General features: G+C 47.8%; 1 protein-coding gene across 4 annotated transcripts; it reads left to right on the forward strand.

Moving 5' to 3' along the window:
* Positions 1-3,416: 3,416 nt before the first annotated feature.
* On the forward strand, positions 3,417-52,450 carry WT1 (WT1 transcription factor). 4 transcript variants are annotated; one of them, XM_029060793.2, is made up of 9 exons: positions 3,417-4,306; positions 10,934-11,056; positions 11,840-11,942; positions 25,490-25,567; positions 39,167-39,263; positions 41,344-41,494; positions 47,039-47,128; positions 47,695-47,787; positions 51,149-52,450. In XM_029060793.2, the coding sequence occupies exons 1-9, from the start codon at positions 3,808-3,810 to the stop codon at positions 51,268-51,270; spliced, it is 1,356 nt and encodes a 451-aa protein (XP_028916626.1). In that variant the 5' UTR covers positions 3,417-3,807; the 3' UTR covers positions 51,271-52,450. The 4 variants fall into 4 exon arrangements, with proteins under 4 accessions (XP_028916626.1, XP_028916624.1, XP_028916623.1 ...); XM_029060791.1 differs by having other exon boundaries at positions 3,793-4,306; positions 51,846-52,450; XM_029060790.1 differs by having other exon boundaries at positions 3,793-4,306; positions 47,695-47,778.
* Positions 52,451-71,541: the final 19,091 nt, after the last annotated feature.

A 71,541-nucleotide genomic window follows, 5' to 3' on the forward strand; every position in this document is an offset into this window, starting at 1 on the left:
CAACCGACACCGAGGGACTTCCAATTCCCAAGCCCGTCCGGGTGGGGAAGGAACGGGGAGGCTCCCCGCCGCGGGAAAATTCACCGGGAGGAGCCTGGAGAGGAGGGAGGCTGTGCTGAAATGGTTCCGACGCGGGAGGGAACTGAGTGCTTGGCACAGGGTGCGGTGTTTGAGGCTGGTACGAGCATCTCGTGTAAGGATTTCATTTACAGAAATCCGGTGGAATATAGTGGGTACTCACACGCACAAGCACGAACGCGTAGACCCCCAAATACACGGACACATAAACACCCCCCCAACACACACACACACACACACATACACCCCTAAACTCACGCACACCCCAAAACACACACACACACGCAAACTCGTTCACACATCACCCCTCCCCAAACTCACGCGCATAAACAGGTAGGGGATTCGGAGCCTGAATTCCCGTTATCCCGGGGCTTGTGAATTGGGTGGGATAAAGGGGATGTCATTGCAACGAGGAGATCTGGTCTCTACGTTCCGGCCGGCGAAACACACTCGTGTGCCCTTCAGAGCAGCCCAGATAGGCAGAGGGGTGTGTGTTTGTGTGAGGGCACAAGCACACACCCATTTTTACGTGTCCTTTTAGGGTGTGAATATGCACCTCATATATGTGTTTGCGTGACTGTCTCTTTATGGGTGTATTCGGGTTCGTGCGTGAAGTCAGCGTGTATTTCTATACCTAGAGGAGCGCACACACATCTGACTCTCCTCTCCGGAGCCCGGGTGCCCGGAGATCGTTTTTGCAAAAAATGGAGAAAGCCAAAACGAGCCGGTAAATGACTGCGCCTAAAAAGTTAACCCGGTGGGGTCGGCCCTTGTCGCAGTTGAGGCTGCTTCGGTTCTGAGGTCCTTCCCCACCTGGCCAGTCTTTGCTCGCCCAAGGCCCGAGATCTCCCTTTTAGACTGTGAGCCCGTTGTTGTTTGGCAGGGGTTGTCTCTATCTGTTGCCGAATTGTACATTAAGAGAAGCAGCATGGCTTAGTGGAAAGAGCACGGGCTTGGGAGTCGGAGGTCGTGGGTTCTAATCCCGGCTCCACCACTTATCAGCTGTGTGACTTTGGGCCAGTCGCTTCCCTTTTCTGGCCCTCAGTTCCCTCATCTGTAAAATGGGGATTCAGACTGTGAGCCGCAGGTAGGACGGACCTGATGACCTTGTATCGACCCCAGTGCTTAGAACTGCATAGTAAGCACTTAACAAATGCCATCATTATTATTCCAAGCGCTTAGCACAGTGCTCTGCACACAGGAAGCGCTCGATAAATACGATTGAATGAATGAATCCCCCCGGGATTCTCGTTCCGCCTCCCCGGGGCCTCCTCGTCCGTTTTCTTCCCACCCCCAGCCCTTGGAGCCCGGGAAGGCTTGGAGAAGTAGCCCCCATGGCCTCCCACCCAAGGAAATCTAAGTCTCCCCGCTCGGACCCTCGAAAACCCAGCTACGGCCAGACACGGACTCGACGAACCCGCCTTTCGTAGCTCAGAGGGAAGCGGCTGGCTTGGGAGTCAGAGGTCGTGGGTTCTAATCCCGGCTCCGCCACTTGTCGGCTGTGTGACCTTGAGCAAGTCGCTGCACTTCTCTGGGCCGCAGGTACTTCGTCTCTAAAAGGGGGATTAAGAAAGAGTGCGAGCCTCGTGGGAGACAGGGATCGTGTCCGACCTGATCGCTTTGTATCTACCCCAGCGCTTAGAACAGTGCCGGGCGCCTAGTAAGCGCCTAACAAATACCATCATTATTGGTTAGACTGTGAGCCCGTTATTGGGCAGGGATTGTCTCTGTTGCCGAATTGTACATTCCAAATGCTTAGTACAGTGCTCTGCACATAGTAAGCGTTCAATAAATACCATTGAATGAATATAATTATTAGCCGGGGCAAGGAGGCGGGGTCAGGGACAGGATCGGGCAGGGTCTACAGAAGGTAGGGCAGGGCCACATCTCCTCCTCCTCCTTCCTTCCTTCCCACCCCAAATTATTTTTTTTTTCCCCTGCCAGGAGGCTGGGGGAAAAAAATCCTCTAGCTAACTGGGCTTTCCCAGGACTCTTCTCGTCTTCCCGCCCTGCGTAATTTCGGTCCGAAGCGGCCCTGGGAGAGAGGGGAAGGATGGTGGAGAGCGGAGGGAAGCTAGAGGCCAGAGGGTCTCCATCCATCTCTCTTGGGGCTTCGGCATCCCCTTTCAAACCGATTCTATTCCTCCCCGGCGCGAGAATAATAATAATAATAATAAATAATGGCACTTGTTAAGCGCCTTCTAGGTGCCGGGCACCTTTGGAAGCCCCGGGGTAGATGCACGGTAATCAGGTTGTCCCACGTGGGGCTCGCACGTCTTGATCCCTATTGTACAGATGAGGAAACTGAGGCCGGACAAGGTAAACGGCTTGCCCAAGGTCACCCAGCAGACAAGCGGCGGGGCGGGGATTAGCACCCACGACCTCTGACTCCCAAGTCCGTGCTCTTGCCACTGAGCCAAGAGAGAAGGCCCCACGGGGAAAGGTGTGTGTAGGGGGGAACTTTAAGGCCAAAGCACTAAAGACGACCCTGCCCATCCTCCACATCCCCTTCCTCCCCGCCGACCCGTCTCCCCGCACCCCCGGGTCGCGGGGGCTCCGCGTCTGTCGCGATAGGCAGGGGCGGGGTTTGGGGGAACCCAACTGGAACGAAATGAGTTCGGGGCTAAACCTGCAAGGCGAAGGCTAGAGAAGCAGCGCGGCTCAGTGGAAAGAGCACGGGCTTGGGAGTCAGAGGTCATGGGTTCGAATGCTGGCTCCGCCACTTGTCAGCTGCGTGACCGTGGGCGAGTCACTTAACTTCTCTGTGCCTCAGTTACCTCATAATCCTGGCTCTGCCACTTGTCAGCTGTGTGACCGTGGGCGAGTCACTTAACGTCTCTGCGCCTCAGTTCCCTCATCTGTCAAATGGGGATGGAGACTGTGCGCCCCACGTGGGGCAACCCGATTACCCCGTATCCACCCCAGCGCTTAGAACAGCGCTCTGCGCCTAGTAAGCGCTTAACAGATAGCGACGTTATTATTACCCAAACTGTGGGGTCAAACCTGCAAGGGGAAAGCTGGGGGAGCAAAAGTGGAAGGCAAAAAACTGCATCTGGGGTTGGAGGAACGGAGTCCGGTCCGTCCGAGCGCCTCTCCGGGCCTGCCCGGCCCCTCCCCGCCCTCCGGTGCTGGGCTTTCTGCCGTCCGGGGAAAGTTGCCCGTTGGCCGCAGCCCTCCCCGGAGTGGGTGAGGGTCCGCGGGGGATCCCCCTCCTTCCTCCTCCATCCCCTCCTCCTCCTCCTCCTCGTCCTCCGGCCCCGCCCCCAGCCCCCTCCCCCGCCAAGGGGCTCCGGGGCCGGGCCGGACGGGGCCGGGCCGGACCGGGGGCCGGGCAGGACCGGCCCGAGGTGTGAAGGGAGCGGTGGCGGGTCCTGGCTCCTCCTCCTCCTCCTCCGCCGCCGCCGCCGCCTCCCAACCCTCTTATTTGAGCCTGGGGCAGGCCAGGGGCCGGCAGGCAGGCGGGCAGCGGGGGAAGGACCTCCGGGGCCCGCGGCCTCCCCCACCCCACGCCCTTCCTCCTGGTCCTCCTGGTCCTCCTGGTCCTCCCGGTCCTCCTGGTCCTCCTGGTCCTCCTCGTCCTCCGCGACCCTGGACTTCGTGCTGCCGCCGCCGCCGGAGCCGGGCCCCGCCTGCGCCCCGGGGTCCGCCTGGAGCAAGGTGGCCCCGGCCGGGCCGGCGGCTGCGGGCCGGCGGGGCCGGGGGGCCGGCGGCGGCGGGGAGCAGCCGCCCATGGGCTCCGACGTGCGGGACCTCAACGCGCTGCTGCCCGCCGGGCCGGCCCTGGGCGGGGGGCCCGTGTGCGGGGGCCCGGCGGGCGGCGGGGGCGGCGGGGGCTGCGCCCTGACCATGGGCGGCGCGGGCCAGTGGGCCCCGGTGCTGGACTTCGCGGGCCCCGGCGCCCCGGCCTACGGGCCCCTGGGGACCCCGGCGCCCCCGGCGGGACCGGCCGCCGCCCCGCCGCCCCCGCCGCCCCCGCCGCCCCCGCCGCCCCACTCCTTCATCAAGCAGGAGCCGAGCTGGGGCGGCGCCGAGCCGCACGAGGAGCAGTGCCTGAGCGCCTTCACCGTCCACTTCTCCGGCCAGTTCACCGGCACGGCCGGGGCCTGCCGCTACGGTCCCTTCGGGCCGCCCCCGCCCAGCCAGCCGCCCGCCGCCCAGCCCAGGATGTTCCCCAGCGCGCCCTACCTGCCCAGCTGCCTGGACAGTCCTCCCGCCCTGCGCAACCAAGGTACCGGCCCGCCTAGCCGGGGACCCCCGGGCCGGGAGCTGGACGGGCCGGGGGAGGGGGGCGAACTGGCCGCAGGAGCCGGGAGACGGACTGGGACCACCCCGTCCCCATCCCCGGCCGGCCCCGCTCAGTCCCGGCCAGTCCCGTCCAGCCCCGGCCCGTCCCGGCCCGTCCCGTCCAGCCCCGGCCCGTCCCGGCCCGTCCCGTCCAGCCCCGGCCCGTCCCGGCCAGTCCCTCCCAGCCCCGGCCCGTCCCGGCCAGTCCCGCCCAGCCCCGGTCAGTCCCGTCCAGCCCCGTCCACCCCGGCCTCTCGGGAAGCGCGCCGAAGGAGCAGAAAGGAGCCCCAAATTGGGAACCCCTCGACTTCCTAAACCGGGCTGCCCCGAGGCCCAGCTAGGGAGAGCCGGGACGGGGCGGGAGTAGAACCGGGCAGGACGGGGAGCTCGTTGAGGGCAGGGGATGCGTCCGTTTGTGGGCGTACTGTGCTCTCCCAAGTCCTTAGTACCGTCAGCGCTCGATAGATACGACGGAATGGATGAGAGAATGAACCCAACAGCGGGACAGAGAGGAGTCAGAGCCGGCCCAGCGCGGGTCGGACTGGGGCAAAACTGAGGCCCGGGATACAGGGAGAATAGATCTGGGACAGAACTAGGGGCCGGGACAGAGAGGGAATTAGATCCGGGGCAAAACCGGGGGCCGGGAGAGAGAGGGAATAAATCTAGGACAGAACGAGGGGACGGGACAGAGAGGAAATAGATCCAGGAAGAAACGAGGGGCCGGGATAGAGAGGGAATAGATCCACAGCTGAACTGGGGCCTGGGACACAGAGAGAAGAGATCCGGGACAGAATCGGCGGGTGGGAAAGAATGGGAATAGATCCGGGACAGAATCGGCGGCTGGGACCGACTGGAAATAGATCCGGGACAGAAGTGGGGGCCGGAACACAGAGGGAAAATGCTGCTGTAATGTCCTCTCCCAAGAGCTTAGAACAGTGCTCTGCACATAGTGAGCACTCAAGAAATATCACTGATTTGATTGAGAACAGATCCAGGACAAAACTGGGGGCCGGGACAGAGCGAAGATAGACCCGGGACAGAACCGAGGGCTGGAATGGAGAGAGAATGGATAGATTCTGGGGCGTAGAACTGGGTATCGAGACAGAACTAGCGTTCGGGACAGAGTGGAAATAGATCTGGAACAGAACCGGCGGTGAGGCCAGAGTCTGGACAGAGTGGGCAAGAGCCAGGATGGAGTTGGAGATGCTCTCCCTCAGCTCGGTAGCTCCCGGCTCGATGGGGGTGGCGCCGAACGGTCCGTGGCTGATCGATATCCTTGGAAATAGTTCTCGAAATTGTGCTTCGAAATAGAATAACCTTCTTCCCTTCTACCCCGCCGGGGATCCGCGCCCCCCTCCGCCCCTGCACTATCATAGACCCTGGAGGAAAAGGCGCATTCTCTCCGAGGCAGGGTCTGGTCTGGAAACTACTGGGCTTCCCGACCCTCAGCGCTCCTAGGGCAGGGCCGAGGTTAACAGGAAGAGACCGTGTGGATTTGGTTTTATTTAGAAATTTGTGTAAGGAAAAGTCTCACTGTTTGCGAGGAATTGACTAATTCCCGCTTGTTTCGATTAGGTTTCGACACGTTTTGTGTCCGAATGCGCGCGCCCGTAGCAGACACATGCAGACGCGGGACAATTTCTAGGCCGAGGGAGCGGCGGGGTAGAGTGCTGGGGAAGACGTTTGGGAAAATCTCGGGAAATAATCTAGTTCTGGTTCAGTGTTGCTGAAAAGCGAGAATTCGTTTGGTCCGATTCGTCTCTCGGGAAAGGATTTGCGTAAGAAACGGGGACTGTTTTTCCGAGAGCGAAACTTTTTTGGAATTTCGCTTGTTGCTTGGATCCTGGGGAGAGAAGCCGGGGGCGGGGAGGGGGACTCAATCTGGGACTGGGGGGCCGGGGAGGGGATCCCACCCTGGTGCAGATAGTGGGGGCCGCCAGTCTCAACCGTAAACCGAAATGGACCGGACCTCAGTGCGTGGAATAGCTCGTTTCTGAAGCCCCGGCTCATCTCACAGTAATAATAATAATAATGGTATTCGTTAAGAAGCTGACTATGTGCCAAGCACTGTACTGAGCACTGGGGTACATACGAGGTCATCAGATGGGGCACAGTCCCTGTCCCACAAAGGGGATCACAATCTAAGTAACAGTCTGTCGTCCCGAAGGACATGGTCCTGGGTCCCAGTGCTTTGGGGAATCAAATCCCCACACCATCCCGGCCCTTTCCCATCCTTCCCCTCCTCACCTAGAGGCCTCTCCAGACACCTGGGATTGTTTATTCCCGACGGAGAGGGGAAGGGAAAACTGAGGCTGTGCCGAGACTGGGATGGGCTGAGCGAAAGCAGGCTGAGGGGGTTTGTTCAGGGGCGTGTGTTTTCTTTCAAGGCGTTCACCCTGAGGGGCTGAGGAGTGAAACGGGGGAAGGAACAGAGAGACTCCAGCAAGCCCCCTCCCCCCGGCCTCTTTCCCACCCCGCAGAGAAGGGTCGGGCCGCTCCGTGTGGATCCTCTGCCCTCGCGGGTTTAGTCCCCAGGGAGAGTAAAAGGCCCGTCTCCCCTCCTTTCCTCCCCCTCACCCCCCGTAAAGGATCTACACCCCCCGGGGTCGGGGGATTCTTCAGTCAAAAACCCAGGGCTCAGCTCCCGGCCCTGGGAGGTCGGGGGGAGGAAAGGGTGGGATGCGGTGGGAGGAAAGGCGGGGAGAAGGGCGGTGATGAGCAGGGGAAGCCTCAGAGATCAGGAGGGGAAGCAACAAGTCACTTCCCTCGGCAGCAGATTTTGCAGGAAGCTCAGAATGCTTTTAGCCCGGGGGAGTCTCCCACTCTATCCCCCTCCGTCCACTGTCCCCCCCGAGCCCCTCGGGGTTACCGCAGACCCCGCAGACCCCGGCCAGCAGGGATCCACTCTGCAGCTGACACGAGGAAGGGAACCCTGGAACTCTCTTTCCCTGTGTGGCCCACCGCCCCTACAAAATATTGGATAAAATGGGTTAAAACCGGTGTGCGAGCTTGTCTGCCTGTCTGCGTATGGGTGCCTGTTTGCTTTTATGAGTTCCCGTGGAGTATAAGTGTGGCCTCGAAATGCCCCCGGCCCACCCCTCCGGGGGAACCCACCTTCCTCAAGAAGCGAGTCTGACACTGACCGACTGACCAACTGGCCCTCGGTTGTTCAACCGTTTCTGCCTCCCACTTCCCAGGGGTCAAGGACCCTGCGCTCTTGTTGTTGGGTCGGAAAAGGGGGCAGAACCGAGGGGGTCGCGGGCTTTCTGACCGGGAACCTTGAGCCCCTGTACCCGAGGCTGGCCAAGGGGATGACCCTCGGTGCCAACCCCTGCCTCCTCTTTTCTCTGCTGAAACCCAGAAACTCGGTTGCGGCCGCCCGCGGGCAATCAAGAACGGTTAGGGGTGAACCCACAGATTCGTTTTTCTTGTTTTCATTTAAACGGGGCGAGGTGGGGGGATTATTGGGGGCCTAGGAGCCCTGTCCGGGCCCCTGCCCCCGTTAACTCTCCTAGCAGGCAGGCTTCGCCTCCGGGACTCGGTCTAGGGACTGACCCGAGAACCCAGTGGGAAAGCCAACGCTCCAATCGATCAATCAGTGGTATTTCATTCATTCATTCAATCGTATTTATTAAGCGCTTACTGTGTGCAGAGCACTGTACTAAGCGCTTGGGAAAGTACGATGCAACAATAAAGAGCGACATTTCCTGCCGACAACGGGGCCACAGTCTGGAGCGCTTTCTTGTATTTACTGAGAGCTTACTGTGGGCAGAACACTGTACTAAGAGTTGAGAGAGTAGGATGCAACAAATCGGTCGACTGGATCCCTGTCCTAAACGAGTTTACTCTTTCGGGCAGACCGGGACCAACCTGGGCTTCTCTTCCCTTTCCCACCGCCCCCAGACCCCCTCCCAGGGCAAGTAGCCTCCGGCTCGACTGAGACCTCGTGGCAGAGACTCCCCTTTCCCTAGGAAAGTTCCCTGAAGGCTAAGCCCCCCATGTCGGGGGGTCGGAGATGATTCTGCCATCGGCGGGGTCCTGAGGTCGGAGAGGAAGAGGAGGGGAGAGGGATCTGGAAAAGATGGAGAAGTGAGAGAGCCCGGGGGGAATCGATCGGAAAGGGATCTGGAGGCAATGGCGAAAGGGATGGAGAGAAGGTTCTGGAGAACGATCTGGAGGAAACAGAGGTGGGTTCGGACGAAGCTATCCCGCGATGAGCAGCCGAGGGTCCTTGCAGGGGATCGATGAAGGAGGGGCGAGAGGCCTGGTGCGGGCGGGGAGCTGGAGGAAGGAAAAGAGAGGGAAGGAAACGAGGAGTCCTTAGCAATCCCGGACTCCCCTTCCCCTCCCACGGTACGTGGGGTCCCCTCAGAGAGCACAGGACAACCCCCCCCCCAACCCTTCCCGACTCAAATAGTATTCCCACCCTTCCAGTACCCCCCAAGTCCAGCCTTTTCCAGGAAGACTCGCCCTCCCCCACGGAGTTTCAATAGGATATGGACAGACCCGCGTCTCCCTGAACAAAGTCAAATGAACAGTGGGTGCAATTCAGGGGAAGCCCCGCGCTTGGCATCAGTTAACCGGTTGATTAAAGGCAGATGCGTAGTTTTCGTTTTGCCTGAATTCTCTCGGCCCCTCTGGGGCGGAGGAGACCCCCGTCTTTCAGTGGCAAGTCATCGAACAGGGGGAGGTCTCCTCGGGCACCTGTGATTACCCCCGAAGGGAAACGGATCAACACAGTCACCCGCAGCCCGGGAATGCAGAGACAGGGTCGGTCTCCGTCGGGATTTTCCTGAGCGCCACATCCAGGTGACGGCGCGGGAGCGGCCCAAGGGAATTAAGCCACCGGTTCCGTGTCCCGTCCGAGCGGCTTCTTAGGCGGGGCGGTCTGTCCCGGGGCGGATCCGTCATTCATTCATTCTATCGTATTTATTGAGCGCTCACTGTGTGCACGGCACTGTACTAAGCGCTTGGAAAGTACACTTCGGCAACCGATAGAGACAATCCCTACCCAACAACGGGCTCACAGTCTAGAAGCGGGGGAGACAGACAAAAAAAAAAAACGAAAGAAGTAGACAGGCATCAATAGCATCAATATAAATACATAGAATTATAGATACATGCGCATCGTTGATAAAATAAATAGAATAATAAATATATACATAGGTACAGAAGTGCTATGGGGCGGGGAGGGGGTTAGAGCGGAGGGAGGGAGTCGGAGTGATGGGGACGGGAGGAGGAACAGAGGAAAGGGGGGCTTGGTTTGGGAAGGCCTCCTGGAGGAGGTGGGCTCTCAGTAGGGCTTTGAAGGGGGGAAACGTGTTAGTTTGGCAGATGTGACGGGCGCGGGCATTCCAGGTCAGAGGTAGGACGTGGGCCAGGGGTCGACGGCGGGACAAGCGAGAACGAGGCACAGTGGAAGGGTTAGAAGCAGAGTCCTCATCGTTGTGTTTCCCCGCATTTACCGCCGAGAATGAATCTGAAAACAAGGGAGGAGAGGGGAAGAGATGGACGGGTGATGGCGAGGAGAAGCCTCCAGGAATCTGTGTCGCGACACAGTTGGGAGAAACCCAGGAAGGGCTTTCTCCTGAGCCCGGACCTCCCCATTCTTTAGCCACTCAGTCAATCAACGGCATTTACTGAGCGCTTACCGAGTGCAGAACGCTGTGCCCACAGAGATTCAGTTGCCGAAACCTCGTCGGTCCCCGCATTATTATTATTATTATCGTATTTATGGAGCGCTTACTGTGTGCAAAGCGCTGCACTAGGCGCTTGGGAGAATACAATACAACATCAAACACATTCCCTGCCCAAAACGGGCTCACAGTTTTAGCCTTGCTCGGAGGTCCAGAGAACCTGGGCAGCGCCTGGCCCAGTGTGGTCCAGAGGGTGGGAGCGCCACTACTTTCTCGGGGGAAGGAGAGGAGGGAGAGGCCGGATGAGCCCAGACGATTTATTTCCCCTTCTTCCCATCAAACCCTTTCAGGAAAACCGCCATGGGACCCACGGGGGGCAGCAGCGGGGATGGGCGGCTTGACTCTCCGGGCTCTCCCGGCGCATCCGCCGTCCATTTATTCCGGGGAAAAAGGGGAAAACTTTCCTGGTGCTCAGAAGAGGAGGGGGCGGGAAGAAGAAATGGAGGAGGACAAGGGGTGAGGGCGTGGAGGGGGGAGAGGAAGAGGAGGAGGTGATGGAAGAGAGGAAAGAGAAGGAGGTAGCGGCGGCGACTACTGTGGTTTTTTGGTCGCCCTCGCCTTAGGGTTGGCCCGGGGCGCGGTGAAGCCATTCGCAAACCCAAGGAACAGGGCATGGCTCGTACTTCAACTGGGAAAACTGGACAGCCAGGCCTCTTCTCCCGTACCCCCCGCAAGACCACAGCCAGTCCCCTCGGCCCTGTCGGCCCAGTCGAGGGGGTCTAGGACCGGTGCGGGGCCTTGGGCCGCGGGGCAGGGAGAGGATGCGGCGTGGGAACAGCCGTGGCCCGGGTAGGGCGGGGGGCTGGGGTCCATCGCCCCCTTTAACAAGAACCTCTCTCCCCGTCCATCTCCCCCCTCACTCCGGTCCACTGCAGGCTACAGCACGGTCACCTTTGACGGGACGCCCAGCTACGGACACACTCCCTCGCACCACGCCGCGCAGTTTCCCAACCACTCTTTCAAACACGAGGACCCCATCGGGCAGCAGGGATCGCTAGGTAAGGGCGAGGGCGACCCCGGGCCCCTCCCCGCCCCGGGAGCCGCAGGGGGATCGAGAAGCAGCGTGGCTTAGTCCCGACTCTGCCCCTTGTCAGCTGTGTGACTGTGGGCAAGTCACTTCACTTCTCTGGGCCTCAGTTCCCTCATCTGTAAAATGGGGATGAAGACTGTGAGCCTCACGTTGGACAACCTCATTCCCCTGCTCTTAGTGCTCCGCACGTAGTAAGCGCTTAACAAATACCAACATTATTATTATTATTATTAGTGGAAAGACCCCGGCTTTGGGAGTCAGAGGATTTGCGTTCTCATCCCGGCTCCGCCACCTGTCCTCTGTGTCACCTAGGCCAAGCCACTGAACTTTTTCTGTGCCTCAGTGACCTCTTCGGGAAAATGGGGTTAAAGACTGTGAGCTCCGTATGGGACCACCTGATGACCTCGTATCTACCCCAGCGCTTAAGTAAGCGCTTAACGAATACCATTATTATTATTACTATTATCTCTACGGCCGGGGACCCTTAGCCCAAATCCCACTCAGAGCGAGAAGCGATCTGACTCCAGCCCCGCCCCCGGCCCTTCTGGCCCCGGGTGCCGAATTGGACTTTCCAAGCGCTTAGTACGGTGCTCTGCACACAGTCAGCGCTCAATAAATGCGATTGAATGAATGAATGAATGTAGAGCTCCCAAAGCTTGCCCCCTCCCCCCATTCCGTTGCTATGACCCCCACCCCCGTTCACTATGTTGGACCCCCACACTGAGGCGGACCCCTTCCCCTCTCTCCACAGGTGAGCAGCAGTACTCGGTGCCTCCCCCGGTATACGGCTGCCACACGCCCACGGACAGTTGCACAGGTAGCCAGGCTCTGCTGCTCAGGACTCCTTACAACAGGTAGGTTGCCCCTCTGCACCCTCTCCTGCCCCCACCAGCCCCTCGCCGTTTTCCCCCTCCCCATTTTCCCTCCTCCGCCGAAGCGCTCCGGCCCTGCACCCTGTCCGGGGTCCTGGGTCCTGCCCTAAAGCAGGGGAAGGGGCTCAGCTGGGCGAGGGGCTCTCTGCTGTTGCTCGGGAAGATGGAGCGGCTCAGTCCGGAAAACAGGCCCAATGGCCAATGGGTCCAGACTGCCTACTGCCCCCCTCCCTGCTCCACCGTCTAGGGCAAGGACTGGCCACCTCCAAGGTCGCCGAAGTGAGTGGGGGCTGCGGTTTGCGGGGAGGAGGGGGCTGCCTCGATGATTCGAAGGGGGCTGCGTGTGCTAGCATCGCTGTGCCGACGGTTATTCCTTCAATCGTATTTATTGAACGTGTACTGTGTGCAGAGCACTGTACTAAGCGCTTGGAAAGTACAGTTCGGCAACAGAGGCTGCGACGAGAGATTCAAAGAGAGGTATAGATTCAAGGTCAATAATGGCTATCACCATTAGACAGCCCACTACAGTATTAGAGGGCAAATTAGGAGGAGAAAGTTAGGGGGTCGGGTGGTCAGTTTTCTCACCGCGAGGGTGGGTGTGCGGTTGGGCAACCACCACCCGGCTCCTCCGAGGGTTCTGGGCCGCGGGGTGGACTCGGCCGTTGATCCAGGCTAGGCAATGTTCACGCTTTTATGATGTTGCCTTGTTCCCGGGCCGCCCTACATGACTGTGGGTGAGTGCGAAATGTTGCGCGTGGTCGGGTAGGGGGCCCAGCCCGTGTGTCTTTAGGAGTGGGCCCATCCCGTGTGTATTTCGACTCGCATGAGGGCACAAGCCAGAGGGGCTCGAGGAGAAGCAGCCTGGCCTAGTGGATAGACCGCGAACCTGCCAATCACAAGGTCATGGGTTCTAGCTCTCGCTCCGCCACTTGTCTGCTGTGTGACCTCGAGTAACTCACTTCGCTTCTCTGGGCCTCAGTTCCCTCATCTGTAAAATGGGGAATAAGACTGGGAGCCCTATGTCGGACGGGGGCCGAGTCCAACCCAGTTATCTAGCATCAACCCCAGCTCTTAGGACAGTGCCCGACACATAATAGGCGCTTAACAAATACCATTATTATTATGATGATGATAGGATTGACGATTTCACATCCCTTTACCCCGGCCTCTCCCTGCCCCCGCGGGCCATACCGCTATCCTCCATCCCCCTCGTCCACCCTGGGGGCCACCTTCGGAGGACCACTGCTCGCCACTCTCTTGGGGTCACCCCCCCGAAGGAGACCCACCCCGGAGTCTCCTGCAGATGGGACAGCCAGCCCCCCGTCCCGGGTCTGGTCCTCCCGGCCCGTCGGGGAGGCCGACACCGGGAAGGCCGGGGTCAACCCGAGCTCTTTCCCTTTCCCCTTGGGATCCGGCAGAGCGGGTCCCCCCCAACCCCCAACCTTCCTCCTCCCTCCTCCTCCCTCGATTGATTCTGCAGCTTCTGGAGCTGTTGGGCGGCGCCGCCCTCGCCCGGATAGGGCTGCTTAGGAACCGGCACTGACCTCCCCCCGGCCCCAGCCCCGACCCTCCCTCCCCCGGATGACGCCAAGGGAAGGAGGCGGTGAGGTCATGACGGAAGGAAAGCCGCCGGCCAGGCCGGCCTGGGCTGGGCTGGGGGGCGGGGGGACCCTCAGGTGGGAGCCAGAGGCGGGGGGCGCGCAAAGTTTGGGTCCCTCCATCCGGCGTCCGCGCCCTCGGGGGTCTGGAGTGGGGCTCCTCCAAGCGAACCGTTTCGGGCCCGGGGGGGCTCCAGCTCCCGACCCCAGCCCGGGCACCCCGTCCTCTCGGGCCGGGCAAGGGAAGAGGCCTGGCTGAGTGGCAAGAGCACGGGCTTGGCGGTCGGAGGACGTGGGTTCTAATCCCGGCTCCGCCGCTTGTCTGCTGGGTGATCTTGGGCAAGCCTCAGTGACCTCATCTGGAAAATGGGGATTAGGACTGTGAGCCTCAAGTAGGACAACCTGATTACCTTGTATCTACCCCTGCGCTTAAAAGGGTGCTTGGTACCTAGTAAGCGCTTGACAAATACCATAATAATAATAATTTTTACTGTTATGCGACTGCCCCTGGGGCCTTGAATCTGGGTGTCTGGCTGCCCTTGGGGCTGGGGGTCCCACACCCCTTGCGCCTGTCCCGGATTTTGGGGGTGCGGTGGGGAGGGGGCCGGAGCTGTGTCTCTCAGCCCCGGACCCCTGCACCGGGGGGAGGATCGAGTTTATTCTGGGGGGTGGCGGGGATGATGTGTATATATCTATGATTCTATTTATTTTGTTGGTATTGATGCTTGACTACTTGTTTGGTTTTGCTGTCCGTCTCCCCCTTTTAGACTGTGAGCCCGTTGTTGGGCAGGGATTGTCTCTGTTGTCGACTTGTACATGCCCAGCGTTTAGTACAGTGTTCTGCACAGAGTAAGTGCTCAATAAATACGATTGAATGAATGAATGAATGAGAGACTGGGGACTGTGTAGACGGAGTCAACGGGAACCGGGCCTTTGACCTTTCTCCCTGCTCCCTCCCATGGAGCAAGTGTGTGTGTGTGTGTGTGTGTGTGTGTGTGTGTGTGTATGTGTTGGGGGGCGGACCGTCCTTCCCCCCCTCCTCGAGGCATCTCACAGAGAAGCAGAAGCCCTTCCTTCTGCCTCAGTGGCCCCTCCGGCCCCGGCCCGTCCCCCCCAACAGCCTTCCCCTCCTCCGGGTCCGGGACCACTGAGTTGCACCGTGGAGTCCCCCCGCCTCGGCAGTGTCACTCCCCGGGAAGATAATTTTTTTTTTTTGGGGGGGGTGGCATTGGTTAAGCGGTGACTCTCAACTAATCGTATTTACTGAGCCCTTACTGTGCGCAGAGCACTGGACGAAGCGTTTGGGAGAGTACAGTGTAACAGAGTTGGTAAACACGTTCCCTGCCCACTACGAGTTACTCTGCGTCGAGCTCTGTTCTAAGCTAGATAAAAGACAATCAGGGCAAACTCAGTCCTTCTCCCACCGGGGCTCAGAGGCTAAGTAGGAGGGAGAACAGATAATGGACCCCCATTTGATAGTAACAGAGGCACAGAGAAGTCAAGTGACTGGTCCAAGGTCACACAGCAGGCACGGGGGCAGCCGGGATTGGAATCTCTGTCCTCTGAGTCCCAGGTCCGTGCGTTATCCGCTAGGCCTCGCCTCTTGTCGCCTCTCCCTCCCCGCAAGAACCGCAACCCCTGCCGCCATCCTTAGGGGCCTGGTCCGGTTCTTCTTCCGCAACAGCTCTCCCCTTTCCCCCTCTACTCCCTCTACTCCCCCCTTCACCTCTCCGCAGCTAAACCTTCTTCTCCCCCCTTTCCCTCTCCTCCTCCCCCTCTCCCGTCCCACCCCCTCAGCCCTGTACTCGTCCGCTCGACTGTATCTATCTTCGTGGCCCTATTTATTTTGTTTAATGAGATGTACATTACCCTGATTCTATTTATTTGCCCTCATTTTTCTGAGATGTTCTTCCCCTTGACTCTATTTATTGCCATCGTTCTTGTCTGCCTGTCTCCCCCGATTAGACTGTAAGCCCGTCAAAGGGCAGGGACTGTCTCCATCTGTTGCCGACTTGTACATTCCAAGCGCTTAGTACAGTGCTCTGCACATAGTAAGCGCTCGATAAATACTATTGAATGAATGAACTGTACGTCCTTCTGCCCGGAGCTCGGCGCGCGTGTGTGCATGTGTGAATACGTGTGAGTATGTGTGTGTACCTATGGATGTATCGTAGGGACCGTGGGGAAGGTACGGGGTCTCCGGGTGGAGGATCCGGGCCATTTGGTGCGGGAGACTCTCTCGAAGTAAAGCCGGGGGAAGCGGGGAAGACCCGCAACATGTGACGGGTGCATCTGTGTGCTTGGATGTCTGCCTAATCGGGCGTGCGTATGCATGTCTATTTGTGTGTGTCTGCGCATATGCATGGGGTCTGGGTGCGTATGGACGTGTGTTTCTGTGCCTATATGTAGGCGTGTGTCCATGTAGGCATGTATGTTTGGGTCCGGGAAGGCGGGAAGGACTATCAGGGAAAGGGAGACAGTTGGAAATTGAGGCTCAAAACCCCGGAGAGAAAGGGACACATAATTAGGACGGAACCGCCGCCCGATCCGAGGTGTGGGGTGTTCCCTACCCCGCCCCCCGCCCCTCTGCAACTCTCCTAAGGCCATTCCCACCCCGGATCCCGCCCCCGATCTCTACCCACCTTCAGGACCCTCCGGGAGCAGAACGATCCGCGTTTTCCTTGGCTGGAGTCCTGACAGCCAGCACCCCTCTCTGCCTTCGGGTCTGCCCAGGGGATGCAGCTTCCCGGAGTCGCTGGGCCGTAGGTCCAGCTCCCTGCAACCCACCTCCTCACCTCCCCCCTTTCACCCCTTTTCCCCTCAACTCCCGGTCACCTAGGACCCCGACCTTTCACCCCGCCGTGCTCAGATTCATTCCCCTCTCACCATTAAAGTCACTCTTTTCCTCTTCCACGCACTTGCTCCCAGCTGCAATCCCGCAGGAGAAGCGTTCCCAGTGGCTTTCGGAATCCATTAGTGTTGCCCCTGAAAGGTGCCAGGTGGCCCGGAGCTCATACCTGGTGGTTTGAAGCCTGACTCGGGCTTCATGTTGACTTTCTCTGAAGCCCCAACCTTCTCCGAGGGTGAAGCCAAAAATGAGGCCAAAAAAAAAAAAAAATCAACAGAAAATAATTTCCCTAGTGTGGTCCAGCCTTGGGTAGATGGCCTTGATAGTCCTTATCTACGATGTACATTCTCGACATCAGGTTTTTAAAGGAAGAATAGTTACCCATTTATCCTGGATGAACCAGGCATTCACCTGCCTAAGGTCTCTGCCATCTCTGCCTGAGAGATGAGATTAGGGATATAGTGATAAACCCTTCTGTATGGGGCCATATTATAACCCCGCGGCCTTTAGGAGTGCTCACCAATTCCAAGGGCCTTGAACTACCTCTTTTAGCTAGTGGGGCTGAAATAGGGGCGGTGGTTCTCAATTCCCTTCAGTACTTTCATCCAACAGTGGGGAGAGAGGCTAATGTTAGAGAAGCAGCATGGCTTCGTGGAAAGAGCACGGGCTGGGGAGTCAGAGGACCTGAGTTCTAATCCCTGCTCTGCCACTTGTCAGCTGTGTGATTTTGGGCAAGTTACTTAACTTTTCCATGCCTCAATTCCCTCACCTGTAAAATGAGGATTAGGACTGTGAGCCCCAGGTGGGTCAACCTGATTACCTTGTTTCTACCCCAGCATTTAGAACAGTGCTTGGCACAGAGTAAGTGCTTAACAAATACATAATTATTATTATTATTATTATTCATGTGATCCCTCTAAGGCTCTGGACAGTTACCTTTTTTTGCACCTGCCCTGTCTAATGCAACCGAGAGTGAGAGTCTCACTCTCTAGTTCCTCTTGGCACTGTCCAAGCTCTTTCCTGGGGATCCTGTGGAGGAGATGGGCTGATGATTTTTTGGCCTGGCTTCTTGGTCTCCGGTAGAGAGGTTGTCACATTCACCACCTGCACATTGCTTTCGATATTCTTTGCCCTCTAAGGCTTCTGCCAGCACCTTACTTACCTGCGAAATTAGAAGGTGGTAGGCTTATTAGTGGCTGCAAAGAGCAAAGGCCGATAATCCCAGGGACTTTAATTCATTAATAATTGTTCATTTTAGTTGTTTAATCGTCTATTTGTTTCCTCCATGAAATCCTTGACCCCCTCCCTTCTCTTCTGTCTAAAACAGGGAAAAAGGGTTTTGAAAACCATTTGAGAAGGTCCTTGTCTCAGACTCTGCTCTGAAGGTTGAAATAAATTTAACCTTTAGTATTCCAGCGCAATGACCGGATAAAATAGTTGTCTGGGGAACAAGGACAGGGGCAGGACTGTAATTGTAATACCTCAGTCAACGGTATTTACTGAGTGCTTACTGTGTGCAGAACACCGTAATAAGTACTTGGGAGAACACAATAGAGTAAATAAGCACAAGTGTTTTCTTTATCTCTTCAAGGTAACATTCTGACTCTGCACAGATTTCCCAGGATCCCCCTTTATCAAGTCAGCAGAGTTTCAATCCAGCAATATGTATATTTATATATATATATGTATATATATATATATATTTGTGGATTTAGCCTCCAGGAATTCCATCTCAGTAGATATGTTAGGAAAAAGTTTGGGATCTTGAAGGCGGGTTTAGCTCATACCTGCACTGAATCTACTTTAATAAAGCTGTGAAAGTATCTAATGCTTCTATTTTTCCACAGTGCCTTTAGATCAGTGATCCAATTTCACCTTCACACATACCTCGTGAGATTATTATTCCCATTTTGCAGGCCCAAGGAACCAAAACGTGAGTTGCCTAAAGTGACAAAGCAGGATAGTGGCAGACCTGGGATTAAAACACAGTCCTCTTCCCTCTTGAACCTATGCTCATTCTACCAGATCTGTGTCTTATTTGACTTTGGAGGCCCTGTGAATTTTAGCTGTTGGGAAGGAGGGAGAGGGAGAAGGAAAGAGGAAGGCAGTGAGTAGGAAGACTCTCTTTCTACACAGCTTCTTTCACTCTAAACCCTTCTCTTCTGGAAGGTGGGGTGATGCCTGACTTTTTTCTCTATATGATAGGTAAATTCCAGTCTGCCCAACATTTTCAGTCAGTATTGTGCTGTGAGATTGTCTTGGCTGCTTACCATCGGTGATTAGAAAGATGGGGCTGGGAGATTTGCAGCAGCTCACTGTGGGCAGGGAATATATCTACCAACTCTGTTATACTGTTCTCTTCTAAGTACTTAGGGCAGTGCTCTGCACACAGTAAGTGCTCAATAAATATGATTGATTGACTCATTAGTTCCCACCCATCTGGTCCTAAACACAATTCTCCATTGGGCTCAGGGGTTCCCCTCTGGCTGACAAGCAACAGTTTTGGGTGAGCTCCCAGTCCCGGGAGGTGTTCCTGGAATCAAGCAATCAATATTACTATTGAGTATTTACTCTTGGGACAGGGCAATAGAGTTAATAAACACGATCCCTGCCCTCAAAGATCTTGGAATCTTCTGAAAGCAATGTGACTTCTTTTTCCTTTCTTAAAAAACATGGCCTGTCTTCCACTCATGTACCTTTCTCCTTAGTCCCCCAAAATTCCACCCCTAAATGGGGGTGGAGCCCAAGGGGCAGCTGTTAGGACAGGACAGTTCAATCCTCCACCTAAAACCAGGGTGGGACTTGCTAATAACTCTATGATGGACGTTACTAGTTCTTAGTAACATTCTCATCTTCATGGGCATGCCCTGCCTCCCCCATGCAGATCTGTCTATCTACCCCAGAGTTCTCCGTTTCCTGCAGGGTTTGGGCACACTTCTGGGTAGCATTTGTCCACCTCTCTTGCTTTGAGCTTCTTGAGAAGCCTGATTCCCCCCTACATTTATTTCCCACCACCCCTGACCCTGCTTCACCTTCTTTCCCTCTGCATTGTCTGGCTCAGGGATACAGTATGCTCTGCTTTCTTGGTTGGCCCCTGGCTCCCCCAGATCAGTTGACATTAATCCTGTACCTCCTGCCGGCTTTGAAACAAATTACTTTCCTCTCCTTTCCTTTATTTCCCCTTTCTCTTCCTTTAATGCTCTGGGTACCGGGGTCACCTGAATGTGTTGAACGCTTAGCTGATGTTTATTATTGCCATTTTCTTTTAAGGTGGGAGGGACCAGGGTGTGTGTGTATGTGTGTGTGTGTGTTTGGGGAGGGGTCCTTATCATCAGGCATCAAGTATATAAATGAAGCTGATAATACTAATAATAATTGTGATATTTGTTAAGCACTTACTATGTGCCAGGAACTATATTAAACACTGGGATGGGTAAATTCAAATCAGGTTGGACACAGTACTTGTCCTATGTGGGGCTCATAGTCCCAATCCCCATTGTGCAGATGAGGTAATTGAGGCACAGAGAAGTAAAGTGACTTGCCCAAGGTCACACAGCAGACAAGGGGTGGCAGCTGACTGGCCACCTCCCTACTCCCAAACTGAATTTTACAGGCAGTGCTATTTTTCTGTTGGAATCCAGTCTAAAATTGGTGCATTAATTCCTTGGTTCTTCACTCATTGAGGCAAAATGAGGATTTCAGCATTCACTCAGCTTTGGTTTGTCATCAGATGCTGGATCCTTAGTATTTGGTGGTCCAGGCTCTGAACAGGAGAGAGATTTCAGTTATCTAAATACTGCATAGTACAGTTTTAATCTTAAAAGAGCTCAGCAGAGATTTCTCAAATAGATATCTTTCCAGGATTAAGAATGAAGAGAGAGTCAGAGAGAGAAAGAAAGTGAAAGGGAGGGAGATCGATGAATCAATGGTATTTATTGAGCATTTAATGCGTGCAGAGCACAGTACTAAGCACTTGGGAGAGTGCAAGGTAACCAAGTACAAAGACTTGTTTCCCAGCCCACCGGTGTCTCTGGCCACAGCCTTTTTTTTTTTACAAAAAATTATGCATGAGATTCCTTAGTTAATGAAGAGTTAAAGACATTTCAACTTTGGATTTTTCTAATGCTTGGGGGAGAAGAGCAATAACAGAAAACATGTGAAAGATCACATAAAGTCTAGTTGTGGAAACCAAAGTATTCCTAATCAACCTATCCTTCATGTTTCCTACTTTTTTTTACTCCCTATTGATACAATTTGATTTGGTTGCCTGTGAAATCTGTAACTCGGAGCAGTTTGTGGATGTACCTTGCTGCCACCAAGACGGCGGTATGAGCTTTTCTACTTCAAGTTGTGGAAGCTGCAAACACATTTATGATGACAAGTTCACTGGAAATCACACTTTCCCAAAGTGGATGTGTTCCATCCCATCTTATGGCTGTTTTTGTGCAGAGGTCTGGAGATCGGTAATTCCGCATTCAGGCCAAAACAAACTCTGTGTGATCTACTACTGATTTCCTTTCAAGTTTCCCATTTTACTCAGTGCTCACTTCCTTTTATTTTACTCCAACGTGCATTCATCCCAGCCGTAGAAGTTCCTTCCCCCACTCCCCACCGGGCCTCCAGCTTCAAAAATTTATTCCATGGAAAAAAAAAGTGTGTTTATTTTTCTTCTAAAATAAGGACTTTTCCTTAAAGGAAACCATGATTTAAGAGAGTCTGCTGGTCAGTCCGTTTCAGATTCACCTCTAGACCGGTCGAATTAGGTGATCGTTAGAACTGAATTGAGAATGTGATTTCTGGTGATTTCTAAGTCCTTTCATCCTGCCATCCAGTTTGGTTTCAGAGTGAGATGTTGAGCATCTTCTGCATTTTTTGACCGATGAAGGATTTTATCCGTCCCAGAAGATGTCTCAGTGATCACCTCCTTCCACAAAGAAAGTGGGCCCCTCCTCAACTCCTTCCAGCTTCCCCAGTGGTTCCAGCTGTTAAGCCTGTGGTGATAAGAGCCCATGAATTTTTAACTTGCTCCGAGTGTGTGGCCTGGACCCTGTAAACTCACTGTGGGCAGGGAATGTGTCTGTTTATTGTTATATTGTACTCTCCTAAGTGCTTAGTACAGTGCTCTACTCCCAGTAATTACTTGGTAAATATGATTGAATGAATGAATGAATGAATGACCCTTTCCCCAGAAGGAGTGATTGTCACTCTCGGGTTTAATTTCCCACGGGGAAGGCCGAGTGGGCCAGCCAGGCTGATTCTCCAGGCAGGATGTGGTCAAAGCCTAGATCTCAGCCTTATCAAGGGCCTCCCGCCCCTGGACACCCGCCAGAACAGGGTGGACTCTGGGATGAATTCTGGGGCTCCTCCCAAGCCTCCTGTGCAGAGCTCGCTATGGAGATGGAGCTCTTTAACTGATGTTCTTCCCAGCCTCGCTTTACACCCCCATCGATGTATAGGAGTCTCACACTGTAGCCTGAGGGTAATCTTCTCTAAGTGTGTGGCATATTTTGTTGCCCATTCCCTCTTCCTGATGGGAAGGTCACTTGCAGACAGTCCAGGAGTCTTTCACTGGGCCAGGTTTCCTGTGGTTACTGTTTTTGAATCCACAGTGGGAGAGGGAGGCAAGTCCTTGTAGGGAAATTCTTGCCTGACAGAGTTTATTCCTTGGGACGGACCTGGGGTTAGAAGGCTGGGTTAGTAGCGATGATCCCTTACGTTCATACGTCTCCTGGTGATCTGTAGTCAAGCCCTCCTTTAGCAGCAGATCTTACACACTTATAGAAACTCCTAGCGTTAGGAAACCAGACCGGGCTCGAAATAAACCAGAATGGCCAGAACTTGGCTCCAATGAAGAAGAAATCCCAGAGTGGCCCTTCCGATAAATCAGTTGTATTTACTGAGCAGTTACTGTGTCACTGTACTAAGCTCTTGGGAGAGTACAGTCTAACAGGGTTGGTAGAAATGTATCCAGTCCCACAGCACTCATGTACATATTTGAAATTTATTTATTTATATTAACGTCTATCTCCCCCTCTAGACTGTAAGCTCATAATGAGCCGGGAATAAAAATTGTTATACTGTACTCTCCCAAGAGCTTAGTACAGTGCTTTGCACGCAGTAAAGCCTCAATAAATATGATTGAATGAATGAATGAAGTGCCCCACCCACAAAGAGCTCTCAATGTAGAGAGATATGAGAATTATTTCTCCATGTGGGCCCAGGCCGGAGAGGGGCTGCAGTTGTGTGTTCCAGAGACAGACTGGCCCTGTGCCCATCCCCCTACCCCTATTTAATGCCCCAGAGAAGTGGTCTGGGCCTCTGGTTGAGCCAGACCAATGAAATCAGTGCCTTGTGGGGTGCCTGGGACAGGTCAGGGGGCTCTAGACAACTCATACCCCAGAAATGCCAATCTCCCTCTTCCTCCACCACCTCGGCTCCTGGTCCTGCCACCCCTCTGGCCAATACTGACCGTGCTCTATCCTCGCCTTTCAAACTCTTCATTTTCCTCTAGACTGTAAGCTCGTTGTGGGAAGGGAATGCATCTTTTATATTATTATATTGTACTCTCTCAAGCAGTACAGTGCTCTGCACACATTAAACATTCAATAAATATGATTGATTAATTAATAGGTTTTTGTGTCCCAGTGCTGTTCCTTAAGATGCCTCAGCTCCCTGGTTACTGTCTGACTCAGAGCCCACTGCTCTTCCCCTAGGCCCCTGCCCTCTACTACCCTCCTCCTCAACACACACACACAAAACCCTCTCCGTGGCAGAAATGCCCAGGTAAAAGACATTTTTACTTTCACCCCTTTGTGAAGGGCCGTCCTGAGGCCCAAGTGTTGTAAAGCCAAGAGTGATGTTAGGTACGGTAGTACCCAAGAGATGCCCAGGAAAATTGACCCTCTGGCTCAGTGATTTTGGTTGGCCAATAATATTTGTAAGAAAATCAGCGATGAAAATATGGAGTCCCCGGGGGAATACAGTGCCTGTTGGCTTAGATTAATGACAAGATGAATAAATGGATTGCTCGATGAAAAGGCGAGAGAGAACAAAAAACAGTTGTGATTGTGGAGGAGGCCTCTTATTAATGAACTGTCAGCCGAAAGAAAGTTAAAGAAAATCTCCTGCAGTAAATGCAGCGGGCTGGCACTTCTAATAAAAATCAGAGTCCTGGAGGAATTAATTACACCAACATTACAGCAGGAATTTGTGGAATTGCGAAATGAAGGTGGCACGGACCAGCACGGGATGTTGTTCCGAATGGGGAACCTGCAGGAGAGTCTAATCATTTCTGCATTGATATGCAGGAGATTGGAGTAGCATAATAGCCCCTCAGACATCCGGATGAATGATAGCATCCAGGGGTGCTGACAAATGAGGCCGTACATAGTTGGAGTTTGAAGTCACTTTGCTTTTCCTATGCAAAATTCCCTCCTGGAATCTGATTGTCTCCCTATCACGTGTGCCTGCCACCAGGGAGTTCAAAATCATTTTGAATGTGATTACACAAGAGTCTGATGGATTTCACTATGATTAATCAAGCTAAGGAAATGAAGTAAACACTCACTGGCTTGAAGCGGCCACAATTGCAGACACTCCTCTGTAAAATCCCTCCTCAAGCCCCTATTTTAGGTTGGCATGCCAGAAATATTTCTTAATTAAAATTTGGTGTCCCTATTGCCAAATGAAGCCGGTTTGAGGAATGCGAGAAAGTGGGAAAAAAGAATTTCCAGGATTTACTCTCACAAACGTATCTTTCCCCCCGTATGCCACTGAGGTACAGAGTTGGGGTTTTGGTCCCGACTCTGCCATATATGGAGAGAGAGAATCTTCCTCTACAGCAAGATCTTGCAGGATTTGAGGGAAACACAGCAATTCAGCCTCCCTCAAATTTCTTAATTAAGTCTGTCCTTTACAAACTTATTTGCCTAAATTTTTTCAGAGTGTGAAAAGATTCAAGACCTTTACAAACTTATTTGCCTAAATTTTTTCAGAGTGTGAAAAGATTCAAGACCTCCTAGGTACAATATGTTCCTGACTCATAACTGACTCACTTGGAGATCAAAGTAGTATTAAGAATTATTAAATGTCTGCTACATACAGAGCACTGTACTATGCACTGGGAAAAGGTGCACAGGCGAGAGTTAGATACAGTCCCTTGTCCTCCAGGGGCTCACAATCTAAATATAAGGTGGAAAGTGTTTGGTGTCAGATGTAGGAGGAAAGATGAAATTTCAAAAAATACTAATAAAGAAAGATGAACTCTACAGTCTAACACATCCAGTTGTAAAGGGGACCTGTAGGGGCTCAGATTGCTGCAAAAGAGATGGAGAAGCTTTGATGTTGTTTCCTAGTCGTGACTCAGAGTGTGTGAATCTTCTCCCTGAGAACCTGGAAATTTTCAACCAATTTTTAGCTTCCAGGATGGCCCTAAGAAGGGGGGCCTGCAGGGCCCCTTTCACGTGAACCAAGGCGACTGCACACAATAATTTTAGTTGGGAGGGGATAATTCATCCTTCAGCCACTCCATTTTTCTTTCTTCCACACTGCGGTGTGTGCTGTGGACACAACATCCCATCACTCCCAATTTTCACAGGCATCATAATCCATGTGATTCCTCCCCACTTGATTAAAACAGTCTAATGATCTTTCCACAAATAATTCATCTCTTTTCAATCAGCTTTCATCTGCAGGCTTTTTACACTAATGTTGAGTGGCACAGCCTGTATGCCACTAACAGTTAGTCCCTCAGTGTTTTCCCACACATTTTTTAAACCTCTCTTTAGAAATTGCATGCTTGATTCTCTAATGTTTAAAAATACCTAGAAATGGCTATCCTCCCTCTTTTGCGCACTCTCTCTCTCTCTCTTTCTTACCTCTCCATTTTGCCTCTCAAGGGACTGTAGTGTATGGACCACCAGGTTAATGAGAAATTTATTTAGTGCCATTATGTGATGCCACTTTTGAAAGCGGTTGGTGGAAAGTTTTGCTTTGCAGAGAAATGAAACTGCTGTTATTCTCTTAGAGAACAATGTAATTTGTTGAACTGATATCAGTTCTAATTCTGAATATTTTTCCAACAGTGACAATTTATATCAAATGACCTCCCAGCTTGAATGCATGACATGGAACCAAATGAACTTGGGAGCCACATTGAAAGGGTAAGGTTTATCCTCCTGTAACTTTTTTCTATGTGGTTGTGCTATCAAAGTTGGCTACACTTGTTTAAGTCGTACATTAGGGTCATGGGCATAAGCTTATCGAAAAAGAAGTGGGAAAATAGATATTTAGCTCTATGCTGCTTCAGATGCTGAACTTTTAGTGGCTCGTGGCTTTTGTGGGTTGCATATTTGTGGCATATGCGAGCGTGCATGGCGTTTTCATGTTTCAGAAATGTAAACTGAGTTGTTTTTTTGTCCAGTGCACCCATGTAGCCTTTCATGTAGCCTTTGCTTTACTCTAAATGCTTGCGTTAACCAGAGAGAATCTATTGTTCCTTGAACTGACTTTCCCATACACTTTAATATTTAAAAGTGACTTTAAGAGCAAAGATTAATCACTTAGGCTAATATGCCTACTCAAAGTGTATGAAATCCAAGTAATATTTCCACTGTGATGATAATAAATGGATTGTTCAAGCTGTAGGTGCTTGAAAAAATGTCCTGGTCAGATTGGCTGAAGGCTTCTGTTCTAGGAAAACACAGAAGTGAATGATCTGTGTGAGGATAGGTCACCCACTGTCACCCACCGCCAAGAAGAAGAAAAAGCAAATGTGTGGTGACCCTGGTTGGCAGGAAAAGCTACTCCCTAAGGAGTGAACCGTAGCTCTCTACCTGGTGAATCAATAAGTGGCATTTATTGAGTGCTTACTGTGTGCTGACCACTGTACTAAGTGCTTGGGATAATGAAAGAAGTTAGTGATTAGACTCTATTTGGTTCAGCAGCTTGACCCAGTACTCTCTGAAGCAGAGTTATCTCCAGGTTCTGGTAGATCCTAGTGAAGAGTGCTTGGCGTTTGCTGGGACTATGCCTCCAAACCAACAGAATCCTGTCCTTCCATCTTTACCCTTGCTTCTCCGATTACAGGATATTTTCCCCATTTTGCCCTCATTCTGCAGAGCTCTCATCCCCTCTCCTTCTCTGCTCACTTTTAACACTGATGACATTGTTTGTCTCCCAGGACCTGCTGAATCTCATATTTCTTCTCACCCCACTGCCCTGTGTTCTGATGGTCTGATGATTCTCTTTTCCTGTCTGCAGTTTACCTTGGCCCCAGGGCCCAGCACCAGAATCCCCTTTCTGCCCCACTCCTTCCTTTCATTCATTCATTCAATCATATTTATTGAGCACTTACTGTGTGCAGAACACAGTATTAAGCATTTGGGACAGTACAGTATAACAATAGACACATTCCCTGCCCATAACGAGCTTACAGTCTTGCCGGGGAGGATCCTATTTATTGAGTTATCATTATGGCACCTCTCACCACCAAGCTCTCCCTCCCATTGCCCGTTTTGCCCTTGCCACCTCCAAGCTCGATCACTCTTGGGCTCCATCATAGAGCATCCTGGCACCTCCTTCCACCATAAACCCAGCCTCTTTCTGCCTTTTCTTGCCTTATCCCTCTTCTCCTCTTCCCGCCCCAGTTTGGCTACACCCCAACTTCAGTCCCTCCTCCTCTCCAACCGGTCATTCTTCTCTTTTCATGCTTTTAAATACTATTAAATCTTCTCCTTTCATTCAAGTACTATTAAAAGTAAGAAAAAAGTTCAGCTGGAAACCTGTGGTGGCAACTGCCAAGGATGTGGGGTGTGGCAGCAATCAATGAAGAAGATTGAAATCCCTTTTTGACCTCCCTGCCTCAGCCTCTCCCCACTCCAATCCATACCAGCTCTGCTACCCATATCATTTTTCTAAAACAATCACTTTGAGAACATCTTCCCACTCCTCTGAAACCTCCAGTAATTGGTCATCCATCGTGACTTCCAGCAGAAATTCCTCACTATTCACTTGGAGGCACTCTATCAACTCTTTCCCCGCTACCTAACCTCACTTCTCTCCCACTACAATTCAGCTCATGCATTTTACCTCTCTAATACCAACATACCCACCATGTCTCACTCTCATCTCTCTCACCATCAACTGGATGGCCCTCCTCCTTTATGGTCATTCATTTAATTCAATTCAATAGTATTTATTGAGCGCTTACTATGTGCAGAGCACTGTAATAAGCACTTGGAATGTACAATTCAGCAACAGATAGAGACAATCCCTGCCCAATAACGGGCTCACAATCTAAACAGACAGCAAAGCAAAACAGAACAAAACAAGTAGTCTGGCGTAGATATCATCAAGATAAATAGAATCATAGATATATACACGTATGTCTGACAGAACACCACTCACCCTATCTTCAAAGCCCTACTAAAATCTCCTCTCCTCCAGGAAGTCTTCCCTGACTCTTCCCTCCTCTCCCATTCTTATTTCCCTCCCAACTGATCACCTATGCAATTGATTGAGTCCTTACACCCACTCCCACCCACAGCACTTATGTATATATCCTTATCTCAGTTGCTTTTCCTACCTGTAATTTATTTTAATGTCTGTTTCTCCATCTAGACTGAAAGATCCATAAGAGCAAGGGACCATGCCTACTTACTCTGTTGTACCCTCCCAAGTGCTTAATTGGCTGCTCTGCACACTGTAAGCTCTCAATAAGATTCTAGGCACACAGGACCTGGGGGTGGAGTAAAATGGGAAAGCCACGGCTGTGTAAAGTTGTCAATAATTTGGGAGGGAGCTGCAGTTCTTCTCACTGTGAAATGTAGCATTTAGTTAACTAGAGAATAATAATATTATTATTTATTACTACTACTAATAATAATTATGGTACTTGTTAAGCACTTACTATGTGCCAAGCACTATTCTAAGCACTGGGGTAGATACAAGTTAATCAAGTTGGACACTGTCCCTGTCTCACATTGGGATCGCACTTTTAATCCCCATTTTTTACAGATGAGGTAAATGAGGCACCGAGAAGTTAAGTGATTTGCCCAGGGTCACACAGCAGAGTAGTGGTGGAGGCAGGATTAGGACTCATGACCTTCTGATTCCCGGTCCCATGCTCTATCCACTACCCCGTGCTGCTTCTGAAGATTTATCCCTGAGGCAATTTCCTTGGATTTTGTAAGTTGGAGGATGAGAATTAAAAATAGCCCCTCACTATTTGGGTCTATTTGCAGTTGGCAGAGAAAAGTTCGTAGAGTTTCTGTTGTTCAGCTATCTGCATTTGGAGAAAAGGTCAATCAGATTTGGCTGTAGCAGTTTTGGCAGTGATGAGTGGTTTCCACCACTAAGGTGCAGAATCTGATAATTCTCCAAAAGTCACTCCTACAGCGAGGCAAATTTTGGGGGGCAAGAAATATCAACACATAGACATTTTAATGACTTTCTCAGTTGCCCCGGATTTCTCAGCAGGCCTCCCTTTCTTGTCTGAAAATGTGCCATTTTTATATTCTTCTAAACTTTTAAAAAATGAGGCACTAGAAAGTATCTTTGCAGCACAGTGAATTCCAGCAACAAATCCAACAGTCCGGGATATTCAAGGAATTGGCCCAGGAATGGTGGAGACTCAGTCCTGTGATACAAAGCTTGGCAACACTTCTTCTGATATTTTGTAGAAAGCCTAAGGGAAAGGTGAGAAGCCTCAAAGGGGAGGACAGGGTCAGGGAACGCTAGCTTCCACTGGTTGTCTCAAGAAGAAAGGTTGAAATTGTGGAAACCCGGAGTGAAAGGAGAAGTCACTTTTCCCTAGCATATCAAAATCAATCGATCTGTCTATCTTTAGTATTTATTGAGCACCTACTAAGTGCAAAGCACTGTACTAAGTGCTTGGGAGAGAACCATAGAAGAAAAATCCGCATTTCCTGTCCACAAGGAATTTATAATCTACTGGGAGAGACAGACAAGAATTATGTATAAATAGAGGGAACAAACACACATGCCTGATACGTGAACTTGAGACTTCTCTGCACCTCAGTTTCCTCTCCTGTAAAATGGGGATTTAATAACTATTCTCCCTCTCTCTTAGACTGTGAGCCCCATGTGGGGAAAGGAGTGTGTCCGATCTGATTATGCTGTGACCACCCCAGTGCTTAACACAGTATTTGGCACATAGTAAGTGTTTAACAAGTACCATAGTTGTTATAAATTATAAACTTTGAAGTTGAGCTGAGTTTGGAGGCAAAGTGTATGAGTTGTCAGTTAGAAAAACAAGGAATTTGGGGTTTGTTCAAAACAGTAATTGTTTGGCTTGCAAAACTATTTTTAAAGCACCATCTAGACAGAAGAAATATACCAAGCAGGCAGATAATTTTGGGGGTAGGCTCTGATCTTAGTTTCTCTCCTTCTGCCAATCTCCATCACTGCCACTTCCCCACTATCAACCACCCATATGCTACCATGCTCATTCACCAGGACCTGAGCTAGTGTGTGACCTCAAAGGAAGGATACCTGAGTTTAACCCTCCCTTCTCTGCCTTCAAGTTGAGCTCCAAGGGCTGCAAAGGATAAGAGTGTACCAAACAAGAAAATCACTTTGGTTTCCCCATAACTCCAAAGACTCAAACTATTTAAAGTAGAAGAAACTGCTTTAGTTTTAAGTTGCGGCCTCTCCCTCCCCTCTCCTCCAACCCCCTCCTCACCCCCAACAAAATGAAGTAGGCCTGGCAAGCAGCTCTATTTGGGGAAGGAGATGGGTGAGGGGGGAGAGTCCCCTTCAAAGCGCTGGGTCCCTACTTTGAGTGATTATGCACAGGGCTGTTTGCTTTCTGGTCCTTTTTCCCCCATTCCTTTATGGCTGCCGATTTCCTTTCACTGGTTCTCCATTAAAAGACTCAAACTGCTGGATTAGACACTGTTTTGTCTCTTCTGGAGAAAATATCCTGCAAAATGGAGAAACACATCAACCTTGACCAAGGGCCAAGTTATTAAAACGAGGAAGAGGTTATTCTCTGGGGACGCAGAGAGGGAGGGGGAAATTGGACACAATAGAAATATTAAAGGAGTGCCGAGCAAAATGAATGGGCTCTTTGCTGGTCCAAGAAGTTCACAGACTGTTAGGAGTGTAAAGTATTTGACCTGGGGATGCTTGAAAGGAAAAATAAAGACTCAAGATGAATGATCTATGGTAAAAACAAAGCTGAAAGGAGCGGTGAGGCCAAGATTGTAGAATCTGTAGAAAGTCAGTGCTAGACATGGTCTCATCAGTGGGAATCAGAGCCAAAATAGTTATCTGTCTTCTCTGGCTGAGAGTTACAATGCACAGCCCAGCACCTTCATCCCCAGGCGCTCTGAACATAAGGTCCCCGTCCAAGAGATTTACATCTTTAAAATAGATGGCCTGTTCATGGGATCCTTCAGGGGCTCATACTCAGGCTGCAGCATGAAGGTGGAGGAAGGAGAGCCCCAGGAATACTGACAGGCATTTTCCCGGACGTCATGGAAGCGGATCATTCTCCTTCCTGATACCATGGGACCACTACTCTGCCCTCTGCAAGAGGGCAGGCAGTACGTGCTTACCCATACAACCAGGCTTCAGGGCCATCAGGACACCAGGGTCTATGGGGAACTCGCTGGGGCCACTGCCTTCTTTGCACTTCTTGGGAGCCAAGCCACAGGCAGGCAGAAACTCCTATCCAACCTTTAAACCATGAGGAAGGTTTGGGAATGGCTGCCCGGAGAGGTGAGGGGACTGAAAACTCCCCTCGCTATGTATGGTTTGTCGATTACATGTTTAACTGTTGCTATTTTGAACAGTTGGAAGTTGGGTCTGTTGGTTAGATCAGATTCTTAATGTTGGGTTTTATTTCCTTATTGCTGTACGAACCCGGACTCCCCACTTAGAGTAGGGCCAGGGCCTGTGACCCAATTGAGTCTCTTGCTATCAGCCAGCACTTAGCAGAGCACCTTGCATATTCTACAGGTGCAAAACCTTTGAGTGACAACTACACTTTGCATTTCCCAAAATAGAACTCTTTGCATCTCTTCAAATACAACAATCATCGGGAGTTCCGTCTGGCCTGTATTTCTTTCTTTCCTGAGACTTGCTTTAAGGCTGTATACCATGTGTAAGAGAAGGAAGACTGAGTTCTTTGGTATAAGGTGAGGAAGTCAATCTATAAGTTAGAGCTGAGAGCCCCTCCATTCATCTGGCTCTCAGAGACCTGAATTAACTTCCACCTTGTTCTTGCTCTTCCCTAGCTCTTCTCCCTCTTCGCCAAAATGTGTAGGTGCTGCCGTTGAACTTTCTGGCCTTGCACTGAGTGTAAACCCAGTCACAACAGCTTCCCTGGGCCAATCCACCACTAACTGGGAACATCTGCTTCCTTTACCTAAACTTTGAACCCTCCTTGTCCCTTTTTGGGGGCTGAGGACCAGTTGCATTAGGCCATCACCCCAGTTGGACCATTGTTCTGCCCTAGCAGTGACATTTCTGATGCTCTCATGTTTCAGGGTGTGAGGGAGTTGGGGATCTTCTGCTCTGCCTTTTGGCAGAAAAGTTTTTCTTTTTTTACTGGTATTTGTTAAGCGCTTACTATGTGCCAGTCACTCTACTAAGTGCTGGGGCAGATAAGAGCTAATCAGGTTGGTCACAGTCCTTGTCCCACATGGGGCTCTTGGTTTTAATCCCCATTTTACAGATGAGGGAACCGAAGAACAGAGAAGTGAGCTGACTTTCCCAAGGTCACACAGTCAAGTGGCAGAGCCTGGTTTCGAACCCAGGTCCTTCTGACTGCCGGGCCCGTGCCCTTCCCTATTTCTCCAGCCCTGTGAGCAGTGTCATCACTTACTCTTTCTCTCCAATTGAGCAGTGTCCAAGGGAATCCATCTCATTCAGAAATCTGGGAATAGGAAATGCAAATGCCTTCTTATAAGTAGCAGGGGGAACAACCACACGGGCCATCAGTTTCCTCTTTCAACTTCCATCTTAGTCAAAACAGTTGGAGCAAGTGATGTTTCTGCATGTTGGATTCCTTTCAGAAAGGGGTATTTGCTTCCTTTGACTGTGAATCTGACCTCTTTCTTTAGGATATTCCTAAAAACTCAGAGTAGTTTTCCCAAAGGAAAATACAGGGCAGCTATGTCCTGCCATCTCCAGTGAGCCCTGCTCCCCCAGAGAAGAAGACGCTACCAAAGTGTGGTTAATTTTAGCGGTTAATTTTAGCGGTCAAGTTTTGCTGAGTGTAGCCTGACTGCTGCTCTCCCCACATGTAGCTCTGATAACCTGACTGGAGTGATGACACAGTAAATATTCCTGAGACTGGAGAAGCGATGTAGCCTTATGAAAAGAGCTTGACCTCGGAGTCAGACGACTTGGCTTCTAATCCCAGCTCAGACACTTGCCTGCTATGTGACTTTGGGCAAGTCGCTTAACTTCTCTGAGCTCTGGTTTCCTCCTGATTAGGCTGTCAACCCAGTGAAGGGCAGAGAATGTGTCCATCCTAGTTAACTTGCATCTACCCAGCGTTTAGTGCAGGACTTGGCACATAGTAAGTGCTTACCAAATGCCACCACCCTCATTAGTATTTATATGACTTGGCACTCCATGCCATAGAGTTGAACAGTACTGAAGCAGTAGAGAAGCAGTGTGCCCTAGTGGAAAGAGCTTGGGTCTGGGGGTAAGAGGACTGGGGTCCTAATCCTGGCTTCTCCACTAACTTCTGGGTGACCTTGGGCAAGTAAATTGACTTCTCTCTTCCTCAGTTTCCTCATTTCCCTCATAGGATTCAATGCCTATTCTCCTACTTAGACTGCAAACCCCTTGTGATACCTGGTTATCTTGTATCTACTAGTAAGGGCTTAATAAAAAATCTAATTTTCATTTTATTATTACTGAGTACTATGAGATATCTTCTGAAGGCAGGGTAACCTTGGCAGTGCTTTAAATCTTGGGGCTTATATCCTAGACAACAAAGCGTAGGAGTTTTTCAGGGGTTGAGGAGAGTGGATGCTCTCTATCATATGCTATGTTAATATTACAAAGCAGCAAAAATGAGAGTGATTAAAATGAATGTTGAATCAAACATACACTGAAGTGCCTTGAGTTATTTGCTTTTTTTCAAGATGCATGGATGAAAATGTGCATGTCAATGTAAGTGTCCCTAATGATACCAGCAATTTCATACAGCCATACTGTATTTGACAGTCCCTGAACTTTTCTAACTTTCTAGGAAATCATCAGCCAGATTGCCCTTGCCTCCATACTGAACTTGCTGCTCATCTTGCAGAAATCCAGGGTTCTCATTTTCATTTTATAGTTTTACTTGATAGATTGGTGAGAAAAATCGGCATTTCCCCATGTAAATCCCTGGATGATTTTGATTTCGTAGAATGAGTTTTTTCAGAGTCTTTCCAAAAACACAGAGAGAGAAAAAGTTAAGGCACCTGGCAGTTTTGGGTCTATTCTATGTCAGGGTGATGAGAGGTAGTTGAACAGCTTGTACTAAATTCGGGAAAGAGCAGCATAGCCTAGAAGAATGAGAGGATCTGCGTTCTAATCCCGGCTCTACACATTTCAGGCTGGAGAGGACTCAGGGTGGGGGCTTTTCAGAGCTTCTTGAAATAACCTTTGCCCCCATTGTTACACTTTCCCCAAATCATTTTGGAAGACCCAAACCAGCAACCAAAACCAACAACCGAAACCTTACCTGTGAGGAGAGGAAGGTCAGAGGGCACAGTCCATTTGCAGGAACCATCTACAAGTTGGTATCTCCCCCAGGTTCACATTCCTCAGAATGTGATGTGGAGGGGAGGGAAGGCGACAGAAAACACCCATCATTCTAATGGGTGCTGGTGGCTTGTTAAGAGTGGCTTGTTAAGGTGACAACCCCTCTCTCAGTCAGAAACAGAAGGTAAGAGAGAGGGACAGGGCCAAAGAGAGAGGGAGAGTGACAGAAAGAGAGGGGAGGAGAGAGAGTGAGAGAAAGTGCAAAGTAAGGAGTTTCCCTTCTGAATATTCACTTCCAATGCTATTCACTTTCAAAGGATTCTTTCTTTTAAAACCTTTCATATTAATACTTTGGTTCTGTTCTGTTTTTTCTCATCTGTAAAACCTCCAATCGTTTTATTAATCTCCATTTGCTCTGCAGAATATCCAAATGAATCATTTCTTAAAGAGCTACTTTCCAAGCATAAAGTATCTCTTGGGCTTATGCGGAAGGCACCTGATGTGACAATGTAGAGGATTAACAATTCATGTTGTACAGAAAACCAGGTTCCTTTTTCCAGTTTCTCAGGATAGACTTTTGTGTAGCAGCTTCTCCTTCCAATCTTCAGCTGTCTTGGAAAACATAGGCTCCAGATGGGGTCAGACTGTGGCTGGAAACTGAATCTCTGAAAGTACGCTGTGCTGATAACTGCTTTGGTTGAATTTATTTTCACTAGTATGGGAAGAGAAAACGCGCCCTCTGGCACATCAGCTCTCTCCAGAAGCAATCTGCATACACACGAACATAAAAATGGGCCGGGTCACACAGGAAATCACTGTTTGTTTAAAATCAATTACAAATACAAAGACTTCTCAGCAAGATTAATGTGTCCTGTCTCTTTTTCACTGCGATGTATAGGAATGGGGAATCCTCAGAGCTATGATACAGTCTGCGTTGGACTGAAACCATGGGGTCGTCTCTGTGCAGAAAGGAATTTTTGATTGGGTACCATCCTCGGGTTTTTAATACTAATAATTGTGGTATATGTTAAGTGCATACTACATGCCAAACACTGTTAAGCACTGGGGTAGATACAAGATAATCAGGTCGGACACAATCCCTGTCCTGAATGGTCCTCCCAGTCTAAGTAGGAGGGAGAACAGGAATTGGAATCCCCTTTTTACAGATAAGGAAACTGAGGCACAGAGAAGTCAAGTGACTTAGTCAAGGTTATCCAGAAGGAAAGTGGCAGAGCTGGGATAGAACCCAGGTCCTCTGACACCGAGCTCTGTGCTCTTTCCACTAGGTCGAGCTACTTTTCCAGTCAGTTTTTTCAGACTATGTTATGTTTGTCTTTTGCTGTTCCCCTTTTCTCTTTTGATTGGAATGTAGCAAATCTTGAAACACATTTCTTTTGTTCTTGCTGTCCAGAGTGGAACTGTTTCCTACACTCTACATGCCAAGCAGCTTCGTTCCAGTGAGACTGGCTTGACAGATGCACCCCAGATGATTGAGTGCAGGAACCCAAACAATAGCACTTGCTTTCCCCCCTCTAGTCTATAAGCCAGTTGTGGGCAGGGGACATGTCCCCCAATTCTGTTAAATTGCATGCTCCCTAGTGCGTAGAATTGTACTCTGGACAGAGTAAGCACTCAGTAAATACCACCGATTGACTGATAGATCTGTCAGACCACAGCTCTTCCCAACTTCCCATTTCTCTGCTCTTTCCACTAGGCTACGCTACCTCTCCTATAGACCGGAGATGGCTAGTGCTTCCATTTTACTGCTGAGTAAACACAAAATTGGTTCCTTATTGTTGAACCTCTGTGACTCAATAGAAATACATTATTGCAGCTGTACTACTCATCTGTCATGGACTGAATATCCAATTCTGAGCACTTCTCTTATTTGTAAAATATTTTATGTCTGTCTCCCCCTTTAGATTGTCATCTCCTTGACTACAGGGATCCTGTCTTCCGTCTTCACTGTGGTGTCCTAAGTACTTCGTACAGCACTTTGATTAATTCATTGTAGATTGATTGATTAAAAGTTGTTTGAATAACATGGGACTGGCTCAAGATCAGGATGAAATTATTGAGTTTGCCCCACGGTGATGGAGATTTTGACCATATGGTGGTGTTTCTGGGTGCCCTCTGATTGGCCTCAAAGATGGCCAATCAGCTTGATTTTTCCAAGCTCCTCCTTGACTTTTTAGCCGAAAAAGCTTGCACAACTTAATACGTAGTTCTTTTGACCTTTCTGTGTTCAGATTGCAACTTTTTGTTGCTTTTTGTATGAAAGCATAGCATTTCTCCACCTAGGGTCATGGCAACGGAGCCTGACAATAGAATTCAGAAATAGAAGCAAAAGAATAAGAACAACATCAGAAGGTGTGAACGCTATCCATTCCTCTTAAAGGGTGGTTAACTAAATAAAGCGATGATGGAAAATAATAATAGTAATAGTTGTTGCAGTCATAGTAATAATAGAAATAGTATTTATTGAGCATATACTGGATGCAGTCAATCACTCAGTGACACTTATTGAGTGTTACTGTGTGCAGACCACTGTACTAACTGTTTAGGGAGAGTACAATACAATACACTTGCCAGGCAGGATCCCTGCGTTCAAGAAGTTTACAATCTATACATTGTATTAAACAATTGGAAAACAGAAGTGACACTTTCTCTGAGTAGAAAGAGCTGACATTCTAATGGGAGAGGCAAACATGACAATATTTATAAATGCATAATCCATCGAATTGAATGCACAATTGGGAATACAATATATATATATGTAACTGTGCCCTGGGTAGGTATAAATAAGTGCCAAATCCAAGAATCAAAATCTCCCAATTTAACTCTAACTAAACCCTCATTTCCTCTTCTCCCACACCCTTCTGTGAGACTTTGCAATTGGATTTACACCCTTTATTCACCCCTCCCTCAGCCCCACAGCCCTTATATGCATATCGACAATTCATTTGTTTTAATGTTTGTCTCCCCCTCTAGAATGTAAACTCACTGTAGGCAGGGAATGTGTCTACCAACTTTGTTACACTGTACTCTCCCAAATGCTTAGTCCAATGCTGTGCACACAGTAAATGATAAAAAAAAAATTGATTATCGAGCATGGGACTAGTTACTGGCACTGTTTGCTGGCACAGTGAATGCAGCCTTTCAAATAGAAGGACATGCTAGCTTCGAGCGTTCCTCAGGCAGACTCTGGAACGAGCTTAGTGATATTTGGCTCCACAAAGATTTCCCCACATCCACAGGGCTTTCCTCACAAGTGTTGGATTGCCACGAGGGTGCTCTCTGCCTAATGCAGAATCAGATCACGGGAGGAACTTGACCCCAGAAAAATGCACTTCGAAGAATACTCTGGCCTAGGGCTGTCAGCCCTGGCCATTCTCTTTCCAACATAATGAAGTCAATGTTGGCATCAGCTACCATTCTCTTGGCATCCCTCCTGGGCAGATCTTTCAGAGATGGGTGGCTTCTCTCCAGGGACTCTTATTCTACAGGTTTTCTTAACAAGCTTGCTGTTCTGTGTTGTTTTTTTTATATGGAATCTATTAAGCACTTATTTTATACCAGGTGCTGCAGTAGATACAAGCTAATCAGGTTGGACACTTCCTGTCTCAAATGGGACTCACAGCCTTTATCCCCATGTTACAGATGAGGTAACCGAAGCCCACAGAAGTGAAATGAATTGCTCAAGGTTACACAGCAGACTAGTGGTGGATCTGGGATTAGAATCCAGGTCCTTCTGACTCCCAGGCCTATGCTCTATCCACTGGCCAAGCTGCTTCATGCTGTTCTTCTCTGCCTCACAGAGGTGATCTCTTTTTCTGGGTTGAACCTGACTTGAAGTAATGGAAAACAGAGAGTTAATAATAATAATGATGGTATTTGTTAAATGCTTATTGTGTGCCAAGTACTGTTCTAGGTGCTAGGGTAGATATAAGCTAATCAGGTTGGACACATTCCCTGTCCCAGATGGCTCTCATAGTCTTAATCCCCATTTCGCAGATGAGGTAACTGAGGCACAGAGAAGTGAAGTGACTTACCCAAGATTACACAGCAGACAAGTGGCATATCCACTCCCAGGCTCGTTCTCTATAATAATAATAATGTTGGTATTTGTTAAGCGTTTACTATGTGCAGGGCACTGTTTTAAGTGCTGGGGTAGATACAGGGTAATCAGGTTGTCCCACATGAGGCTCACAGTCTTAATCCCCATTTTATAGGTCAGGGAACTGAGGCCCAGAGAAGTGAAGTGACACAGCTGACAAACGGCAGAGCAGGGATTCGAACCCATGACCTCTGACTCCCAAGCCCGGACTCTTTCCACTGAGCCATGCTGCTTCTCAATCCACAAGTCCACGTTGCTTGGCACATAGTAAACACTCAACAAACCCCACATTTATTTTTCACGATCCCTGTCGTGTCCAGGACAAACTGGATACAAAGAGTTAAACTAATCTCGCCAACCGATACGTGGGTTAAGTGGAGCTGGGATGCCGATCTGTAATCCTTCCTCCCGAGGACATGACAGCCATTCTTGTAAATGTCATCACTTTCTCAGTGCTATCTGGTAATATCTGAGTCATGAGGTGCTGACAAAAATCCAGTGCACTTAACGTGGAGCTGGAGGCATTCTGCTCATTCCTGAGATATTAGCACGGCTGGCTCTTCAGCGTGGTGGAGAAACGGCTCGCCTGCCTGCCCTGAAACTTCTCCTTTGAGTTTTCTCAGCTTGGTCTGATGTCGGATCCCAAGACTTGACCCCTGTTCTGCCTGCTTCTTGCCAGTTTGAAGCGGCGATTGGAGAAGGAACTCACCATGCCAACCCAAGACCCATTACCCTTCTCTTCTCCCCTTTCCCCATCACCAGCCCGTTCCCTAACAGTTTGCTCTCCAACAGTATCTGGTAGTCGAGTGTCTTCATTTTGTGTCCAAAGGAAGAGATAACCTCCTTTTGTGAGGAGATCTGGGCATTCAAACCGTGAGGGAAACTTCATGCATTGTTCTCTGTTTTTGTGTTTCAGCCATGCGACAGGATACGACAACGATAGCCACACAGCCCCCATGCTCTATGGGGCCCAGTATAGAATACACACACATGGGGTCTTCAGGGGAATACAAGTGAGTATTGTATGGAGGGAAGAACTATTATTATTTCCCTCCCCATTAGGTTTTTTTGGTTCCCCGTACTGGGGATGCGGTAATCTGCTACTAATTATAGGTCTCCTTCTGACATCAAGGAACCCCCGAGATAAGCTAGTTTCCTACTCCACTGGAATCCAACATAAATGCTCCTTCTGTGACTCAAATCAAGATGCATCCTGCAAAGTCCTGGCTCTTCCCACCCAGCAAGCTTCCTTTGTCTACTGGAGGCCCCCCAAAACACTACGATTCATGCCGGTCAGGGCAGATGCTCTGCCTGCCACGGGAGGCTGATAGAGGTGGGGTGGACATTGCGGCGTGACCACGGTGGGGAAAGGTGTCCAAAAGTCTAGGGGAGTTACACTAGCGAAACCTGCCTTGGAAAGCTTAAAGTGAGGAAATGATCACCTCAGAAAAGGCTAAGGGGTGCAGGAGATAGATGCCAACTTCTGAAGATTGGGATGCACCAACTGTGATTTTCCCAACTCGCTCACTGATTGTGACATGAGGGCATGCTTACTAAGTCTAAGCATTCCTGACTTGTTCTAATGACTCTTGCCGTGCTTGGTGTTTAATAATGACTTAAACACCACTTAAGTCCTTTGATACTCAAACCTCACAATCCTTATGTAAATATTCTTATTCTCTACTATTAAGCTCTGCCACTTGTCTGCTGTGTGACTTAGGGCAAGTCACTTCTCTGTGTCTCAATTCCGCCATTTGTAAAATGGGGATTGAAACTGTGAGCCCTAGGTAGGACAGGAACTGTGTCCAACCCGATTTGCTTGTATTCATTTATTCATTCAATTTTATTTATTGAGAGCTTACTGTGTGCAGAGCACTGTTCTAAGTGCTTGGAAAGTACAATTCGGCAACATATAGAGACAATTTCTACCCAACAACGGGCTCATAGTCTAGAAGCTGGAGCTTGTATCCACCCCAGCGCTTAGTACAGTGCCTGGCACATAATAAGCATTTAACACATACGTAATTATTATTATTATGTTTACTAACTCTTTTGCATTGTATTTTCCTAAGCACTTAGTACAGTGCTCTGCATGCAATAAGTGCTCAATAAGTAAATTCTATTGATTGATAATCAGTGACCTAGATTTGGCTTTGCCTCAGCCACCTGTTACATGAGAACCCGCTTGCACACTGAGGGAGATGTCCTCCTGATTAACGTTTCTGGTGATGTCCTTTTGTCTGAACACCAAGTAATTTCTCATCCCTAAGAAACAAATGCACTGGTTACAAATAATCCATGCTTCCAAAGTCAAAGTACAAGGCAGCTCAGCACTTTTCCGAACCGGAGGGTTCTAGGGCAGGTTGCCTGGTGAGGCTGCCAGTGCAGTAATTCCTCCGTTAAATCACTCCTCTCTAGAACGAGCCCCTGGAGATATTGGTCTGAGGCTGGATTTGGTCCCACATAAAGCAGCTCTGCTGCACTGACACAGACCTGGGGCAATTGCCCTGAACCAACCAGCTCTGGGCACAAACTACTTCCCCCTGGTTCTTCCAGGCACACTGTCTCAAACCCAAAGTCGAGAGCAAGATTTCTAACAGTATAATACAGAATTCCCCCCTTTTGCTCATGCTAGCCAAGCAGATGTAAGATGTGTATATTATTGACATTTATGGGGTAAGCCACCCCCGCTTTCCTAGGAAACAGCCTGCTGGTCATAGCGTGTTTTCTAAGCAAATTTATTCCAACTTCACTCCATATACACCTCTCTCGGTCATGTCTTGTTCCCATTGCAGCGCAGCAAAGCACTGTGGCCTAATGAAAAGAACCAGGACCTGGAAGACAGAGGACCTGGATTCTAATCTTGGCTCTGCCACTAGCCTGTTGGGGGGCCTTGGACAAGTCACTTAACTTCTCTGTGCCTCAAATTCCTTCTCAATAAACTGGGAATTATAATCCTACTCCCTCCTACTTAGACCGTGAGCCCTATGTGGGCCTGGAAGGCTGTGTCAGATCTGATTATCTTGTATCTACCAAGCAGAGTACAGTGCTTGGCTCATAGTAAGCACTTAACAAATTCCATTATCATTGCAGGATGTCCGACGGGTGCCAGGAGTAGCCCCAACCATCGTCCGGTCAGCTACAGAGACAAACGAGAAGCGTCCTTTCATGTGTGCATACCCTGGCTGCAACAAGCGCTACTTTAAATTATCCCACCTACAGATGCACAGCAGGAAGCACACCGGTGAGTAGGGCTCCCTCCCTCTAGACTGTAAGCGTCTTGTGGGCAAAGGACATGGCCACCAACTCTGTTGTATTCTCCCAAGCCCTTATCTCGTCTATCTCGCCACCGACCTCTTGCCCACATCCTGCATCTAGCCAGGATTATTTTTCTACAGAAATATTCATTCATTCATTCCATTGTATTTATTGAGCACTTACTGTGTGTATAGCACTGTATTAAGCACTTGGGAGAGTAAGGTCTTACGTTCCCCATTCCTTAAGAACTCCAGTGTAATTGTCTGTCGGATATGAAGAGGGAGGGTGTTCCAAGTTAGAGGCTTATAATTCTCAGTTTACTGATAAGGAATTTGAGGCACAGAGAAGTTAAGTGACTTGTCCAAGGGCCCCCAACAGGCTAGTGGCAGAGCCAAGATTAGAATCCAGGTCCTCTGTCTTCCGGGTCCTGTTTCTTTCCATTAGGCCACACTGCTTTGCTGCGCTGCAATGGGAACAAGACAAGACAATTACTCTCCCCACCTTCAAAGCCTTATTGAAGGCACACCTCCTCTAAGAGGTCTTCCCTGATCCTTTCAGAGGTCTTCCCTGTCTGGACCCTCATTTCCTTTTTTCCCACTCCCTTCTGTGCCACCCTGACATGCTCCATTTATTCACCCCTCCCACAGCACTTACATAGATATCAGTAATTTATTTATATTAACCTCTACCTCCCCCTCTAGACTGTGAGCTTGTTGTGGGCAGGGAATGTGTCTACCAACTCTGTTGTACTCTCCCAAGTGCTTAGTACAGTTCTCTGCACACAGTAAGCTCTTAATAAATACAAATGATTGATTGATGGTCATATTTGTTAAGCGCTCACCATGTGCCAAATACTGCTCTTAGTGCTAGGGTAGATTCCAGGTAATCAGATTGGACACTGAGCCTGTCTCACATGGAGCTCACACCCTAAGTGTAAAGGAGAACAGGTTTTCAATTAGTCGATCAATGGTACTTATTGAACACTGAACTAAGGACTTGGGAAAGTACAATACATTTGAATCCCTCTTTTACAGATGAGGAAACTGAAGCAAAGAGAAGTTAAATGACTTGCCCAAGATCACCTAGTAGGCAAGTGGCAGAGTCAGGATTAGAACCCAGGCCCTCCGACTCCTAGGCCCATGTTTTTCTACTATGCCCTGCTGCACGTTTGTGAAGAGGGACTGTAGGACAAGGGATCTCCACAAAGGACAAGCAGGGAAAGGGGTTTTAAATCACAGAAAGATTTAGAAAGAAATCGAAAAGGAGAATTACATTTGTATAAAAGTATTTAAGCTGTGGGTTCTAAAATGGATTGCTGATGGGTACTGTGGAAATTCAGATGGGTTTTGTTTTAAGACAAGAGGGATAGTTGTCTGTTCAAGTCGGTTGAGTTTTCCCATTAAGGAGAGAGGAATGGGGTAGATTAACTGAGGTCCTTTTCAGCCCTGTGGTCCTAAGATTTAGTGTGGTTTTTCCTGTCAAAACACATGTGAGAAGTTGTCCTGCGGGCACCAATGCAAGCATTCAATTTAAGGATCAAGGGGAAAGGGTAGGTAACATTACATTTCTGTATGAAACATCCAGTGCTTCAGTAATGTGTGCTTTCATTACTCACTGTGAAGGGAACCCTTAGGAAATTAGAATACATTCTTCCAACAATGTGCACTGAGATATTAGAAGAAACAGTTGTGTGAATGTGCAAAACTTTAGTCAGATATGCATATTAGAGTATAGGTTTTCCTCTATACAGTGCTTTTCAGGAATATAATCCCAAATTATAGGAGAAGAGAAATTTTTGTTTAACCCCACCCAGGTTAGAAGATAACTTCAAGGAATATTTGGGGGGGATACAGAGAATATATAACTGAGATGGAATTTAGAAATTGCACCAAAGAAGAAAATAGCCCCAGAGAAAGTAAGAGTTGGAGAATGAAGTTTAAGGATTAATTCAAGGACAAGAGGGTTCATAATGGGCTAGAAAAAGGAAAGTTAGAGATGTAGAGAGAAATGTAGTGATGTTAGATGGAACATCCATAGCCATGAGTAGGGTAAAAAGAAGGGCAACCATCATCACACTGTTCTTCAAAGTGGAATTTAGTGGCAGTGTTGGAAACAGAATCCTGGGCTGGGCAGACCATCCATCAATCAATCAATCTTATTTATTGAGCACTTACGGTGCACAGAGCCTCATATTCAGCATTTTGGAAAATACAATCTAGCAGAGTTGGTAGATATGTTCCCTATCCACAAAGAGGTTATAGTCTAGAGGGCTGTAAAATACCAGCATAGCTAATATTTTTATGTTTTTAAGGAAAAGAAAAGGTGGCATTGGGCTCTTTGAGGGAAGAGAGCCCTGGCATTAAAAACTGGGTTGTAAAACCGTAAAGAAAACATCCCTCAGGAAACAGTTGTATTCAGCAGGGAGAGGGATTAGCGAACAGTTTTATGAGCTTTGGGTTCACTAAGAGACCCATGTTGTCTTCCCGCTGAATGGCTCACAGGACTTTAGTCCAAAGACTGAGATGAGAGCACTGACTAAGTAAATTACCAACAGACCAGTCTCATCTTTAGCTCCCATAATTAATACAGTAATCTTATGGCTAAAAGCAGAGACTTATCTTGGGGGGTTTCCATGGTTACATGAAAAATGCCATAAGAAAGTTTTGTTGTTTCCTGAAAATACTGACAGGGGATTCCAGAAAGGAGATGGAAAGACCTCTTGTGGTTGTCTGCTTCTGTGGCAGATTTCCTAGACTTGATCTGGCCAAAGTTTCTATTTCTTGGGGGCTAGAGTTTCCATGCTGAGGTAAGACTTTGTGGAAAGCCCTTGCAAAATCATCTCTCTCACTGATATGTGAAAGCCAAAACCTTTCCTGAAGCTTTTTCTCCTTGTCCAGTTCTTAGCGTAATCACTCTGTTCCTCCGTCCCCATTACCCCAAGTTCAGTTCTGGGAATGGGAGCATCTTGTACCTAAGAGGCTTGGTTGGGGGGGGGGTGGTCTAGTGGGAGTTTTAGGACCTGGGTTCTGGGGCCCAATTCTCCCATATCAACTGGGTCACCTTGTGCAAGTCACTTAACCTCTCTGTGCCTATCCCTACCTCATAAGATGTAATGAGAGTAAAACAAGCTAAGTAGTTAATACATTCAAATGTGTTAAACAAATCCCCTTGGTTTTCCTGGGCCTCTTTGTACATTGCGGGGAGAGGAACAAATCCCCTTGGTTTCCTGGGCCTCTTTGTATATCGCAGGGAGAGGACGTGAACTTGTGGTTGTGGAGCTCTGAGAACAGTGGGGATATGAATATCTGGTTTAAGATGAAAGTAAGGGCTTTGCGAAAAGGGACATGATCTGATCTTTGGGAGAATAGCATGAATAAGCCTCCAAGAAACATTTCTGGTCAGCTCACTGAACATTCAGTATGGGAGACTGGTTTCATCCCTATAGCTGTTTAGGAGGAAATTTTGCCAAAGTGAAAATATCTTTCTTTTACCCTTTCCACATTAAGTAACAAATTTGTTACAGTAAGCCTATAACCAAAGGCCATCAAGAACAGAATGGTTAAAAGCTTGGCTATTCAGTTTCATATTAAGGCCTTTAGAGAACAACCTGCTCCCGGTTTAGAAAAACGGGCTAGTTTCTTATTTGAATTTTAGATAATTCTCCTTGAAAGGGCATTTCTCTTCTTCCTAGTGTGCATTCATTCATTCAATGATATTTATTGAGCACTAACTGTGTGCAGAGTACTGTACTAAGCATTTAGCACTGTACTAAGAACTCTCCCAAGCACATACTACAATGCTGTACATACAATAAATTCACATTAAATACCACTGAGTGATTTATCGAAGTGCTTTTTAATCAATTATCATCATCAATACTGTTTATTGAGAATTTGCTGAAAGTGAAGTAATATACCAAGTACTTGGGAGGATTCAATAGAATCATGGATGGGGGGCAAGGTGGGGAGAGATGCTTTTGGCAAGAATACATGAATTTACAGTCTAATGGAGGTAGACACTAATAATTTACAAACAGAGCAGGAGGGAGACCAAATATATCAGGATGGAAAAGTTGAATTAAATTATTGCATGTGCAAATTGAAGTGCACATATATGCTCAAGTACTGAGGAGAGGAATGAAATATTTAAAGTGATAAGCCTGGTTCATGTAATTGTGTTTTTTGTGAATGAATCAGGGAAGCCTTCCTAAAACTGATGGAAATTTCAAGAGGACTTTGAAGATGGGGGAAGTTGAGGTCTGAAGGATTTTGATGGGGTGGGAGTTCTAGGCCAGGGAAACATGCCTGAGCCAGTGGTTGGAAGCAGGAGAGTTGAGAGGTGAGAAACAGGGGAAGATGGGAAGGAGCAAAGATTTAAGTTGGGGTTTACTGTTTGTTCTAAGGCAAAGACAGGACAAGGCTATGGAAAGAGAGTACAGGGAAGGAAGAGAGCTATAGAAAATGGACCTTGAGCAAATCAACTTAAACCACTCTAGGCCTCAGTTTCCTCATCTGTAAAATGGGACTGAGCTAGAATGTGAGCTCCTTGCACAAGAGGAACTGTATCTGATCTCAGCCCCTCACTTAGCATAGTCCTTGGCACATAGTAAGTACTTACTAAATGCCACCACCATCATCATCATCAATTATTACTAGCCACATTGGCAGCTGCTGGAGTGGACCCAATTTGAAATACAGATACAGCAAGGAAACTGGTCCCAAGTAAGTGCAAACCTAAGGCTGTCTGGGTCAGGCTTTGAGGCAGTGGATCTGCATGGTTTTGTCTCCATAGTATCTACTCATGCCCGTTCAGTTTAAAAGTGGGCTTTCCACTGGGGACACTTGAAAGAATACCTAATCAATCAATGGTATTTACTGAATACCTCCTGCAGTAGAGCACTAAATAGATATGACCTCTACTCTCAAGTAAGCAGCATAGCCTAATGAAAAGAGCATAGGCCTGGCAGTCAGAGGACCTGGATTCTAATCCCTGCTCTGTCACTTGTCTGCTGTGTGACCTTAGGCAAGTCACTTAACTTCTCTGTGTCGCAGTTCCCTCATCTGCAAAATGGGAATTCAATACCTGTTATTCCTCCTACTTAGACTTGGAGCCCTATGTAGAACCTAATTATTTTTATCTGTCCCAGTGTTAAACATGGTGCTTGACACAAAGTGCTTAACAAACATAATCATCATCATTACTATCATTATTATTATTATTATTGTCATCATCATCATTAAAAGGCTTGACTGCCTCGAGCATAGTAAATCAAGATCAGCAAGTTAATAGTAAGAAGATATATCCTTCAGCTAGGAAAAGATCAATGCCACCCTGTTCCTGCCACCACCTCAGAACTTTTCAGAGACCCCCATTCCCCATCTCCAGGATCAACATTACTGAGGAATCTCCCATCACTGCTTGGCCCCAGAAATCACTCGGAGACCATTTTTGATAGAACAAAGCTCCTCAGTGCATTACTTCCTGTCACTCTTCTCCCTGCATTTACAAATCATCCTGTATCTTCTTTAAGGTGAGAAGCCGTACCAGTGCGATTTCAAAGATTGCGAACGAAGGTTCTCTCGTTCAGATCAACTCAAAAGACATCAAAGAAGACACACAGGTGTGTTTGAATAGATAATTGGGACTATTTCACAGAACACTTTGTCTTTTTCTTTCAGACTTCCATTTTGCTTTTCTATTACAGCTTTTTATTTCCGTGGGCTTTTCTTCTTTTGACCAAGGGAAACCAAGAACCATCTCATAGATTGCCTTCTCCTCTCTCTGAAATTCCCCTTGCAACCACAAAACAATAATGTTCCACTTTCAGTCCACTGGGAGCGTGGCACATACAAAGGAGAAAGGGGGAATGGGAGTAGGAGGGCCTACAACAATGGAATATTGATTCACTCTTTCGGGCTATGGTTCCCAGGCTTAAAAGCTTCCAGTTTTTGCTTCCACTGTGGGAGTCAGGATGAATGTATTTGGGAAAAGAGACGATGAGCATTCTTGGTTCTTCCGAGTCATCTGCTCCCTGGTTTCTGGTAGATGTAGGCATACCAAGTGAGGAGGCTATTACAGTAACTGTTAGAAAAGAGCTGACTTGGGAAAACTGGAAAACAAATACAGGGTCCCCTATCCTGCCAAAGAGCACTGGAATTAGGGAAATGACTCTCTTTATCTTTTTAGGGGTAAAACCATTCCAGTGCAAAACCTGCCAGAGAAAGTTCTCACGGTCTGATCACCTGAAAACCCACACCAGGACTCATACAGGTAAAACAAGTGCGTAAACTTTTCTTCACATTTATTTTTCATTATTTTCTTGACTCGTGCTGATAGTTTATTGTGACTAGAGTGGGTATTGAGAGTTTTAGAAGAGTTTCAGGATGGGTCAGCTTTAGAAGAAACGCTGAAAGAAATTATAAAGGGCTGGGTCCCAGGGGAGAAAAAACGTTTCCTTGTCATCTTCCATTTTGGAAGCTTGAATGATGCTATGGTTTTAGACCTCAAATCAGTCTGCTCATTCTCATGAACTCCAACAAAAACCTCAGCAGAAAAGGATCCAATTCACCCTCTAGCTCTCATTATTTAGGAATACTATCGAGTCATTTCCAAAGAAAGTTTAGCCACCACCCTGATCTGCTTCCTTTTCTCAGCCTTGCAGCTGGCCAGGATGAAAGTATGAAAGGTGGCTTGTCCCCGATTATATTCCCTGGGGGTGGGGGTGGGGATGGGGAGGGGAAATAGGGGGAAATACCGATGGGGAGAGGGAAGGGCAGTAAGGAATGGGTATAGGTTTGGGGGGAATGGGTTACATTTTTCTAGATTTCTCTTAGGTTTCCTTAACCAATCTTGAAAATGGCCTGGCTCCCTAACATGAATTTTCTCACACCCCAATTCAGAAAATTTCGAGAAAGGAATCACTTGCTGAGCCCCAGCTGTTCCTAGGTGAAGGGTGTGTATACACTGAGGGAATCCAAGGTTGTTTGGTGAGCAGAGGTGCTCTTTCAGAACCTTGTGGTGATTTTCCTTATGCAATCCAAGATAGTTGACATGGACTGTTCTTCTGAATTTGGTTCAGCTGAACTTCCAGGTTTAGGGCTTGGGACTTGCAGATTGGCAGCTTCTACAGATCCTAGTGCACATGCTTTATTTTTGGGTTAATACTAACACTAACTTTGGTATTTATTAAGTGCTTACTATGTGCCAGGCACTGTACTAAGCCCTAGGATATATACAAGCAAATAGGGTTGGACATAGTCTTTGTCCCACATGGGGCTCACAGAGTTAATCCCCTTTTTATAGCTGAGGGAACTGAGGCACAGAGAAGTGAAGTGACTTGCCAAGGGTCACACAGCAAACCAGTGGCAGAGCTGGGATAAGAATCCAGGTCCTTCTGATTACCAGGCCTAAGCTCTATTCGCCAGGCCATGCTGAATAGAAATTACAGGAGAATTTGGGCATTCCTAGGTGTTAGAATGTGGCAACTGGCTGGGTGGCATTGATGCAGGAATAGAGCTGCCCCACAGGGGAGCATGGTAAAGTCTCTCTTATGAGCCAGAATTCACTTTTGGAGCTCCCTGCTTCTTCCCTCTGTCCTGAACACCTGGACTCTAGCCAGTCCATTAAGCATGCTCAATAACCTTTCTTCAACTTCTAGTACAGCTTACACCTAAAATAATCAGAGCCAGAAAGCAAGTTTATTACTTCCTCTCCCCTCAAAATAATAATTAATGGTACTTGTTAAGCTTACTATGAACCAAGTACTGTTCTAATTGCTGGGGTAGATACAAGTTAATCAGACTGGACACAGACCCTGTCCCACGTAGGACTCACAGCTTTCATCCCCATTTTATTCATTCATTCATTCAATAGTATCTATTGAGCACTTACTATGTGCAGAGCACTGTACTAAGCGCTTGGAATGTACAAATCGGTAACAGATAGAGACAGTCCCTGCCCTTTGATGGGCTTACAGTTTATAGTTGAGGTAACTGAAGCACAGAGAAGTGAAGTGACTTTCCTAAGGTCACACAGCGGACATGTGGTGGAGCTGGGATTCGAACTCAAGTCCTTTTGACTTCCAGACCTGTTCTCTATCCACTAAGCCACACTGCTTCTCATGATGTAACCCATTTCCTGATGCCCTAGAATGGGGACTCAGCAGGTGATCGTTCAGTGGAATTTAGTGAGGGCCTACTGAGTGTTAAGCACTATATTAAACACTTGAATTCTGTGTAAACAAAAATATCTGTTGTTGATACAGTGGTAAGAACAGTGTTCTAAGGACCAGGGGACCTGGGTTTAGTTATTCATGTAGCTTAGTACAGTGATCTGCACATAGTCAGTGCTCAATAAATACCACTGGGAAGCAGAATGGTGTAGTGGATAGAGCAGGGACCTAGGAGTCAGAAGGTCATGGGTTCTGATGCCGGTTCTGCCACCTGTCTGCTGTGTGACCTTGGGCAAGTCACTTGACTTCTCTAGGCCTCAGTTACCTCATCTGTAAAATGGGGATTGAGACTGTGAGCCCCATGTGGGACAGGGACTGTGTCCAACCGGATTTCCTTGTATTCACCCCAGCATTTAGTACAGTGCCTGCTACATAGTAAGTGCTTAACAAATGCCATGATAATAATAATAATAATGATTGATTGATTGACTGGTTCCATAGGCACTTGTCCCTGTACTCCTCCCCGCCTGCCTACTTGCCTGTCACAGTCCGTGCCCCAGTGGGAACATGTTGGGTGGGGATGAGAGAGTGTGAGTGGCACTTTCCAAACCACTAACACTAGAATCAATTCCTCTGTGCAGGTTCTCAGTGCCAAAGTCTCAGAACTGAACCTCATCTAACATCCCTGAAGGGAGAGTCTTATCTCTCGTCTCCCTCTTTAGGCACTTGGGAGAGTACGGTAGAAGCAAGATGCATGTTTCCTGTTCTCAAGAAGCTTATAATCTGATAGGGAAGAACTTCCATCAGTCCTGGATGAGTCATCCCCTAATGGGGAAGCTGAGATCCTTTTAGAAGCCATGGGCAAAATTCAACAGTCTCCAATTTATTTTATTATTATTATTATCATTAGTATTAGTATGTGCTTACTAGGTACCTAACACTGTTCCAAGTGCTGGGGCAGATACAAGATAATCAGGTTAGACACAGTTCTTGTCTCACACGGGGCTTGCAGTCTAATTTGGAGGAAGAAGAGGCATTGAATCCCCATTTTCCAGATGAGGAAACAGGCCCAGAGAAGTTGTGACTTTCCCAAAGTCATACAGCAGGCTCATTTCTTCAAAATTCACTCCGATTGCTTGAATAAATGTTTCTTCTACTCACCAGACTGCACACTGGAAGTGCACACCGTACTCTGAAAAGCTTTTACTGTGTGCCGATAACGTTTCCTCTATGCCCAGACAGGACACTATCCCAAACATCATAGGATTCGATAAACGCTCCTCCCCTGCCACCCACTGAAAAATGTCCTTCTAAAAAAACCAAACTCCACCACCTTAAAAAAGAGCGATGAGGAATAAGGAGAGGTTTCTTTATGATGATGATAGTGAGAGAAGCGGGGCTTACAATGTACCGTATTGTACTTTATACCTTTCCTCAGCCATGCTTCTGACTGGCAAATTGTATCAACAGGTGAAAAGCCTTTCAGCTGTCGGTGGCCCAGCTGTCAGAAAAAGTTTGCCCGGTCAGACGAATTAGTCCGTCATCACAACATGCACCAGAGGAACATGACTAAACTCCAGCTGGCGCTTTAAGGGTTAAACCCCTGGGACAGTTCAATCCAGATGGGCCATTTTATGAACTACTGCAGAGTCTGACTTTTTAACTCCTCCCGGGGCCACCTCTTTAGGAAGGAAGTGGCAGTCGTCGCTCACGTCTCGAGACAAGTTAACTAAGCCGTAGGATCCTGTCCAGGTTGGCCACTAGCGCCTCTCCTTTGTTTGTTTACACTCAAGGGTCAAATCCATTTGTTGGTCATTGGCGCGTCGCTGTAAAAGCTCACCCGGTTTGCAGTTTTGTTTTCCCTCCGAAAGAGTGGGTCGGTGCTGGCGAGGAGGGATTTTTCTTTTCTCCTTCCCCCGTTGCAGCATTGCCAGCCATGGGTTATATAGGCCAGGACCCGGGTATGTGCCTGCTAATGTAAACCTTGTTACAGTTTCCACTTACTAACAGCAAGAAATCAATCAGACGATAAGGCATTTTTTTGTGTTTCAGGGTTGGAGGGGCTAGGTGGGTGTTTAGTTTCTCACTGGCTGTCCGTGAGGTCAGACCAACTCCTGCCAGAGAAATAAGGTCTTCCCATTGACTTTTTTAAAACTCTTTGTTTCAGAGCAGCTAAAATGAATACTAACCCAGTCTCCCTGCACAGAAGTCTTTCAAGCAACTCACTAGATAAGTTAACCTGTTTTTCATACAATCATAAATCGGGTTTTGTGGATTGGGGCTTGTTTTGAACCTTGTTGCAGCTTACTTTCCAGCGATGTTAAAGTCTCCTGTTCATCCGGAAAAAAGAATCACAGATGACATTACGATGCTAAAGCCACACTGGTTATGTGGCTAAGAAGTTGTAAAAATTAAAATGGAGCTAAAAGCAGAGGGGGCTGGTTCATGACCCCCAGGAACAGATTGTTCTTAACGTAACTTAAAGACTTTGGATCTACAAGTGTATGTGAAAAGAAGACATTAATAGTGTGAGGAAATATATTGTTTGGGAGTTTCGTGGGGGGAAGGGAGTTTATTATTGCTTGAAATGATCGTGTATATATATATATCTGGTAATGTATTGCTCTTAGACAACTGAAATAGAAAGTGTATAAATATTAGATGCATCACTGTTCAGACGTGGCTGTTGCAAAATATTAATGACGATAACACTAAGACTGTAATCTGCATTTTTCACTGTGCTCTCGATTAAAACAGTTCAAAAGGAAACAAGTGAGAGTTCAACAGCTGTCTTGCTTCATGGCTGGTATTGGATTTCAAATGCCTTCTCCAATCAGGCCCAATTTTGGGTGAGGAGTGCGGGGGGGAGGGGGGGTGGGCGGGGAGGGTGGGGGAGGGGGTAGTACAAAAAGGTACCACCGACATTGATGACCACTAGTTAACCTGTCCGGGTCCTGACCACAATTTATCCAGCTCGTCGGTCTCTCCCTCAGGATTTGCCCGGCCATAGAAAACAGGATCAGATTTCATATTGGGTTTGAAGGAGTTGTTCCATTCCCAGGGGCAAAGGGAGTGGGGGAGAAGTGAGAGATTCTTAAAGTTGCATTTTTTCTTTCCCCTTTTAAAATGAGTCAGGTGGCAAACTGTTACTTCCCATTGCAAGTCAGCCCAGGAAAACTGGAAAATGAAAAGGTCGATTGGCCTTAGGAGCTGAGGTAATGGTCCGGAAGGGTATTTTTGAGATTAGGGGGTCGTGGGCTGGACACCAAATATGATTTAATTTGTGATGTGGAGCTCCATCTCAGTTCAGCAGGTTGAAGAGCATTCATTCCTTCTAGGTGACCAAGTGGGACAAATGAAGAGCGTCATAAACTGCAACGAGGCTTTCGTTACTTCGTTGTCCTCATTGGCTGTGGTAAACGACGATCAATTTAGCCCCATCCTGCTTGGAACTATGTCTAGGTGGTTGGGTGGATTCCTCATCCCCCTTTCCTCTGAAACACTTTGGGAGTGGCTTCAAAGACATTTTTTTTCCATGTTCAGCATCTACTAATGAAATGTGGACATAACCGTGAAGAGGTCATCTTTGTGAACTAAAGTTCAGCTATAACCTCAAAACTGAGAAACAGTCGATACTTCATGTCCTTTTTTTCTTTCAGTTTTCAGATGGATATTGCATCACTGTTAATTATAGCCCAGGATATTGTGACTCACTGGTATCAGTCAGTTTTATCTTTTCCTGTCAGAAGACAGCATCTCTCTGGAGAAACTCATATTCAGTCTGGCAAAAATCAAATTTTTAGAGCAAATGATGCATGTAAACAATCCAGATTTTATTTATTTGTGTACATATTCAATATATCATATCTATATAGATATAGCTATAACTTCAGCCTAAAGAGTCAAGTTTTCAAAATTATCCGAGGATTTACCTACTGTTGTTTTCAGCCTACAGACCATCTGATTAACTTGGCACTCAAGCCATTCTGCTGCTGTGAACAAAACCTAGGCACTGTCTCTGAGCAGCCAGAAATCTTTACCAGTCCCCAGCTAGGCAAGACCAGAGAAGGTTTTGGAGTTAAAACAATTTTATGTACCAGGATGCTCTAGGTTATTCAGTAGTGCCCACAACCTTCAGGCTGTAAGAAGGAGTTAAATTTTGTCTCTGGCATGCACTACAGTCCCAAAGATGCCCGTTTTCCCTAAAATCTGCCCATCTTTAATGTTTTACATTCACCTGTGTTCATTCTCCCTGGATCTTTCTTCCCAGGCGAGATGTGTAGTTCTAATTCTCCTGACTGATGCCTCGCATTAGATGGCCAGAGTGTCTGGATACATGGCTCCTTCACCACCTGTTTTCACAGATCCACCCCTGATTGTAGCCAGGACCAATCCTTCCATTTTCCAACTCCCATCGAGAGGAAAAATTTGCATGTAATGAGAATGGGAGTCATGGATTCCCTCTGGATTCTCCTCTGTGAAATAATCTGCCATTAGACTATACTTTCTTTGTTACCACAGCATCATCAGATGAAATGGTGTACAGATTATGCCGCTCCCCAGGTTCTTTGCAGCAGACATGGGCATAGAGGTTTCCTACTCCTGTGGAAGACTTTATTGCTTCCCTTTCCTCTGGTCTCCCCCTCCTTCCACTCTCCTTTTATCCTACAGGTAGAACGCTCCTGACGAATGGACGTCTCTCTTGTTGACTGGTCTGCCAGAGGAACTTGGACTGGTGAGGAGGAACAGCAGCTGATACGCCTAATCAGTTAATCAATCCAGAGCATTTACTGAGTATCTACTGTAAGCAGAACACTGCACTAAGTGCTTGGGAAAGTATAGTAGAGTTAGTAGTTAAGATCTCTGCCCTCAAAGTGCTTACAGTCTAGCAGAAGAGGCAGAGACTGAAATAATTTTTAGACAAGGGAAGAAGTGGGAGTGTAAAAGCAATAGAGTGCAACGATAGATACCTAAATGCATGGTGGGTTGGGAAAACTCAACTGGTTAGGTGATACAGAAGTGTTGAAGAGGCATTTGGCTACTCAACCCCAGGGATGCATTGTGGCTTAGTGGAAAGACCACAGGCCTAGGAATCAGAGGACTTAATCCCAGCTCTGCCATTTGCCTTCTGCATGACCTTGAACAAGTCACTTAACTTCTCTGTGTCTCAGTTTCCTCACCTGTAAAATAGGGATTAAATAGCTGTTCTGACTGTAACCCCCATGTGGGACAGGGACTGTGTCTCATATCTACCTCAGCACTTAATGCAGCACTTGGCACATTTATTCATTCAATCGTATTTATTGAGCACTTACTGTGTGCAGAGCACTGTACTAAGTACTTGGAATGTACAATTCGGCAACAGATAGAGACAATCGCTGCCCAACAACTGGCTCACAATCTATAAGAGGGAGACAGACAGCAAAACAAAATATCCCAGTTATTATCCAAATGGCACCAGCAGAGGTAAGAGCTGTCAAATTGGCCGTGCAGGGTCCACCAATGGACAAATCATTGGTATTTATTGAGTGCTTACTGTGTGTAAAGCAATGGGCCAAGTGCTTGGGAGAGTACAGTTCAGCACAGAAGAAAGGGCCTTGGGCAAGTTGCCAGGCCTGCAGGAATTTTGTGCCCCTGTGTCCCCTGACTAGCCCTCCAAGGCAGCGAAGGAATGTTTGCAGAAGGATTGGGGCACATGAATGATTTCTTGGCTTACTGATCAAGGTGGGTTATAATCTTTAGCATCTCTTTCTGTAAGGAGGACATTAAAGAAAGGCTGGAGAGATGATTATGTGAGTTTTTAAAGTTAAGAAGGAAACAGAGGACATGAAATCTGGGAACCAGCCTTCCTGAATTGTCAAAAAAAATCATTTAGCATGGCCTCACAATTAAGCAATTAAGTGTAAAAAGTGGGGTCTGCAAGCTGAACGATTGGTAAACACAAGCAATGACTTGCCAAGGAAGGTCAAAGAAGCAAACGGTAAAGTGTGTTTAAAAGACATGGAGATGGTTTTATGGGGCAAAGGGGGATTGAAAGAAAGTGACAAAGCCAGGGGTGGGGCTGAGAGAAACTCAAAGCAGGACAGATTTGTTGAGCTAAGTGGCTTTTCCCTGAGAAGATTGTCATCTGTCCTTTAGCTGCTCTGAGATGTTGCTGGTGAATGGAGAAGCACAGATGGAGGCTTCTGACGGGAATGAGAAACACTGGGCAGGAACTAGCGGAGTCTGTCAAGCTTCACCTTGGTGCTCAGCAGTTCTGAGTTTTGGTGTCCAGGGTGGAATCTTCCCACTGCTCCTTCATGACCCATTGGATTGACCCAGTATTAACATTCACATTCAGGGCAGAAACCCCACAGTTAATAAAGACAAGAGCATATTTTCCTCTGGATCTTAGGCTGCTCTTTTGGCCCTGAAGTGCAGTAATGCCTAAGGAAATCTAGAAATGGCACCCGCTTCTCCCATGACAAAGAACATTCCTTAAATCTCTAAAAGAGCCTGAAAAGGAGAAAGGATCCAAGGGGATCTGAAGAGTGAGATGTGCTTCTCCTCACTGACTTGATTGTCATCAGGTCATGTGTAAAGTGGGTCGTGATCCAATATTTTGCATTAAAGGCCGGAACTTTCTAAAGGAGTTAACATCAGACCAGCCTTTCAAAGATGAAAGGGAAAATTAAGAAATATATTTTGAAGGTTCAAGGTCAATTCTTTTTTAAAGTGCAGCATCCTGCTGTTCCAGAGAACTCTTCCAGCTAGGACAGAATGTCATCGGAAGCTGTCATTCTTAGGCTCAATCTATTCAGCAGCAGTTTTTTCCCCAGTCTAAACTCAGTAATTCTGGACCGGATTACCCACTGGTTTCACTTACTTTCTAATGTCCTTAAGCTTGTTCTACTCATCTGACCCACTCTCTAGTCTCCTTTTTTAAATTTACTCATTATTCAGTTCTTTCCGCCTTTCTCAATTCCCTTTTTACCCTTTTCCTGACATTCTAGTTCTCAATCTTTCTCTCCATTAGTCTGTAAGAGGCCCTCCTGGAGTCACAAGAACTATCTTGTGCTCTACCGCCATCCACTCTGGAGGGAGAAGCTTTGCTGTCTTCGGGGAGTTGGCATTCTCTGCTGGGGAGGGGGCAGAGTAAGAGACCCAGCTGGGAGACTGGGAGAGCCAACTGGGAAATTGGAAGAATGGGATTCCTCTGCCTGTCGTGTCCCCGGGGCCCTGCTTGGGAGAGAGGCAGACCCCATGGTACCAGCATGCCATTATGAGAAAAGCTTTTAGGCCACTAGAATCAACACTCTGGGTTCTGTGAGGCCCACATACCTGCAGTTGAACCCCATGACTCTGGAAAATTTCGAAGATCCTTCGAGCTTAGTAAATTTTAACCACTAGGTGGCAAATCACAGATGGTTTTCCTAATAATAATAATAATAATAATGTTGGTATTTGTTAAGCACTTACTATGTGCAGAGCACTGTTCTAAGCACTGGGGTAGATACAGGGTAATCACGTTGTCCCATGTGAGGCTCACAGTTAATTCTCATTTTACAGATGAGGTAACTGAGGCACAGAGAAGTTAAGTTCATTCAATAGTATTTACTGAGCGCTTACTATGTGCAGAGCACTCTACTAAGCACTTGGAATGAACAGGTCGGCAACAGATAGAGACAGTCCCTGCCGTTTGATGGGCTTACAGTCTAATCGGGGGAGACGGACAGACAAGAACAATGGCAATAAATAGAGTCAAGGGGAAGAACATCTCGTAAAAACAATGGAAACTAAATACAATCGAGGCGATGTACATTTCATCAACAAAATAAATAGGGTAATGAAAATATATACAGTTGAGCAGACGAGTACGGTGCCGAGGGGAGGGGAAGGTAGAGGGGGAGGAGCAGAGGGAAATGGGGGGAAAAGAGGGTTAAGCTGCGGAGAGGTGAAGGGGGGCGGAAGAGGGAGTAGAGGGAAAAGGGGAGCTTAGCCTGGGAAGGCCTCTTGGAGGAGGTGAGTTTTAAGTAGGGTTTTGAAGAGGGGAAGAGAATTAGCTTAGCGGAGGTGAGGAGGGAGGGCATTCCAGGACCGCGGGAGGACCTGGCCCAGGGGTCGATGGCGGGATAGGCGAGACTGAGGGTCGGTGAGGAGGTGGGCGGCAGAGGAGCGGAGCGTGCGGGATGGGCGGTAGAAAGAGAGAAGGGAGGAGAGGTAGGAAGGGGCAAGGTGATGTAGAGCCTTGAAGCCTAGAGTGAGGAGTTTTTGTTTGGAGCGGAGGTTGATAGGCAACCACTGGAGGTGTTTAAGAAGGGGAGTGACATGCCCAGAGCGTTTCTGCAGGAAGATGAGTCGGGCAGCGGAGTGAAGAATAGACTGGAGCGGGGCGAGAGAGGAGGAAGGGAGATCAGAGAGAAGGCTGACACAGTAGTCTAGCTGGAATATAGCAAGAGCCTGTAGCAGTAAGGTAGCCGTTTGAGTGGAGAGGAAAAGCGGATCTTGGCGATATTGTAAAAGTGAAACCCGCAGGTCTTGGTAACGGAGAGGATGTGCGGGGTGAATGAGAGAGACGAGTCAAAGATGACACCGAGATTGCGGGCCCGAGAGACGGGAAGGATGGTCATGCCATGACAAGTGACATGTCCACAGTCACATAGCTAACAAGTGGCAGAGCGGAGATTCGAACCCATGACCTCTGACCCCTAGCCCGGGCTCTTGCCACTGAGCCAGGCTGCTTCTTGCCTCTTGATTCTCCGCATGGGTTGGTACATGACTTTTTTTACATTTTTTAAAAATAGTATTTGTTAAGGTCTTACTGTGTGGTAGGCATTGTACTAAGTGCTGGGGTAGATACGAAGTTGTTTGCAGTTCATGTCCCCACGGGGCTCACCGTCTTAATCCACTACATACAGATGAGGCAACTGAGGAACAGGAAAGTTAAGCGACTTGTCTATGATCACACAGAGGATAAGTGGGGAGTTGGGATTAGGACCCAGGTCCTCTGACTCCCAGGTTCATGCTCTTTCCACTAGGCCACGCTGGTTCCCAAATTGTGAAGCTAGAAGCACCATTAGATTCCTTAGGACAAGATCCATGTGATGGGGGAAATGTTCTTTCCTACAGGGTTCTGATTTTGTCAGCACGTAGGTTTCTGATGTGTCAGTGAGGCCTAGTGGATAAAACATGGGCCTGGGCGTCAGAAGGAGCTGGGTTCTAATGTGGGCTCTGCCACTTGTCTGCTGTGTGACTATGGGCAAATCACTTAACTCTCTGTGCCTCAGCTACCTTATCTGTAAAATGGGGATTAAGAGTGTGAGTTCCACGTGGGACAAGGACTGTGTTCATCCTGATTATCTTGTATCTGCCACAGTGCTTAGTACAGTGCCTGGCATATAATAAGCCCTTCACAAATAACATTAAAAAAAATGGGCAGGGCAGTTTCTATTGCTGGAGGGCCTGTCAGACATTACCATCTGTGCTCCTGCTAGCCGCTTCATTAGAGGGCCTTCTGGAAAGAGTGTTGGTCTGTCCACAGCATTGGATTCCATTTTCATTCCACTGATGACTTGTAGTGTGACGTTGGCAAATCACTTTGGGGTTTCTCCTACGGACTATAAGCCCGTTGTGGGCAGGGAATGTGTCTTCTAACTCTGTTATATTGTACTCTCCCAAGAGCTTAGCATAGTGCTCTGCACACAGTAAGTACTTAATAAATTTGATGGCTTGATTGATTGATTTCAGGCCCCAGACACAGAGAAAAAAGACACGGTCTCTTCTCTCCCTGGCATATTAATGTTTTCTGGCCATCTGGAGCATGTTACAGTACTCACCCTTGAGTTTGAGTTCCGCTACAAGTAGGCATCAAGGAATTCTTGTAACTCAGAAATCCTGCCCAGAATCTCTTCAGGGCCTTGTGGTAAGTTAGGTGCTAAAGAGGATGGATTAACTCTTTCAGAGTTCTAGCTCGACCTGAGGCCAGGGCATCTGGTTCTGAATGAGGTCCTAAGAATAGGACCTCATTTCCCCTACGCCCTCTCCCTCCTGTATCAGCCTCGCACCTAGATTTGCACCCTTTATTCACCCAACCCTCAGCCCCACAGCACTTAGGTACATATCTGTAATTTGTTTTATTGCCTGTCTCTCTCTCTAGACTGTAAACTCCTCATAGACAAGGAATTTGTCTATCAACTCTGATGGATTGTACTCTTCTGATCACTTAGTACAATGCTCTGCGCAAAGTAAATGCTCAAAATATAGGATTAATTGATTGACTGGTTGATTTATACAAGTCCCAGGAGACTAAGGAGGCAACTACACTGTATCTGGGTGGCAAAACCTCTCCCTTGTTGCAAGTTCCAAGTATGAGAAGTAGCATGCCTCCTGGATAGAGCACGGTCCTGGGAGTCAGAAGGTCCTGGGTTCTAATCTTGTCTCTGCCACTTGTCTGCCAGATGACCTTGTGAAAATCACTGAACTTCTGTGTGCTCACCTGTAAAATGGGGATTAGGACTGTGAACCCCATGTGGAACATGGGCTGTGTCCAACCTGATTAGCTGGAATCAACCCCAATGCTTGGTAGAGTGCCTGGCACATAGTAAGCACTTAACAAATATCATAAAAAATAATAAAGTCCCCTTCTGGTTCTGCTCAGACCTCATCCAGAACCAGATGCCCTGGCCTCAGGTCAAGCTAGAACCCTGAAAGAGTTAATCCATCTTCTTAAGCACCTAATTTACCACAAGGCCCTGAAGAGATTCTGGTCAGGATTTCTGAGCTACATGAATTCCTTGATGTCTACTTGTAGCGGAATTCAAACACGAGGGTGAGTTCTGTACCATGCCCCAGACTGCCAGAAAACATTAATATAAGCATATTTATCTGGGCTGCAGTGTGTTACAAGAATTCATTAGGACAGTATGTGATATGGTGCTGAAACAGAAGGCTAGCTTGCTCTGGCCAGGGATGAGGAAGTCTAGTCCCTGCTGAACTTTTACAACTGATAAAGGCAGCGTCTCCTGGCAGATTTCATTTTTTACTGGGCCATCTGCATCCAGTCAAGGATAACTTGACTTTCTGCTAAGGCTATTCATCAGAATTAGCCCTGCCCAACTTTCTCCTGATGAGTAAAGCTAAAGGAAAGGGAGCTAGATGGGAATATAGTTCTTTGAGAGCAAAAGGTCAACGCCGGTGTAAACAAACCAATGTCATAGTAATATACAGAAGCATTGAAGTTGCCAGTGTGTTTATATGGCTGATGCCCTGTTCCTTTTATCAGTGTTTGTTATCACTTATTTAGCTCTGCCTTAGCTGGCCTATAAATCTTGGGAACAGTGTTGTTATTTTCTTAATTTCGCCATTCCTGATATCAGCTTTTATCACCTGTTTATGTCAAGTATGTTGGCTACTCTCTCTCTCTCTCTCTTTCACTCTGGGTGTGTGTGTGTGTGTGTGTGTGTGTGTGCGTGCTTGATGGAAGCCCAAGATTAGAGCCTGATAGGCTCCTCTATCTTGTTTTTAGGTTTTTTGGGCTGTTCAGGTTTCCAGACTGTAAGAAAGACTAGAATCTCAAATCCAAATCCACAATTGCAAGAGTTCTTCCTTTCCCTGAGAGTTTGGGGGACAATGAGATGCAGTCACGGTAACTGAATAGTTCAGTCATTTGGCAAAACCTCCTGATGTGTCCATGGAAGTGGACCCCACTGGCAGGAGACCAGTGTAATCTCTCTCCTCATCACCCCATGATGTGCCTGAATTCAGTTGGGGGGATTTCTCAACCCAGAGTGGGGCTAGTTCAACTAACCCCAACTGGACCAGAATTCTGGGACTCGGTCAAGCCCAAGCCATGTCTGATAAGTAAACGGGGGACCATACATGGTCTGGTACCAGTTTTGGGCCTGCACTGATTTCTGAGAGGGTGAAAGTGGCTCAAGTGTGATGAGTGAGCATTTGGTCATGGGCGATGTTGAGAATTCAGAGAATTTCTGCACATGCTTAATTTAACATGGCCAGTTGTCCAGCCTCTGAACTTGGGAGAGCCTCAGCTTTCTTAGATCCTGGCCCTCTTGTGAAGATTCTACAGGGCACCAATGATGGATATGGGACTCTCTGCAGAAGGTCTGTGCCCATTATCTGGCCAGAGCTGAGGTCTTTGGACCAAACTGATTGGTGATGATTTTAATTAAGTGTTCACCATGTACCGAGGACTATGATAAACTCTGGGATAGACACAAAAATAACAGATTTCTCTAGACTGTAAAGCTCTCTGTGAGCAGGGAATGTGTCTCATGACCTAGTGGATAGAGCACGGGCCTAGGAGTCAGAAAGACCTGGGTTCTAATCCCAGATCCATCACTTGTCTGCTGTGTGAGACCTTGGGTAAGTCACTTCTCTTTCCCTCAGTTACCTCATCTGTAAAATGGGGATTAAGGCTGCAAGCCCAATGTGGGACAGGGACTGTGTCCAACCCTATTCCTTGTAACTACCCAAGTGCTTAGTACAGTGCCTGGTACATAGTAAGTGCTTAACAAATACTATTATCATTATTATTATTATTGTTATTATTACCATCTCTGTTGTATTGTACTTTCCCAAGTGCTTAATGCTCTGTACATAGTAAGCTCTCAATAATTACCACTGGTGATGAAATATCATTGATAATAATGATGAGATCAGATACAGTCCCCTTCTCATAAGAACTCACAATCTAGGTGAGAGTAGATGGATAAAGACAATGGATTGCAAAAACAAAAAGCCAAGACAACATTCATTCATTCAATAGTATTTATTGAGCACTTACTATGTGCAGAGCACTGTACTAAGCACTTGGAATGTACAATTTGGCAACAGATAGAGACAATCCCTGCCCAGTGATGGGCTTACAGTCTAATCGGGGGAGACAGACAAAAACAAGACAACATAATCATGATAAATAGAATCAAGGGAATGTACATCTCATTAACAAAATAAATAGGGTAATAAAAATATATACAAATGAGCACAGTGCTGAGGGGAGGGGAAGGGAGAGGGGGAGGAGCAGAGGGAAAGGGTGCTTAGCTGAGGGGAGGTGAAGTGGGGAAGGGGGAGGAAGCAAAGGGTGGAGGGGGAGCAGAGAGGGAGCAGAGGGAGCAGAGGGAAAAGGGGAAGCTCAGTCTGGGAAGGCCTCTTGGAGGAGATGAGCTGTGAAGAAAAGTAAATGTCAAGCTAATTAAATTAATATATCTTGGTGTCAGGGCCCTCAGACTCCCCACTGCTCCAGGTAAACAGTTATTAATTACAAATCTTGGCAATCTCTCCAGGCTTCTAAAAGATTTAAAGGTAGGCTTCCCCATGCCTGGTATTCTCCAGCCCTGAGGGAGGTTGGTCTGTGCATGGAGTGTCTACAGCCAAGTGTAGACTCCATCTCTAGATTGTGAGCACTTTTCTTAATGGTAGTTAAACGCTTACTATGCACCAGACACTGTACTAAGTGCTGGGGTAGATGCAAGATAATCAGGCTGGACACAGTCCATGTCTCACAGTCTTAATCCCCAATTTACAGCTGAGGGAACTGAGGCACAGAGAAGCAAAGTGACTTGCCCAAGGTCACACAGCTGACAAGTGGCGGCGCTGAGATTAGAATCCAAGACCTTCAGACTCCCAGCCCAGTGCTCTATCCACTTTGGGGGCAGAGATGGTGCTAACCAACTCTATTTGTATTGTACTACCACAAGAGCCTAAGTACAATGTCTTGTGCACAGTAAACATAGTAATAATAATAATAATAATGTTCGTATTTGTTAAGCGCTTACTATGTGCCGGGCACTGTTCTAAGCGCTGGGGGAGATACAGGGTAATCAGGTTGTCCCACGTGAGGCTCACAGTCTTAATTCCTGTTTTACAGATGGAGGAACTGAGGCACAGAGAAGTTAAGTGACTTGCCCACAGTCACACAGCTGACAAGTGGCAGAGCCGGGATTCGAACCTGTGACCTCTGACTCCCAAGCCCGGGCTCATTCCACTGAGCCACACTGACAGTAAACAATAAATACCATTGATTGTGTGATCGCTATCCCCTGCTATGCAGGAGATGAGGCTGCATAGCAGACCTGCAGCATGGGGAAGATTACAATCACAGTCACGGGGGTTCCAATGTTCTAAAAGTTGGAAAGACCTAGTGCTGCCACTTCATTCTCCCTCTGTCGGGCTGTAAGAGAGGCCGCTGGGAGCCGGTATGGGGGATCTGAGATTTCTCTCAGTTGTGTTTGGAACCTCCGGATTCCTGCCTGACCCATTTAAGGTTCTTCTGGAATCCACCAATAACGCTCCCCCCTCCCCACTTGCGCTGCCACTTGTCTGCTGTGTGACCTTGGGTGACTCACTTAACTTCTCTGCACCTCAGTTACCGCAGCTGTAAAATGGAGATTAAGACTGTGAGCCTCGTGTGGGACATGAACTGTGTCCAGCTTGATTAGCTTGTAATTACCCCAGGGCTTAGTACACTGCCGGGCACATAGTAAGTGCTTAACCAGTACCATAAATAATAAAATAAAATAATGATGACAATCCCGAGGCAAAGGGGTTGAACCACAGTCCAACATGCCACCAACTCTCCCTTCCAATCATATGAGACTGTAAGCTCACTGTAGGCAGGGAATGTGTCTATTTATTGTTGTGCTCTCCCAGTGTTCTGCACACACTAAGCACGCAATAAATAAGATTGAATGAGTGAATGAATGAATGAATGAATGAATGAATGCAATATGACACCAGCCTGATGCCCGCCCTCCCCATGCTTAGCACGGCTCATGACCCTGCCACCCCTGGCCCATCATATCCAGGCTAGTTCTCACACCTGGCTCATGCTTCCAGAGTTCCCCAATTTGGGGGTTACCCCTAACTTAGCTGCTGGCCAACGGGAATTTTTTATTTTTCATGAATAAAATGGAAGGAAACATGAGGCTTCCCACAAGGGTTTTGCTGCTTTCCACATTCTCAGCATGAACTTTGCTGTTTTCCATGCTCTCAGCATGAACTGGGAAAGCCCTGGATGCAGCAGCCCAATCTGGGGTACCCTCCCCTCCCCCCACCACAGGGGTCAGCTCCATGGTTCATCCATGGTTCACCCACACACAGACATACCCACAGTCAGCCTGGGTTCCTTGCGGGCTTCATGGAAAGTCCCGCCTCCCCCTTCCCTATTCATCAGGTGGAGCAAACTAGTATTTCAAACATGGAGAAGATCCATCATTAGCCAATAAGAAGAACAGGATTGTCATGCAATCTTGAAGGATTTCTCCTGAATAACATCTTGTAGAGCAAAGTGTACCAAGCCGTCATGGAACGCTGAAGGGAGTGGGCAGTTCCAGAAGAGGGTGATCCCTGAACGAGCGTTATGAAAGTTTTCAGAGTTCAAGGATATAGCTGCCTGCTGAGAGAGGCAGTAAATCTTGGGAAGGGGCAGAAAGAGAGATGAGACAGCCAAGAGGAAGAACTCACAGGCTCCTCAGAGAGGAAGAAGGGCTCTCTGAGGGAGGCATCTAGATAGGGTGACCACTATTGGCAGGGGAGAATACTGGGCATGGTGATGTCACATGGTACATGCCAGGCATGCAGTATGATTTTAAAGCAAGGATTATCCCAAGTTTTCTCCAACCTAAAGCATTTTCCCCCACTTCATCTTGCTCCAGAATCATTGTAAGCACCTTGTGGGTATGGAACGTGTCTACAAATTCAGTTGCATTGTACTCTCCTAAGCACTTAATCCAGTGTTCTGCCCACAAAAAGCACTCAATAAATACAACTGATTGATTGATTGTGTCCTTCTTAGATCCACGTTCACATGAGCAGAGAAAGTGGGTGTCAAGAAGAATGCTGAAAATTGAAATGCCAGACATAAAGGTGTGCAGCACCATTTTTTTATGGTATTTGATAAGCACCTATGTGTTTAACTGTACTGTACTAAACACGGGGGACGATACGAGATATTCAGATTGAACACAGTCCATGTTCCATATGGAGCTTGTAGTTTTAATCTTTATTTTATAAGTAACTGAGGCATAGAGTAGTTAAGTGACTTGCCCAAGATTACACAGCAGATAAGTGGCAGACTCAGGATTAGAAACCAGATCCTTCTGACTCTCAAGCCCAAGGTCTTTCTACTAAGCCATGCTGCTTCTCACTAAGCCATACAATTTCTACTTGTCATAATGGCCAGGGGACAGAGCGGGTGAAAATGAAACTGCCTGATATTATGATGATACATGATGAATAGCTACTCTTTGTCTGCAGCTGCTTGTCAATCAATCAGTTGCATTTACTGAGCAGTTACTGTGTGCAGAGCACTGTAGTAAGCACTTGGGAGAGTACAATATAACAGAGTTGGTGCAAACATTCTGAAAAATAGTAATCAAAGCGCTTACTATGTGCCAGGCATTGTACTAAGGATTGGGGTAGATACAAGATAATCAGGCTGGACACAGTCCATGTCCCACATGGGGCTCACAGTATTAATCTCCATTTTACAGATGATGGTAACTGAGGCATAGAGAATTTAAGTGACTTGCTCAGGGTCACACAGTGGACAAGAGGCAGAGCAGGGATTAGAATCCAGATCCTCCTAACTAATAATAATGCTGGTATTTGTTAAGCACTTACTATATGCAGACCACTGTTCCAAGCGCTGAGGTAGATACAGGGTAATCAAGTTGTCCCAAGTAAGGCTCACACTTAATCCCCATTTTACAGATGAGGGAATTTAGGCCCAGAGAAGTTAAGTGACTTGCCCACAGTCACACAGCTGACAAGTGGTGGGGCTGCCAGGCCATTCATTCCTTCCTTCCTTCCTTCATTCATTCATTCAATAGTATTTATTGAGCGCTTACTATGTGCAGAGCACTGTACTAAGCGCTTGGAATGAACAAGTCGGCAACAGATAGAGACAGTCCCTGCCGTTTGACGGGCTTACGGTCTAATCGGGGGAGATGGACAGACGAGAACAGTGGCAATAAATAGAGTCAAGGGGAAGAACATCTCGTAAAAACCGATGGCAACTAAATAGAATCAAGGCGATGTACATTTCATTAACAAAATAAATAGGGTAATGGAAATATATACAGTTGAGCGGACGAGTACAGTGCTGAGGGGATGGGAAGGGAGAGGGGGAGGAGCAGAGGGAAAGGGGGAAAAGAGGGTTTAGCTGCGGAGAGGTGAAGGGGGGGTGGTAGAGGGAGTAGAGGGAGAAGGGGAGCTCAGTCTGGGAAGGCCAGTGATCTACCCACTAGGCCACGCTTCTTCCCACATTCCATAGCACATTCCCTGCCCACAGCAAGCTTGTAGTCTAGAGGAACAATACCTTCTTTGGGAAAATACCTTATGCATGAACCTGATGAACCTGCTGGGGCAAAAGAAAAGCAGTCGCCAGGAGATCTTGCGAGAAGCTGATTTCCTCCTACCAGGGAGGTGTCAAGAAGGGTTTTTGATTACTATAGTGGGGTGCCACAAAACTGAACAGCAGCCTTAGGAACTAGGATTTAGTTAACGACAGGGTCTTGTGGAGGTCCTATGTTGGGAAGATGCTAGTTCTCTTCTCCCCTCGCTCTCTATGGGGAGGGTACGTGTCTTCCAATTCTATTATATTGTGCTCTCCCAAGTGCTTAGAACAGTGCCTGGTGCATAGTAAGTGCTAAGCAAATGCCATACAGTGATCTACACACAGTAAACACTCAATAAATATGACTGATTGATTGACTGATGGATTGATTTGGTTTAGCTGTTTGCCTCATTTCCTGTACAGATAACTGTCTCTCTGGAAATCACCCATCCCCAACCACTCCTTCCTGCTTGCTTTCCTTAGGTAATGCCCAGGGGTGATATGATGTAGATAAACCCTCAAGAGGAAAGGACAGGTTAAGGCCTTAGCGGGGACCCACACCCTGACCAGCATGGACTGTGAAAAGGGATTTTTTCCCATTACCTCTCCCTGCTCCACGATGCTGCCTCACTGCCTTGCTCAACTCTTATATCATCTCTCCTGTGGTCTAGTGGAAAGAGCACAGGCCTGGGGAACCAGGAGACTTGAGTTCTAATCCTGTCTCTGCCATTTTCCTGCTGTTGTGACCTCGGGTAAATCACTTAACTTCTCTGTGCCGCAGTATCCTCTGTAAAATGGGGATAATGTTCTCTTCTCTCTTAGACTGTGAACTCCGTCAAGGACTGTGTCTGATCTGATCGCACTGTATCTACTCCAGAACTTGGCAAATATTAAGCAATTAAGTAACACTTATTATTAGAGTGCAGCCAAAGGGTCAGCATACTTCATTCAATAGTTCACTCAGTTGTATTTATTGAATGCTTCCTGGGTGCACAGCACTTTACTAAGCACTTGGAAGAATAAAATATAACAATAAACAGGCACATTCCCTGCCCATCCCATCATACCAGCCTCTGGCTGGTCAGGGGCATGGATAATCATTTTCTAAGACACATACTTCTGGTTTAGACAACCCAAGTGTAGACCCTGGTCATCTGCTATATTCTCCTGTTTGCTCTTGTGATCAGCAGGAGCACAGTGGAGCTTGGAATGGAGCACAGTGGAGCTTGGATCGGAGCTGAACCTACAGTTGAGCATGGAAGATATTGTTCATTCCTGTTCAAAAGGATTCAGAAGGAGATCCCGCCTTCCTCTCCATCCAAACTGCTACCGTGCTGATCCAAGCACTGATCATATCCCACCTTGACTGCTGCATCAGCCTCTTCACTGACCTCCCTACATCCCACCTCTCCCTACTCCAGTCTGTACTTTGCTCTGCTGCTCGGATTATTTCTCTAAAAAACTCATCAGTCCCTGTCTCCTCACTCCTCAAGAACCTGCAGTGACTGCCAAGACACCTTCACATCAAACAGAAATTTCTTGCCACAGGTTTTGAGGCACTTAATCAGTTCTCCTCTCCAGGGTCACCTCCCTGATCTACTACAACCCAACCTTCATGCTTTGCTCCTCCAGTGTTACTTTCTGCACGGTACCTTGATCTCGTCTCTCTCACCACTGAACCCTTGCTCATGGCATGTCCTCCCTTTGGCTTGGAATTCCCTCCCCTTTCATATCCTGACAGTTCATCATTCTTCTCTCCAAAGCCCTCCTAAAATTGCACCTCCTCCAAGAAGCCTTCCTTGAATAGGCCCTCATGTACCCTATTTGCCTTTCTATTTCATCCTTTATGAACTCAGATCTATACTCTTTAATCACTTGATATTCACCCCACCCCCAACACCTCAGCACTTATGTGCATATCCTTATACCCTGCCATTTCCCCTATCTGTAATGTATTTAAATGACAGTAAGTCAATTGTATTTACTGAACGCTTACTGTGTGCAGAGCACTGTACTACATGTTGGGGAGAGTACGATACAACTTTACAAACACATTCTCTCTGTGTCCTTCTCTAGACTGTAAGCTGCTTCTGGGCAGGGATCCTGTCTACCAATTCTATTGTATTGTACTCTCCCAAGCACTTAGTACAGTGTTCTGCATGCAGTAAGCACTCAATAAGTACCACTGATTAACTGAATGATTGAAGTCCTGGACACAGGACCTGGGGCTCTGCTCAGTTATTATTATTATGGTATTTGTTAAGAACTTACTATGTGCTAAGCACTGTTCTAAGCACTGGAAGCACTGTTCTAAGCACTGGGAACTCTGCTGTTTGCTGTTGCCAGTTAAGGGTGAGTCTTTAACTCCCTCCTCCCTCTACTGATTCCTACCTGGCCTAAAGTCTTGCTTTCCTGCATCTCCTTGGTTTTTGGATACCCATCCTGCAGTTATGCATAGGCACCCAAACGTAGTTCCTCTGTGTTCCTATGAAAAAGCAGCCCTGCTTCCAGGACTGGTCCTGGCCCTTCCCAAATTACAAGAAGTGGAGGTTGTTAACTGTGAAGATATAGAGGTAAAAGCTTAGGTTTCTACTGGGAATCTCTTGAGTTCCAATCAGGCAAGTAGCTTTACTAGTTTTATCTCAACTCTTCTCTACTCATTCAATCAATCAATCACAATTGTTGAGTTCCTACTGTGTGCAAAACTCTGTTCTGCTTGGGAAAATCTGAAACAAAGGGGATAGTCTTCAATGTATTTACACTAGAATAAGGACTCAAATTTCACCTCCCAGGACAGATAAATCCCCTGAATCTTGTAGGGTCTGGATTGGATTTCCAAGAGTATGGAATAGGTATGCACTGCTTCTGAGCCATCAATCAATGGTATTTATGGAGCTCTTACTATGTGCAGAGCACAGTACTAAGCACTTGGGAGGATACATCCAACAGAGTTAGCAGAGACGTTCTCTGCCCACAGAGAGCTTTCGTTCTAGAGGGGGAGACAGACATTAATAACTTATGATAAATAACTTAGAGATATATATGTAATTGCTGTGGAGTTAAGGGTGGGGCAAATGTCAAATGCCCAAAAGTCACAGATCCAAGTGCACAGATGACGCAGAAGAGAGAGGGACCCGTGGAAAAGAACACTGAATAAAACTGGATTGCAGAACCTCTGATAAAGGACTGAACATACATCACTCAGAAATCTGGCTGCTCCTAGCAGAATGAAAATAGAGGCAAGAATGAAAGTAGGACTGAAGTTCTCTTTTGCCCGAGTGAGGCATTTAAGAAGATAAAACCAAGCTGGAAAATGAGCACATATGTAATATTAGTCCAAGAAATAACTTTCTTTGGAGTAGATAACTGAATGTGTGATTTTCTTTTAAACTGATAGATTTGTTTTTGTTGTTTTCATTTGGCGTTTATATCGAACATCAGCTGAAAATGGCGACTGCCTTTTTTAACCATTGAAAGCCGTTCCTCGGGGAGTTGGGCCCTTTTTAAGTTTGTTGGATGCTCTTGTTTACCCAGGATGTAGAAGTGTAGGAGATGCCTATCTAGTCCCTCCTCCACATTTGTAATGACCAAGAGTAGTTTCCATCCCGGGAGAGTTCAGCATGGTTAGAGCTGGTAGACATTATCTCTGCCCTCAGTGAGCTTACAGTTTCCTGCAACTTCTGTTCCCAAAGGCTAGGCGGGGAGGGGTGCAGCAATTGAGAAACATTCGTGAAGATTTTTAATATTCGGAAGCCAGTTTTGGCCAAAGTGACAGCAACGCAGTGTGGATGCTGTGCTGAAGTGACATAACTCAGCAGGTTTCACTGTGGGCCTCATTGCTCAAGCTAGTCAGCTACTTTTCGGGAGTTTTCCTGAGCCAATGCACCTCGTGTAACACCCCCTAGGTGGTTCTTGGTTTGGAAATCTTCCCCACGGATGGCCCAGCCCCAGAAGGGATTGCTCGATTTACGGTTTTGGGACTGGACCCCAGATGTCCTTATTCCTTGAGCCAATTCGTTCCTCTGGACCAGTAACAGAGCTAATTTCTAACTTGAGGAAAAAAAAGTCTCTTCTTGGGGTGAAGAGTTCAAACATCCATATCGCCAAGAGGGGGAGCCATAGATTTTCGCTTTGTTTCTTCCCAGTTTTGCTGATTGACATAAAATTTAGCTATATAGTATTAGCTGGCACTGTTCAACTAAGACTCCTCTGAATCAACAAGATATCATAGAATTTTAAAAGTTAGAAGGTAAGGTGTGTTTGGTTGTGTTTTAACTCTTTCGGGACATACGGAGACCACTTGAGATTTACCAGGCCTCTGAAAAACCCATCGATCCAGGACAATTTTTTTCTAATCCAGCAGGTCTTCCTAGGTCTTTCGAGCTGGCCGGGTCACCGATATCCAAATAAAGAAGAAAATTCTCCAGAGTTTGGGTGGGGAGGAAGAAACCACATTTTTAATTGGAATTATCAGATAAAAATTCAGGAGAGAATTCTACATGGCACGCAGTTTTTAACGTGAACCCATTCA

Source organism: Ornithorhynchus anatinus, chromosome 3 (genome assembly GCF_004115215.2).
Source record: "Ornithorhynchus anatinus isolate Pmale09 chromosome 3, mOrnAna1.pri.v4, whole genome shotgun sequence".
NCBI lineage: Eukaryota > Metazoa > Chordata > Mammalia > Monotremata > Ornithorhynchidae > Ornithorhynchus > Ornithorhynchus anatinus.

Bases quoted from the DNA above. Each gene is read 5' to 3' on its own strand.
- WT1 (XM_029060793.2), top strand. From the start codon at position 3,808: ATGGGCTCCGACGTGCGGGACCTCAACGCGCTGCTGCCCGCCGGGCCG. The intron at 11,057-11,839 runs GTAAGGGCGAGG...CTCTCTCCACAG, and splicing joins CGGGCAGCAGGGATCGCTAG to GTGAGCAGCAGTACTCGGTG. The intron at 47,129-47,694 runs GTGTGTTTGAAT...TTATCTTTTTAG, and splicing joins ACATCAAAGAAGACACACAG to GGGTAAAACCATTCCAGTGC.